This window comes from Myotis daubentonii, chromosome 3 (genome assembly GCF_963259705.1).
Source record: "Myotis daubentonii chromosome 3, mMyoDau2.1, whole genome shotgun sequence".
In the NCBI taxonomy this organism is placed as follows: Eukaryota; Metazoa; Chordata; class Mammalia; order Chiroptera; family Vespertilionidae; genus Myotis; species Myotis daubentonii.
The window spans coordinates 71,102,707-71,163,654 of NC_081842.1; the positions used below are offsets into that span (position 1 = coordinate 71,102,707).

Below are 60,948 nucleotides of genomic sequence, written 5' to 3' on the forward strand. Positions count from 1 at the left end.
AGAAACATGGTAATTGGCGTACGACCGCTACCCTTTTCATTGGCTAATCAGCGAGATATGCAAATTAACTGTCAGCCAAGATGGCGGCCGGCAGCCAGGCAGCTTGAAACTAACATGAGGATTGCTTGCCTCAGTGACGGAGGAAACCAACGTTCCCCGCCTGTGACTGCAGGCCTCTGAGCCTGCAGTTTAAGAAACATTGTAATGAATACTGCTGGACTTCAGCCAGCAGAATCGCAACATTGTAAGCAAAGGCCAGAAACCTACTTTCAGCAGCGGAGGCCTAAGAGCTGGAGCCAAACCTCAAGCTAAAGCTGGCCCAGAATAAAAAATAAAAAAAAAAGGAAAAAAGGAGCGGTTGGGAGCTTCAGTCACCCCCAGCCTGAAAACAGCCCTCAGCCCCTCACCCAGACTGGCCAGGCACCCCATTGGGGACTCCCACCCTGAAGGGTGTGTGACCAGCTGCAAACAGCCATCATCCCCTCACCCAGGCTGGCCAGGCACCCCAGTGGGGACCCCCACCCTGAAGGGTGTGTTACCAGCTGCAAACAGCCATCATCCCCTCACCCAGGCTGGCCAGGCACCCCAGTAGGGACCCCCACCCTGATCCAGGACACCCTTCAGGGAAAACCAGCCGGCACCCACCCGTGCACCAGGCCTCTATGCTATATAGTAAAATGGTAATATGGTTCCCATCACCGGGATCAGCAGAGCCACGAGGCCTCCCGGCACTGGGATCAGCCTGACAGGGGGCAGCACCCAAATCCCCTGATCGGCCCTGCTCTGTGTGTGACAGGGTGCGGCATCCCAACACCCCCTCACCCCCCGCCACGGGCCCTGCTCTGTGTGTGACGGGGTAGAGCCATAACCTCCCCATCGGCCCTGCCCTGAGTGTGAGAGTGGCAGCGCCCCAACCCCCTGATCGGCCCTGCTCTGTGGGTGATAGAGGGCGGTGCCCCAACCTGCTGATCCGCCCTGCTCTGTGTGTGACAGGGGGCGGTGCCCCAACTCCCCTATCAGCCCTACTCTGTGTGTGACAGGGGGGAGCTCCTCAACCCCCTGATGGGCCCTGCTCTGTGTGTGACAGGGGGGAGCTCCCCAACCCCCTGATTGGCCCTGCTCTGTGTATGACAGGGTACGGAGCCCCAACCCCTATGATGGGCCCTGCTTTGTGCGTGACAGGGGGTGGCACCACAACATCCCCATTGACCCTGCCTTGAGTGTGACAGGGGGTGGTGCCCCAACCCCCCAATCGGCCCTACCCTGAGCGTGACTGAGGGTGGCATCGCAACCTCCCAATCTGCCCTGCTCTGTGCATGACAGGGGGCGGCGCCCCAACTCCCCAATCATCCCTGCTCTGAGCCCGACCAGGGGCTGCACCTAGGGATTGGGCCTGCCCTCTGCCACCTGGGAGCAGGACTAAGCCAGCAGGTCGTTATCGGGGTCCCAGACTGCAAGAGGGCACAGGCCGGGCTGAGGGACCCCCCCCCTCCCCCCAGAGTGCACAAATTTTTGTGCACCTGGCCTCTAGTTGACATATAAAATTGTAAAATATTCAAAGTGTACCTTCTGGTGATTTGATATGTATATACACTGAAGAATAAATACTTTCATCACTTCACAGATTATTTTTTATCTTTTTTTGGGGAGTGGGGGAACATTTAACTTCCACTCTCTTAACAAAGACAGTGTTATCAACTACAATCACCATGCTATAGAGCAGATCTGCTGGAAACCGGTCCATCCTTGCTGCTTGACACAGGGAAGAAACATCTGCACAGTATATGTTTCAAGGGACCTGGCGTATATGGCATACTGTTCTCAATATGTTTGCTCTCCTTAGCGCTATGTGTTTTAACCAAGGTCACCTCTCCAAGAAAGGTTGTTTCCCCAGGTGGGGATTTTTCCCTGGAGTTAGGGAGGGAATAAAACCCCTTAACTAAGTGCCAGGTGGGTAATTAATCACTTCAATGATGAACAATCACACTTAAGCTACATAATCTTTTTTTTCCAGGAACTGGTATTTATTATCAAAGTCATATTTGAGGTCAACAAGATGCCACAACTACAAAAAAATTGCGCACATTGCAATCTCAATGCAAACAGTCAAATGGAACCCCAGTCATTAAAAAAGTAATTCAAATTACCCCAAAAAGCAACTGAATTTTTTAAACATCCAGCCAACAAATTAAAATGATTAACAAGAAAAAATACAAATTCAGAAGTCTGGTATCGATATTTAAAAAAGGAAACTGCTTAAGCATTTCTATCAATTTGAACATCAATCTCTTGGCCACTCAGCTTCATCCCATTCATCATCCGGCAGGCTCTCTCAGCCACCTCTGGAGACTCAAACTTAACCACACCGCACCCCTTGGACTTCCCATTCTCCATCTTGATGTCCGCATACAGCACGTGGCCACATTCGTTGAATTTGTCCTTTAGCATTTTCCATGTAAAATCAAATGGGAGATTTCTCACAAATATCTGGCAGGCCTTTCTGGCCACCCCAGGAGCATGGCCTCCAGCTCCACCAAAGGAACCTGTGAAGCTTCCTCCAAAGTTGCCACGCTCCATCTCGATGGCACGGTCAAAGCTGGCACTGCCACCGCCACCCATGGCCAGGCCCATGCGCTCAATGCCAGCGCCCAGGGCCAGGCCCATGGCTGGACCCATGCGCTCAATGCCAGCGCCCAGGGTCAGGCCCATGGCTGGACCCATGAGCTCTAGGCTGTTGGCACCCATGCGCTCCAGGCCCATGCGCTCAAGACTTTTGGCGCCCAATCGCTCCAGGCCCATGCGCTCCAGGCCGGTGGCCATGCGATCCATCACAGGGCCCATACGCTCCAGGCCAGCCCCCATGCCTGCGGGCACCATGTGATCCATGCTCAGGCCCATGCGCTCCATGGCAGGGCCCATACGCTCCACACTAGAGCCCATGCTCTCAATGGTCTGGCCCATACGATCAGTGGGTGCGGCCAGGCGCTCCAGGCCAAAGCCCATGCCTGCACCCATGCGCTCCACGCCAGATCCAATGTGCTCCATGGTCTGGCCCATGCGCTCGATGCTGGAGGCCATGTGGTCGAGGCCCAGCGGGCCCATGTGCTCGATGCCAGAGCCCATGTGCTCGACGGAGCCCATGCGGTCCATGACCAGGCCCATGTGCTCAATTTCAGAGCCCACAGGATCCATGCCATGGCCCAGGCCTGCGCCCATGCGCTCCATGCCAGCACCCCCAATGCGGTCAATGCCGGGGCCCATCCTCTTGATCCCAGGGACACTGCCTCCACCTCCACCTCCTCCCTGCTTTGCAATGATCTCTCCTCTCTTCAGTGCATTACTCAGGATTCCCATTCCTCTGCCAAGGGGCTCTCCGAAGCTTCGAGACATTCCCATCTCGTTTCTGGCAAAGTCTCTTTCAAATCCTCCACCCATGCCACGCTCCATCTCATTTATCCTGCCCATGTTCATCCCAGATCCAAATCGACCCATGTTTTCCATAACACCACCAAAGGGACCCTCCATGCCTCCCATTTTACTTATTCCAAATCCTATGCCTTCCATTCCCATTCGGGGAAGTTGTTGTAGACGCTCAGGAGGGAAAAAATCTCCCTTTGGTAAGGCCCTCTCATCCATTTTCACGTGCATTGGTCTATCAAATAGCAGTTGTCCATTGAACATAGATATAGCTTGCACAGCTTCAATGGGCTGTTCAAAAGTAACAGTGCCTATTCCACGACTTTTTCCATCTTTATCCTCACGAATGTCTGCCCGGACCACCACACCAGCCATACTAAAAACTTCCTTCAGTTTCTTCCAGCCAACTTTATAATCCAGATTTGCTACAAATACCGTGCTTCCCAGTCTTCCAGCCTGTAATGCATGGATAACCTCATTTGGGATGTTAGGATTATTTAGAATACTGGGTGGGATATTAATCATTCCTGGGCCACCTGGTCCCATACCCATCCCACCAGTCGTAGCCATTACCTTTTGCATTGCTCTCCTGGCATGTTCACCATCAGGATCTTCTTTGACTTTCAGTGGTCTTCCACTCAGACTATGGTTGTTTAGAACTTCAGCTGCTTTTTTCATGCTCTCTTCCATCTTGAATTCAACAACGGCACATCCCCTTGACTTTCCTTCAGCGTCCATTAAGAGCTCCACGTATGTTACCTCACCAACTTTTTCTTTAACCAGGTCTTTAAGTGACTGCCATTTCACATCAAAAGGTATGTTTGTAATGAAGGCTCTGTATCTTTTGGTTGGATTGGCATATGGCTCAAAGCGATTGCCCCCTCTTTTTCTGTTTTTCTCTTTTCTCTTCTCATTCTGAGTAGGTCGTTCTCCTTCACCTTTCGGACCTGGAACTCCGTTGCTGCTTGGCACTCTGGGCACGCTGCTCTCCCCCTCCATTTTGGGCTCCTTCGCCGCCACCTCGACTCCTGCCAACATTTTCTCCGCATCGCGTCTGGGCTTTGTGTGAGGGAGCAGGCTATAAAACGCTGCGCCTGCGCGCTCACGTGACCTGGAGCCAATGCTACATAATCTTTACTTAGGATAATCTCCTTCAGTTACTTCCTTGTAGCTTAATAGAATAGAGTAACCTTGGAATGGAGATAAGAAACGCCCTAAACCGGGGGGATAAAATGGATACATATGTAATACCCTTTGTAATACTTTAAGCAATAAAAAAAAAAAAAAAGAAACGCCCTAACCTTTGGAATAGAATGGATAGGATTAAAATCAACTGGTATAAATACAGATGTAATAGGACAATAAACACAGAACCTGGCTGGAGATCCTGGCTAGAACCTGGCTAGAGAATTTGCTATGCTGATCAACTAAACGCTGCCTCTGTGTCATTCCTTCTTTGCCGTCTCCATCCATACCTTTGCGAACCCCTGGACCTGCTGAGGTTAGACCCCAACACAGATCCTCAGGCTGTATTCATCTAAATGTAAGTTTGTGCTCATTTACCACCTATCCCTATTTCTCCCAGTGCCTGGCCACCACTCTTCTACTCTGTTTCTATGAGTTTGACTTTTTTTGTTTGTTTGTTTGTTTTTGTTTTTTTTAAATTAAATCTTTATTGTTCAGATTATTACATTTGTTCCTCTTTCCCCCCCCCCCATAACTCCCCTCCTCCCAGTTCCCGCCCCACCATCCGCCCTCACTCCCCACCCACTGTCCTCATCCATAGGAGCACGATTTTTGTCCAGTCTCTTCCCGCATCTCCCACACCCCTTTCCCCCCAAGAATAGTCAGTCCATTCCCTTTCTATGTCCCTGATTCTATTATAATCACCAGTTCATTCTGTTCATCAGATTATTTATTCACTTGATTCTTAGATTCACTTGTTGATAGATGCATATTTGTTGTTCATAATTTGTATCTTTACCTTTTTCTTCCTCTTCCTCTTCTTAAAGGATACCTTTCAGCATTTCATATAATTCTGGTTTGGTGGTGATGAACTCCTTTAGCTTTTCCTTATCTGTGAAGCTCTTTATCTGACCTTCAGTTCTGAATGATAGCTTTGCTGGATAAAGTAATCTTGGTTGTAGGTTCTTGGTATTCATCACTTTGAATATTTCTTGCCATTCCCTTCTGGCCTGCAAAGTTTCTGTTGAGAAATCCGCTGACAGTTGTATGGGTATTCCCTTGTAGGTAACTGAGTTTCTTTCTCTTGCTGCTTTTAAGATTCTCTCTTTGTCTTTTGCTCTTGGCATTTTAATTATGATGTGTCTTGGTGTGGTCCTCTTTAGATTCCTTTTGTTTGGGGTTCTCTGCACTTCTTGGACCTGTAAGTCTATTTCTTTCACCAGGTGGGGGGAGTTTTCTGTCATTATGTCTTCAAATAGGTTTTCAATATCTTGCTCTCTCTCATCTTCTGGCACCCCTATAATTCTGATGTTGGTACACATGAAGCTGTCCCAGAGGCTCCTTACACTATCTTTGTATTTTTGGATTCTTTTTTCATTTTGATTTTCTGGTTGGGTGTGTTTTGCTTCTTCGCATTTCAAATCTTTGACTTGATTCTTGCGCTCCTCTGGTCTGCTGTTGGGGGTCTGTATAGTATTCTCTATTTTAGTCAGTGTATGCTTAATTTCTAATTGGTTCTTTATCATAACATCAAGGGTCTCATTAGATTTCTTGTAGATCTCATTAAGTTTATCCGCGGCTTCTAAACAGTTCTTGAGAGACCTTAAAAGTGTGTTCTGAACTCTATATCTTCCATTGACAATTTTGTCCTGTTTCTTTGTCTCTGCATTTTGTTATGCTTTCTTGGTGCACCCCCTAGTGGTCTTTGTGCGCAGTCTTGTTGTAGTTAAGCCTTGATTGTTGTAGCTAATACTAGGGGGATTTGACCTCCAGGCCAAGTGGCTGTGAGAATCAGCTGTGTCTGCAGTGAGAGAACTTCTGTCCTCTAGGGAGGTGCTAATATAGCCTTTGCCTGGGGCTATCCCGTAATTGCCTCTGTGCAGGGCTTGGGCTGGGCGGGTCGCATGGGATCAAGAGGGTGGGCCGGAGAGAGCAGTTATGGTGGCTCTCAGTCCTGTCCCCAGGGGCTCTGCCTCTCTGCATCCCAGCTACCGCTGAAAACCTCAGAGAGAAAGCTGCACTCGCTCTGACCGAAGCCAGACAGTCCCGCTTCTCCCGTTTGAGTCTGGGTCCCTAAAGACTTGCCCGGATCTGGAGCTCAGAGTCTGCGACTCCCTCCCGATTGAAAACGCCAACCGCGCCCTCAGCCACCAGCCCGCTCTGCATGCACTCCGCACCTCAGTATTTGACTTCAGCACTGCGCCTCCTCTGAGTGTCGGTATGCGTTTCTCTTTCCTCCTAGTTGTAGGACTTCCACTCAGCCAGCATTCCTGTGGTTCTGGGTGATGTCCATTCCGTATTTTAGTTTCACTTTTGAAGTGGTTGTTCGAGGCAGCAAACTCCAGCGTTAACCTATGTCGCCATCTTGGTTCTCCCTGTTTGCTTTTTTGTTATTTAGATTCCACAGAGCCAAACTATACTTAAACAAAACAAAAGTAACACATGATTAAGTCCCATAATCTTCCCTTTATATCTTTCTTTCTGGAAATAGCAAAGGTTGTCTTTCTTTTTTTAATAAGTCTTTATTGTTGAAAGTATTACATATGTCCCTCTTCCTCCCCCATTAACCCCATCGAGCCCACCCCTATATCCCCAGCCCCTCCCCAGGCCCTCACTGCCCCATTGTCTATGTCCATGGGCCATGGCTATATGCATATAAGGTCCTTGGTTGATTACCTCCCACCCACCCACCCTCCCCCACCTTAGCAAAGGTTTTCTTTATCGCTAAACTCAAGTCCAGTTCCAGTCTTTTCAGAATCTTATGCTTTATTTTCTCCTTGTTCAGAGTGTGTGGTGAGGTGATTGCAAGGCAAAGAGCTGTGCTTAATTATTTTTTGCATGGTCCGACTTGGCATTCTGAAATGCACAATTGCACCAACTCAAGCTGATATTGAATGCAAATTTCTGCCTATTTCCTCAGCATGATAGGTAGCAAAATCAAGAAACTACAGGTTGTAAGTGAATTCAGAAGTCATCCATTTCTTTGCAACTTACAGTGTGGCTAAAGGCCTGCAGAGTCAGCATCAGCAGTTTGTTCAAAATGCAGAACCTCAGACCTCATCTCAGACCTGTTGAATCAGATCCTACATAATTTTAAAATTGTTTATTAAAGTATAGTTGCCAAATGACATTATATTAGTTTAAGATACACAACATTGTGATTTGACTTTTATATACCTTACAAAGTTATCACCAAGACCAGTCTAGTAGCCACCTGTAACCATACAAAGTTATTAACATATTATTGACTATATTTCCCATGCTGTATATATTACATCCCCATGATTTATTTATTTTAAATCTGGAAGTTTTTTATTTATTAATTTTTTAATTTCTTTATTGGTTAAGGTATTACAAATGTGTCCTCATCCCCTCATTAACCCCCAATCTCCCCCCCACCCCATTCATACACTCAACTCCCCTGTTGTCCGTGTCCAGTGGTTTGGCTTGTATGCATGCATACAAGTCCTTTGGTTGGTCTCTTCCCTTTACCCCCACCCTCCCCTACTTTCCCTCTGGGGATTGATAGTCTGATCAGTGTTTCTCTGTCTTTGGGTCTGTCCCTGTTCATCAGTCTATGTTGTTCTCTATAGTCCACAAATGAGTGATATCATGCGGTATTTTTCTTTCTCTGGCTGGCTTATTTCACTTAGCATAATGCTCTCCAGTTCCATCCATTCTGTTGCAAAAGGCAAGAATTCCTTCTTTTTTACCACAGCGCAGTATTCCAGTTGTAGATGTACCACAGGTTTTTAATCCACTCATCTGCTGATGGGCACTTAGGCTGTTTCCAAATCCTAGCTATGGTGAATTGTGCTGCTATGAACATAGGGGTGCATATATCCTTTCTGATTGGTGTTTCTGGCTTCTTGGGATATATTTCTAGAAGTGGGATCACTGGGTCAAATGGGAATTTCATTTTTAGTTTTTTGAGGAAACTCCATACTGTTCTCCAGTCTGCATTCCCACCAGCAGTGCAGAAGGGTTCCTTTTTCTCTGCATCCTCTCCAACACTTGTTGTTTGTTTTGTTGATGATAGCCATTCTGGCAGGTGTGAGATGATACTGCATTGTCGTTTTGATTTGCATCTCTCGTATAATTAGTGACTTTGAGCATGTTTTCATATGTCTTTCGGCTTTCTGTATGTCTTCTTTTGAAAAGTGTTTATTTAGGCCCTTTGCCCATTTTTTGATTGAATTGCTTATCTTCCTTTTGTTAAGTTGCATGAGTTCCCTGTAGATGTTGGATATTAAACCCTTATCAGTGATATCATTGGCAAATATGTTCTCCCATGTAGTGGGTCTTCTTGTTGTTTTGTTGATGGTTTCCTTTGCTGTGCAAAAGCTTTTTATTTTGATGTAGTCCCATTTGTTTATTTTCTCTTTAGTTTCCATTGCCCTGGGAGCAGTATCAGAGAAGAAATTCCTTCGGCATATGTTCGCGATTTCGCTACCTGTGGATTCCTCTAGTATTTTTATGGTTTCCTGTCTTACATTTAAGTCCTTTATCCATTTTGAGTTTATTTTTGTGTATGGTGTGAGTTGGTGGTCTAGTTTCATCTTTTTGCATATATCTGTCCAATTTTCCCAACACCATTTATTGAAGAGACTGTCTTGATTCCATTGTATGCTCTTGCCTCCTTTGTCAAATATTATTTGGGCATAGTGGTTTGGGTCGATTTCTGGGTTCTCTGTTCTATTCCATTGATCTATATGTCTGTTCTTGTGCTAGTACCAAGCTGTTTTAAGAACAGTGGCTTTGTAATACAGCTTGATATCTGTTATAGAGATCCCACCTACTTTGTTCTTCTTTCTCAGGATTGCTGCAGCTATTCAAGGTCTTTTTTTTATTCCAGATGAATTTTTGAAACGTTCATTCTAGATCTGTGAAATATGCCATTGGTAATTTAATGGGGATTGCATTGAATCTATAAATTGCTTTGGGTAGTATGGACATTTTGATGATGTTGATTCTACCAATCCATGAACACTATATGTTCTTCCATCTGTTTATGTCTTCCTCTATTTCTTTTTTCAGTGTCCTGTAGTTTTTCACATATAAGGCTTTTACCTCCTTAGTTAAGTTTATTCCTAGGCATCTTAATTTTTTTGGTGCAATGGTAAGTTGGATTGCTTTATTAGTCTCCCTTTCTGTAAGTTCACTGTTGGTGTAAGGAAATGCCTTAGATTTCTTGACATTAATTTTGTATCCTGCTACATTGCCGAATTAATTTATTAAGTCTAATAATTTTTTTCTAATTAAATCTTTATTGTTCAGATTATTACATTTGTTCCTCTTTTTTCCCCCCATAACTCCCCTTCTCCCAGTTCCCGCCCCACCATCCGCCCTCACTCCCCACCCACTGTCCTCACCCATAGGTGCACGATTTTTGTCCAGTCTCTTCCCGCATCTCCCACACCCCTTTCCCCCCAAGAATAGTCAGTCCATTCCCTTTCTATGTCCCTGATTCTATTATGATCACCAGATTATTTATTCACTTGATTCTTAGATTCACTTGTTGATAGATGCATGTTTGTTGTTCATAATTTGTATCTTTACCTTTTTCTTCCTCTTCCTCTTCTTAAAGGATACCTTTCAGCATTTCATATAATACTGGTTTGGTGGTGATGAACTCCTTTAGCTTTTCCTTATCTGTGAAGCTCTTTATCTGACCTTCAGTTCTGAATGATAGCTTTGCTGGATAAAGTAATCTTGGTTGTAGGTTCTTGGTATTCATCACTTTGAATATTTCTTGCCATTCCCTTCTGGCCTGCAAAGTTTCTGTTGAGAAATCCGCTGACAGTTGTATGGGTATTCCCTTGTAGGTAACTGAGTTTCTTTCTCTTGCTGCTTTTAAGATTCTCTCTTTGTCTTTTGCTCTTGGCATTTTAATGATGATGTGTCTTGGTGTGGTCCTCTTTGGATTCCTTTTGTTTGGGGTTCTCTGCGCTTCCTGGACCTGTAAGTCTATTTCTTTCACCAGGTGGGGGAAGTTTTCTGTCATTATGTCTTCAAATAGGTTTTCAATATCTTGCTCTCTCTCATCTTCTGGCACCCCTATAATTCTGATGTTGGTACACATGAAGCTGTCCCAGAGGCTCCTTACACTATCTTCGTATTTTTGGATTCTTTTTTCATTTTGCTTTTCCAATTGGGTGTTTTTTGCTTCTTCGCATTTCAAATCTTTGCCATGATTCTTCCGGTCCTCTGGTCTGCTGTTGGGAGTCTGTATAATATTCGTTATTTCAGTCCGTGTATGTTTAATTTCTAGTTGGTTCTTTATCATAGCATCGAGGGTCTCATTGGATTTGTTGAGGATCTCAATAACTTTATTGGCGGCTTCTAAACAGTTCTTGAGAGACCTTAAAAGTGTGGTTCTGAACTGAATATCCTCCATTGACAGTTTTGTCCTGTTTCTTTGTCTCCGCTTTCTTGGTGCACCCCCTAGTGGTCTTTGTGTGCAGTCTTCCTGTAGTTAAGCCTTGATTGTTGTAGTTAATACTAGGGGGATTTGACCTCCAGGCCAAGTGGCTGTGAGAATCAGCTGTGTCTGCAGTGAGAGAACTTCTGTCCTCTAGGGAGGTGCTAATCTAGCCTTTGCCTGAGGCTATCTGGCAAATGGTTCTGCGCAGGGCTTGGGCAGGGCGGGTGGGTCGCATGGGATCAACAGAGTGGGCCTGAGAGAGCAGTTATGTCTCTCAGTTCCGTCCCAAGGGGCTCTGTTTCACAGAGTCCCAGCAACTGCTGCAAACCTCGGAGAGAAAGCTGCCTTCGAGTTCCGACTGAAGCCAGACAGTCCTGCTTCTCCCGTTTGAGTCTGGGTCCCTAGGGACTCGCCCGGATCTGGAGCTCAGAATCTGAGACTCCCTCCAGATTGAAAACACCAACCGCGCCCTCCGCCACCAGCCCGCTCCGCGCGCGCACTCCGTACCTGAGAATTGCACTTCAGCACTGCACCTCCTCTGAGTCTGGGTATGATATTCTCTTTCCTCCTAGTTGTAGAATTTCCACTCAGCCAGCCTTCTTGTGGTTCTGGATGATGTCCGTTCCATCTTTTAGGTGTATTTTGATTTGGTTGTTCAAGGCAACAATCTCCAGCGTTAACCTATGCCGCCATCTTGGTTCAGTCTCAGTCTAATAATTTTTTGATGGAGTCTTTTGGGTTTTCTATGTACAGTATCATGTCATCTGCAAATAAGAACAGTTTTACTTCTTCTTTTCCAATTTGGATGTCTTTCATTTCTTCTTCTTGTCTGATCGCAATGGCTGGTACTTCCAGTACTATGTTGAACAGGAGTGGTGGGAGGGGGCATCCCTGTCTTGTTCATGTTTTTAGGGGAAATGGTTTTAGTTTTTGCCCATTGATTATGATGTTGGCTGTGGGTTTGTCATATATGGCTTTCATTATGTTGAGGAATGATCCTTCCATGCCTACCTTGCTGAAAGTTTTTATCCAGAAAGGGTGTTGAATTTTGTCAAATGTTTTTTCTGCATCAATTGCTATGACCATGTGATTTTTATCTCTAAATTTGTTTATGTGATTTATCACGTTTATTGATTTGCAGATATTGTACCATCCTTGCATCCCTGGGATAAATCCTACTTGGTCATGGTGTATGATCTTTCTGATGTATTGCAGGATCCAATTTGCTAGAATTTTGTTGAGGATTTTGCCATCTATATTCATGAGGGATCTTGGCCTATAATTCTCTTTCATTGTGTTGTCTCTATCTGGTTTTGGTATAAGGGTGATGCTGGCTCCATAGAATGAGCTGTGAAGTGTTCCTTTCTCTTGAATTTTTTGGAATAATCTGAGAGGGATAGGTTTTAGTTCTTCCTTGAATGTTTGGTAAAACTCCCCTGTGAAGCCATCTGGCCCTGGGCTTTTGTTTGCTGGGAGCTTTTTGATGACTGCTTCAAGTTCTTGAGATTTTGAGATTTTTAGAATATTTCAGATTGAGTTTTGGAAGATTGTATTTTTCTAGGAATATGTCCATTTCCTCCAGGTTGTCTGGTTTGTTAGAGTAGAGTTGTTCATAGTATTTTTTAACTATTCTATGAATTTCTCTGTTATTTCGAGGTCTGTTGTTATTTCTTCTCTTTCATTTCTGATTTTGTTTATTTGAGTTCTCTCTCTTTGTTTCTTGGTGAGCCTGGCTAGAGGTTCATCAATCTTGTTTATCCTTTCAAAGAATCAGCTCTTGGTTTCATTGATCTTATGTATTGTTTGTTTTTTTGGTCTCTATGTCATTTATTTCTGCTCTGATCTTTATTATGTCCTTCCTTCTGCTCACTCTGGGCTTTTCTTGTTGCTCTCTTTCTAATTTTTTGAGTTGTAGAGTTAGATGATTTACTACCATTTTTCTTGTTAGTTGAGATAGGTCTGTAGAGCTATAAACTTCTCTCTCAGGACTGCTTTCATTGTGTTCCATAGATTTTGGATTGTTGTGCTGTTATTGTCATTAGTTTCCAGGGTGTTTTTAATTTCTTCTTTGATCTCATTGGTAACCCAATCATTATTTAGTAGCATGCTATTCAGCTTCCAAGTGTTTGAGTGTTTTGGATTGTTTTTATTATAGTTTATTTCTAATATTATGCCATTGTGATCTGAGAAGATGCTGGGTATGATTTCAATCTTCTTGAATTTGGGGAGACTTTGCTTGTGACCCAATATATGGTCTATTTTTGAAAATGTCCCATGTGCACTTGAGAAGAATGTATATTCCATGGCTTTGGGGTGAAATGTTCTGAAGATGTCAATTAAGTCCATCTCATCTAGTGAATCATTTAGGATTGCTCTTTCTTTGCTGATTTTTTTGTCTAGAGGATTTATCCAGTGATGTCAGTGGTGTGTTTAAGTCCCCTACTATGATTGTGTTGTTGATCTCTCCCTTGTTATTTTCTAGGAGTTTTTTATGTATTTGGGTGCTCCTACATTGGGTGCATATATGTTTACCAGGGTTATATCTTCTTCTTGTATTGATCCATTTAGTATTATGAAGTGGCCTTCCTTATCTCTTGTTATGGCCTTCACTTTGAGGTCTATTTTGTCCGATATAAGTATTGCTACCCCAGCTTTCTTTTCCTTTCCATTTGCCTGAAAGATATTTTTCCATCCCTTCATTTTCAGCCTGTGTGAGTCCCTTCTTCTGAGGTGGGTCTCTTGTAGACAGCATATATATGGGTCATGTTGTTTTATCCATTCAGCCACTCGATGTTTTTTGGTTGGAGCATTTAGTCCGTTTACATTTAAAGTTATTATTGAGAGGTATTTGCTTGTAGTCATTTCTATTTTTGTGCCTGTGTTATTTCTTCTTTTTACAGCATTCCCTTTAGCATTTCTTGCATTGCTGGCTTGGTAGTGATGAGCTCCTTTGGCCTTTTTTGTCTGCAAAGCTCCTGATTTCCCTTTCAATTTTGATTGATAGTCTTGCTGGATAGAGTATTCTTGGATTCAGTCCTTTGCCTTGCAACACTTTGTATACTTCATTCCATCCCCTTCTAGCTTGATGTGTTTCTGTTGAGACATCATTTGATAATCTGATGGGGGATTCTTTGTAGGTAACTCTCTGTTTCTCTCTTGAAGCCTTTATGATTCTCTCTTTGTCTTGTACATTTGCCATCGTTATTATGACGTGTCTTGGTGTGGGTCTTTTGGGGTTCATCTTGCCTGGGACTCTCTGTACTTGTGTAACTTTTTTCTTCCCCATATCTGGTAAGTTTTCTGTCATTATTTCTTCAAATAGATTTTCTAATCCTTGCTGCTCTTCTTGTCCTTCTGGCAGCCCTATTATATGTATGTTACTTCGTTTCATGTTGTCCCAAAGCTCCCTTAGGCTCTCCTCCTGCTTTTTAATTTTTTTCTCCAGTTGCTGTTCAGATTGAGCTTGTTTCTCTACCTTATCTTCTAACTCACTAATTTGGTCCTCTGCTTCTAGTCTACTGTTGAAACCTTCCATGGTGTTTTTGATTGTAGCTATATCACTTTTGATTTCTTCCTGATTCTTGCATAGGTTGTTGATTTTCTCATCCATCTGGTGAATGAATTGTACAACCATTACTCTGAGTTCTTTTTCTGTCATGTTGTATGCTTCAATTTCATTAATTTCCTTTCTTGGCGACACCTCATTTTCTTTCCTCTGGGGGTTGTGTCATCTCCCCATTCTGATTATCTCCAGATGGTTCAAACGTCGAGTTACGTTGGCCTGGGCCATGTGAAGTGGGAGCTTCGCACCACCTTAGTGTCACTGAAGAGCTCTGACACTAAGACGTGTGGTTGTGGTGGGTTGGTGGGAATCAGGCTTGCTCAGAGTCAGTGTTACCAACTCCCAATGTGGCCTCGTGTGAGCCCTTAGAATCAGGGACCTTGCCTGCACCATGCTGAAACAGAGACCCCACTTGATTGTGTTGAAAATCAAATCCCCCTAGAATGAGCCAGGAGTCAGAGTTCCCCAAGAATCCAGTGTCAGATTCTCTGTTGCTTCGCGTGGCCTCTCAATGAGAATCAGGGTCCCTGTGTGCACATGCACCAAGAATTGGAGTCACTGCCTCTTAGTATGAATGCACAGGGAATCAGGGATCCCAGACACAGGTGATAAGAAACGCAGTCAAGTCACTTGTGCTAGGCGCTTCCTCCTGCCCAGACAACTGGGGTCTGAGGGTCTGTGCTGCACAGGACAAGTTCCCAGTGTTCACGCCTTAGCTCCCGGGCCAAGGCTCCTATAGCTCGTGCTGCGCAGGACAAGTTCCTGGTGTTGAGACCAGACTGGGTGGTGCTGAGGCCAGGATCCTAGTCTCAAGCAGCTCTGTTTTTCAAGATGGTGTGGTCTCTGTGCCCGCGCTGGCTGCCCAGGAGGGTCCACACAGGGAATGGGGCTCTGCCATCCAAGATTGCCCAGTTTAGCAGCTCCTTAGAAGACCTGCAGAATCTAACTGTCCCTAGCTCATACACACACACACACACACCACACATCCACACACTCCTCTATCACTCCCTCACTCTCTCACACTCTCTCCCTCCCTACCTTCCTGCCGGTCACCATCTTCTCTCTAGCTGGAAGTTTTTACCTCTTATTTCCCCTCATCTTTTTTCACCCATTTTCCAACCTCTTTCTTCTCTGGCAACTATTAGTTTGTTCTCTGTTTCCATGAATCTGTTTCTGTTTTTTTCGTTTAAAGTTGAGTAATATTCCACTGAATATATGTACCACATATTCTTTATTCATTCCTTTTCTGATATGTACCTAGGTTATTTCCATATCTTGACTATTGTAAATAATGTTACTGTGAACATAGGGGTACATATATCTTTTTTATTTACTGTTTTATTTTTTATTTATTTATTTATTTTTTAAAAATATATTTTATTGATTTTTCACAGAGAGGAAGGGAGAGAGATAGAAAGTTAGAAACATCGATGAGAGAGAAACATCGATCAGCTGCCTCCTGCACATCTCCCACTGGGGATGTGCCCGCAACCCAGGTACATGCCCTTGACCAGAATCGAACCTGGGACCTTTCAGTCCGCAGGCCGACGCTCTATCCACTGAGCCAAACCGGTTTCGGCTACTGTTTTATTTTTTAAAATATATTTTATTGACTTTTTACAGAGAGGAAGGGAGAGGGACAGAGTCAGAAACATCGATGAGAGAGAAACATGTATCAGCTGCCTCCTGCACGCCCCCTACTGGGGATGTGCCCACAACCAAGGTACATGCCCTTGACCGGAATTGAACCTGGGACTATTCAGTCCACAGGCCAACGCTCTATCCACTGAGCCAAATCAGTCAGGCAACTGTTTTATTTTTTAAATTGGAATTGCTAGGTCCCATGGTAGTTGTTCTTTTTTCATTTATTGAGGAACCGCCACACTGTTCTTCATAGCAGCTGCACCAATTTACAACCTCACCAACCGTGCACAAGGTTTCCCTTTTCTCTACATCCTTGCCAACACTTGTGATTTGCTCACTTTTTTGATAATAACCATCTGACAGGTACAAGGTGATATCGTTTTGGTTTCTATATTTCAACAAGATCTTCAGGTGATCAGCTTGCCATCTAGGATAAAGAGGCAAAAGAGTCTGTACTTAAGTGTGTGGAATCACAGAAACTCATTCTAATTCCTTCTTCCTCCAAAATGTCCTAACCAGTACTTATGATTCATTTGGAAACATTGTTTTGTTTTCATAACTTTCTCTTACTGAAATGAATCGCTTGATGTCCAGATTTAATAATCCAGAATTTGTCACCAAACCCAATCTGAACTTTTCTATTCCTCTTTTTAAGCCTTTTTTTTAAAATACGGTTCATCTACTCCAACAAAATTAATCTACCTTAAAAGTAACCTAAAAATTTTTAATCTGTCTCTGTCACATAACAACTCCAGCAGTCAATTCTGTCTATAGCCTGCTCCATACCGTTCTTCCTCTCTGGAACCTCTTTCCTTACCTCTCTGCTCATGTAGATTCTATTCATACATGAAACCCCACATCAGTGCTCTTCAGAGGATAATCTGGCTCACCTATATGTCCAAAGACATTCACTGGAATCACCAGTTCCTTATTTAAATGCTTTGTTTAACCTGTATGGAGTTCTACTAGACATTCATCTAAGACATTCATGTGGACTTGACAGCTGAACTGAAGACAGTGTTAGGGTTGCTTTCTATACCCATGGTAATTCAAGCTGATTTCAGCTTAGATGCCACTGACATAAAGGCAACAACAATATCTGTCCACAGTTACAGAGGTTTGCCATTTTGGGCCCATCACAGTCATGCAAGTACTCTGCACAAAGAAAGGTCAGAAAGGAGGGAAAAAGTAGATCTTTGTGAGTTTTGGGTCAAATTTGTAAGTTATATCTGTTCGTTTTTATTAATTTATTAGTTTTTGTTGGAAGATACTGAGAATTATAAATCTGGGGAATTGTACCCTGAGGGAATTATATTTCAGTTAGAAGAACAAGATCTCACACAAGAAATGTAAACAGACATGCTATTATGAAGCAACATATGTCTAAATGTTAAATAAGAGCCATCCCATGTAATAAAAGCCTAATATGGAAATTGACCAAATGGCAGAATGACTGGTTGCTATAACACGCCCTGACCACCTGGGGTAAGACACTCAATGCAGGACCTTCCCCAGCCTGCAGGCCCCAGACCAGCAAAGGCAGGTGCCAGCAGCCCCCCTGCCACCCCGATCACCCTGCCAGTTGCCCTGCAGAGGGAGGTGACCAGTGGCAGTGGTGAGGGGTGGTGCCAGGCTGGCCATGGCGGATGCCAGCAGGGCCCCCGGATCATCCCACTGGTTGCCCCACAGATTGGCTCTGATTGCCGGCCAGGCCCAGGGACCCTACCTGTGCATGAATTTCAGTATGCCTTATGTCAGTAGGCAATAATGCTGGATGTTCATAAGGAGATAAGTTCATTGTAAGCTGATAAGGTCAGGGAAAATCTCATGGATTAACCATACCTCGAGAGAGAACTCACAGACATATGGACAACAGTGTGGTGATGACAGAGGGGGGTGAAGAAGGGGGGGAAGTAGAGGTGGAGGTGGAAGAGGACATAGAGAGGATACATTTTTTAAATGGTAAAAAAAGAAGAAGAACTATACTCCCAAAAAATGGCCTCTTGTGATTTGCCTCTCAGTATAGCATGGTTTTCCTGTTTTTATTGTTTTGATCACTATTTATGTACTAGAGGCCTGGTGCACAAAAATTTGTGCACTCGGGAGGGGGGGTCCCTTCAGCCCGGCCTGTGCCCTCTCGCAGTCTGGGACCCCTTGGGGAATGACCACTTGCTGGCTTAGGCCTGCTCCCTGGGGTATTGGGCTAAGATGGCAATCAGACATCCCTCTGGCAGCCCAGCAGTCCTCCTGGGATGTCCACGTGCCAGCGGGGAGCAGACCTAAGCTGTAGTCAGACATCCTTAGTGCTGCTGAGGAGGCAAGAGACACTCCCACCACCACCGCTGTACTGGCAGCCATCAGCCTGACCACCAGGGAGCAGCTCCTGCATTGAGTATCTGCCCCCTGGTGGTCAGTGTGTGTCATAGTGACCAATCATTCCCAGTCTTTCTTCTGTTAGGGTCAGTTTGCATATTACCCTATTACTATATAGGATAGAGGCCTAGTTCATGGGTGGGGGCCGGCTGGTTTTCCCTGAAGGGTGTCCCGGATCAGGGTGGAGGTCCCACTTGGGTACCTGGCCAGCCTGGGTGAGGGGCTGATGGCTGTTTGCAGCTGGTCACACTCCCTTCAGGGTGGGGGTCCCCACTGGGGTGCCTGGCCAGCCTGGATGAGGAGCTGAGAGCCGTTTTCAGGCTGGCGGGCAACTGAAGCTCCCAGCCTCTCCTTTTTTCTTTTTCTTTTTATTCTGGGATTTATTTATCTTATATCTGTCACTGGAGCTGAGAGCCAGCTCCAGCTCTGAGGCCCAGCTGGCCGAAAGCAGGTATCTGGGGTTTGTTTAGCTTCTATAATTGAAACATTGTTGCTTTTGGAGCTGTTGCTTCAGGAGCTCAGAGCCGGGCCACGGCAGTCAGGGAACCTTGGCTTCCTCCTTCATTGGAGCAAGCAAGCCTCCTGCTCGCTTCAGCTGCGTGGCTGCCGGCCACCATCTTGGTTGGCAGTTAATTTGCATATTGCCCTGATTAGCCAATGGGAAGCATAGCAGAGGTATGGTTAATTACCCTATTTGTCTATTATTAGATAGGATAGCAAGGCCAATGATCAGGAGACAAGTGCCCAGCTGCCATGGAAATGATGGTTTGTTACTCTAGTTCCCAAGAAGAGGGGACATACAACATCACTGAGAACCACGTGTAGAAGCACCAGAGGGAGCCGGAGCAGGGGAGAATGTGGGCAAGGGTCTTTATCTGGTTTCTGTGGGAAGGAATGAGAGAGGAGAGTAAGTAAGTTTAGGAGTGGCTTGGTTGAATAATTTCCATGGTTTCTGGAGCAATGAGGCTCTCCCCACTTCTCTGGTAATTAGAGCTGGTGAATAGTAGGCCAGAGTGTGAGAACCTGATTATGGAGGTGACTGGGGATATGGGTTCTGACGTAGCTGGTTTGTATTTAAAGTCATTCTCATGGGTGAGTTGTTTGCAATGTCTTGGAATTGCCTAGCCCTGGAGGGTCCCAAATGTCAAAACATCAGACTACAGAAAATGAAAGGCATGATTAATGTACATCCTAAGAAACTCAGCAGTGTTTTTGTCTTACTCTACAGCAGGTGCATTTGTCTTTGTGCTTTTTTTTTTTTTTTTTTTTGCCCATAATCAATACTTTATTGGAAAACTGACACCTAAATAAGAGATCTCTGTTGTATACTTACAAAATTAAATGTAATTACATTATCTTTGTAGATTAACTAGAATTACTGAACTGATAAGGCTTTCTGTGATATAACACAAATTCAGGAAGTTGTGTGGATCATTAGTGTTGTTTTCTTCTAAATGAACACCCTTCTGTGAGTCTAGCCTTTCCTCCTGTTGGCTGGCACAACATGTTGAACAATGCACGCAAAGTACCACCATCCAAGCATGGCTGAAAACCATGGTAGCAACCTGAACACTTTATATACATAAAACAAGAATTTAAACTTTGAATTAATCAGTTCTTTTCATGTTTTTTTTTTTGTTGTTTTTTTGTTTTTTACTTTTCCTCTTTCAAGGACAGATGTAGTAAAACTCTACCCAAAGGTACATTGATCCTTTTGCAAGCCTAACCCAGCAAGATCTCTGAGGGGGAGCCCCTGGGCCAGCAACACACAATTGACTCTGTACTTTCCATAGGAAGTTAAGACAGGAAATTTTATATATATATATTATCGATTTTTTACAGAGAGGAAGAGAGAGAGAGTCAGAAACATCGATGAGCGAGAAACATCGATCAGCCGCCTCCTGCACATCCCCCACTAGGGATGTGCCCGCAACCCAGGTACATGCCCTTGACCGGAATCCAACCTGGGACCTTTCAGTCCACAGGCTGACACTCTATCCACTGAGCCAAACCGGTTTCGGCCAAGACAAGAAAATTTGAAAAATTCAATCATCCTGTGGGAGTACCTCCAGCTTACATCCTTAAAGATAAGAGTGCACAAGGGCATCTTGGGCACAAAGGAAGATTAATGGGAAAGCAAAAGATACTGATAAGAAAGTCTTTCTGCAAGCATTTCTTTGTCTCTCTCTTTTGCCTATAGCAGTGGTCAGCAAACTCATTAGTCAACAGAGCCAAATATAAACAGTACAACGATTGAAATTTCTTTTGAGAGCTAAATTTTTTAAACTTAAACTATATAGGTAGGTATGTTGTTATTAACTTCATTAGGGTATTCCTAAACTGGCCTTTGCTAAAAACGTCCTCATTTTATAATAATAAAGCCAACAACACAAAATAATTACAATTCTTAAATTGATGACAAAAATACCTGTAGGATTTGCAGCCGGTTGGAAAAATACAGGTAACTTTATGCTTCGAGTAGGTACTTTTGTCACCCGCGCGCTATTTGCTGACGTGACTAGCACTAACCACTGCACATGAGACTGCTGACTGACTGGCTCACTCAACTCGTGCATGAATCATTCGCGCCTCCCCCGCACTGTGTATCCTGTGGCCTGCCTGCACCGGTCTCCAGTTACCTGACATACGGACTGACACCCCCCACTTCTTCTAACGCCACTTCTTCAAAATAGACTTGCCCAGGCCGAAAACCGACTTCTGCCCATGGGCCACAAAGTTTCAATTACACTGTACATGCACACCCGCACGTGGTATTTTCTGGAAGGGCCACACTCAAAAGGCCAAAGAGCTGCATGTGGCTCGGGAGCCCCAGTTTGCCAACCACTGGCCTACAGTAGTTATAGATGCTCTCTAAAGATTTTTTTTCTAGGCTTTAAATCATCCAAGAGGTTCACGGATTCAGTAGGCTTCTGCTGGATGATCACATAGATGACTCTGAGTTCAGCAGACAGGACATCTCCTCTGGGGTTATTTCTGCTTATTTTGCCAAATTCCCGATTTAACAGAGAGAAGAGTCAAAGTGCACCAGTGGCCTGATGAATTTCTTTATTTTTATTTTTATTTTTTTTAAAGGGGAGAATGATAATTATTATTTTTATTGTTATATATTTTATTGATTTTTTTAATTAAATCTTTATTGTTCAGATTATTACAGTAGTTCCTCTCCCCCCCCCCATAGCTCCCCTCCACTCGGTTCCCACCCCACCCTCTGCCCTTACCCCCCATCCCCCACTGTCCTCATCCATAGGTGTACAATTTTTGTCCAGTCTCTTCCCAAACCCCCCTTCCCCCCCAAGAATAGTTAGTCCACTCCCTTTCTATGCCCCTGATTCTATTATATTCACCAGTTTCTTCTGTTCATCAGATTATTTATTCACTTGATTTTTAGATTCATTTGTTGACAGATGTGTATTTGTTGTTCATAGTTTGTATCTTTACCTTTTTCTTCTTCTTCCTCTTCTTAAGGGATACCTTTCAGCATTTCATGTAATACTGGTTTAGTGGTCATGAACTCCTTTAGCTTTTTCTTATCAGTGAAGCTCTTTATCTGACCTTCAATTCTGAATGATAGCTTTGCTGGATAAAGTAATCTTGGTTGTAGGTTCTTGGTATTCATCACTTGAATATTTATTGCCACTCCCTTCTGGCCTGCAAGGTTTCTGTCGAGAAATCAACTGTCAGTCGTATGGGTACTCCCTTGTAGGTAACTGACTGTCTTTCTCTTGCTGCTTTTAAGACTCTCTCTTTGTCTTTTGCTCTTCGAATTTTAATTATGATGTGTCTTGCTGTGGTCCTCTTTGGATTTCTTTTGTTTGGGATTCTCTGCGCTTCCTGGACTTGTAAGTCTATTTCTTTCACCAGGTAGGGGAAGTTTTCTGTCATTATTTCTTCAAATAGGTTTTCAATATCTTGCTCTCTCTCTCTCTTCTTCTGGCACCCCTATAATTTGTATGTTGGTACGCTTGAAGCTGTCCCAGAGGCTCCTTACGTTATCTTCATATTTTTGGATTCTTTTTTCATTTTGCTTTTCCGGTTGGGTGTTTTTTGCTTCTTCATATTTCAAATCTTTGACTTGATTCTTGCAATCCTCTAGTCTGCTGCTGGGAGTCTGTATAATATTCTTAATTTCAATCAGTGTATTCTTAATTTCTAGTTGGTCCTTTATCACAACCTTGAGGGTCTCATTAGATTTCTTGAGGGTCTCATTAAGTTTATTGGCAGTTTCTAGAAAGTTCTTGAAAAACCTTAAAAGTGTGGTTTTGAACTCTATATCCAGTCGTTTGCTTTCCTCCATTTCTGTCATTTGTGTCTTGTTTCTTTGTCTCCGCATTTTTTTATGCTTCGCTGTGTCAATAGAATAGCTTTCTGTACTAGGTGTCCTATAGGGCCCAGTGTCTCAGCCTCCCCAATTACCTGAGGTAGACACTCTTGGTGCACCCCCTTGTGGGCTTTTTGCACAGTCTTGTTGTAGTTAAGCCTTGATTGTTGTATGTAACCCTGGGAAGGATTGACCTCCAGGCCAATTGGCTGTGAGAATCAGGTGTGTCTGCAGTGGGAGAACTTCTGTGCTGGAGACACCCCTCCAGGGCAAGACTTGCTTCAATGGGGCTTTGGTCCTCACTGAGTCTGCCCCCTGAGTGTGTCCTTTATGAATCTGAGGAGCTGCAATCTGGATGGTCCCATTCTGACCACCAGGCACAGTGGCTCCTGGATCTCTAAGGAGTTCCTAATCTAGCCTCTGCCTGAGGCTATCCAGCAGGAGCCAGCTGTGACGCAATGCAAGTTGCTCTGGGGCCTAGGGCCAGCTGCCATTTGTTAGGTAATTATCAGATTACAAAGGGCCAGGCCTTTCATATGCAAAAGCCTTCGTGGCTTGGCAGGGCAGGGTCCCAGGGGATCAGCAGGGCGGAGCGAGCAGTTATGGCTGCTCTTAGTCCTGCCTTCAGAGGCCCTGCTTCTCAGTGTCCCAGCAATCGCTGCAAGCAACCCTGAGAGAAAGCTGCCCTCAAGTTCAAACCGATGCCAGACAGTCCAGTTTCTCCCATATGAGTCTGGGTCCCCAGAGACTCACCTGGAACTGGAGCTCAGAGCTTGAGACTCCCTCCTAATTGAAAAAGACAACCGTGTCCTCAGCTGCCAACCATCTCCGCATGCGCCTCTGTACCTCTGTATTTACTTCCGCACCACACCTCCTCTGAGTCTCGGTATGCTTTTCTCTTTCCTTCTAGTTGTGGAATTTCCACTCAGCCAGCCTTCCTGTGGTTCTGCATGATGTCCGTTCCGTCTTTTAGTTGTATTTTTGAAGTGGTTGTGTGAGGCAGCAATCTCCGGTGTTTACCTATGCCGCCATCTTGGTTTCTCCAAAGAATCCATTTTTTTCTCCATATTTACATTCCAGTTGCTTTCCTGGAGGAAACGCTTGTGATATTTTTTTGGCTAACTAGATGTCTGAACTTTAATATTAGGAAAGGGGGTAAATATTTACATAGGCCTTGTTCATCTAAGGGTCATAGGCAAAAATCTTAGACAAGGGAAAAAGGACAAAGGAATGTATAATTCAAAACAGCAAATAATCCAGAATCTATAATTACAATGCAAAATTGCTAGTTAAAACTGATTTCTGGTTTCTGGCGATCCCTTACTGCCCATGAACAGGTAAGAGTGTGTTACCAGAAGCGGATTGAAAGCTCTGTGTTTTTGAAACAAGCTGGCTTGCCCACTTTACATGATAGGGCAGGCCTGTGACCACTTTCATTGAGATATCCCTAGTTGTCACTACACAGAAGTCTTTTCTCTTGTCGGATTCTCCAATGTCCTAACTAATTGATAGGGTTTTGGGATGTAACAGGGAAAGAGGAGCTGAAGAGATGCACTATTCAATAGAGACTAGTTTTCTTTACCAGTATTTACCAATTTTCAGATGGCCTTTTTCCCACTCCTACCAACTGTGATCTGGTCCTCCATTCAAGAAAGTAAGTCTCAGCTTCCTGACAGTGAGGGGGGAAGCTGCCTGACTACATAGTTTGGACTTTGGAGGAAGGAACCCAAGGTTTCACTGTTTTTTTGAATAGAATTGCAGTCAATCCCATTTCTAATTGTACCTGTATCCCTGCCTCCAGCATACCTGGTATCCCCATGCTGTCTGCTGACCTTCTATAGAGAGAATCAGCTTGTTTCTTTTAAGTTTCCCCCATTGAAGGCACTGATGTTTCAAATTTCTCTGATCTGTAATAATTACCACCTGATCCTTCTACTTTCCCAATGGTAAAATTCTGTTGTCCTTCCTTGAATGCTATCATGGCCTCTCCTGTTTTCTTGGTTTCATGGTTTTAGGGCGAGGAAAATCTGTTAAAGAGGGATGAATTAGCCCTAGCTGGTTTGGCTCAGTGGATAGAGCATTGACCTGCGGACTGAAGGGTCCAGTCGATTCCAGTTCAATTCCAGTCAAGGGCATATACCTCGGTTGCAGGCTCCACCCCAGCTGGGGCCCTGTTAGGGATGCATGATGTGTTTCTCTGATATCAAAATGTCTCTTTGTCTTTCCCTCTCTCTTCCACTCTCTCTAAAAATCAATGAAAAAATATCCTTGTGTGAGGATTTTTTTAAAAAGAGGGATGAATTAATCATACTCCTCAGTTCATGAACACCAACATTATTTTCCAATATAAGAGTTCTCTCTTGTTTATTTTTATATGTATATTCTCTTCTTCCTTTTCCCATTCCTATCTCTTTCCTTCTCCAAAGGTAGTGATACCTTGTATGCTCAATGCATATATTTTTGAATTCTTATAAATGTGTCTTTTTGATATATAGATATATATATATATAAATTATACATATGAATTCAAACCTATACATATGAAATTATGTTATAATTTTTATTCAATTTCTTTTTTCATTCTACAGCATATTTTTTAAAGATACTTTTTGATAATTTTTTGTTTGGTTTATTTAGGTCCTATTGTACTTAAATAAGAATAGCTCCACCCCAAGATGGCGGCACCCAGTGAAGTGGATGCACCTGCCTCCAGCGAAGGCAGTGCTGAGGGCAGCTGTTTCGGATCCTGGCTGGATGGACGGTTGGAGGCGCTGGGAGTGGACCGAGCTGTTTACGGCGCCTACATCCTGGGTGTCCTGCAGGAGGAGGAGGAGGAAGAGAAGCTGGACGCGCTGCAGGGCATTCTCTCTGCTTTTCTGGAAGAAGATTCCCTTCTTACCCTATGCAAGGAGATTGTGGAACGATGGTCAGAAACGCAGAATGTTGTCACCAAAGTGAAAAAAGAAGATGAGGTACAGGCCATTGCTACCCTAATTGAGAAACAGGCTCAGATTGTGGTGAATCCCAGGATGGTGTCAGAAGAGGGGAAGCAGAGAAAAGCTGCCCTCCTGGCCCAGTATGCTGATGTGACAGATGAAGAAGATGAAGCAGATGAGAAGGATGATTCAGGTGCCGCCACAATGAACATTGGTTCTGACAAATTTCTGTTCCGAAATACCAATGTGGAAGATGTCCTCAATGCCCGAAAACTGGAGCGAGACTCGCTTCGAGATGAGTTCCAAAAGAAGAAGGAACAGGACAAGCTGCAGAGGGAAAAGGACAAATTAGCCAAGCAGGAGCGCAAGGAAAAGGAAAAGAAAAGGACACAAAAAGGGGAACGAAAGCGATAACCTTGGTCAACTCTCTTCTTTCTCCTCGTGAACTGATCAAATGGAGAACTGGTTGTTGCACAAGCACATGAGTAATTTAATTGAAATGAGAGAACATTGCAGAGTGGTTTCTCAAGGCATTCCCCCTTTTGTTTACATGGTCAAAAGGAAAATCACAAACACTTCTAATTACAAAATGTGCCATGTTTCTGTGGTGGGTATTCCGATTGTTGTAGTTATCAGTACCAAAGATCTGGAGTGGGGGCAACCTTTCTATTTTAATACCGAAGTGCTGTGCTCCTTTTGGCCACTTTCAAAAGTCTTCCCTCACCTTGGATAAACTAGCAGGAATATTCACAAAGTTGACAGGTACAGTTTTTATCCTGAAGGAACAGAATCATGGCCACTCCTTCCCTGAGATGAAATGTGGGATTGTAAGTTGCTTCAGAAGTACTATTCACTCCTAAATGTATTGTTTTAAGACTCAAATAGAAAGCTAATGAAGAGTCAGACTTTATGTTGCATGGCAACAAACTAGGAAAATGAGAAATTATTTGATGGATGTTCTAGATTTGATAATTAAAAAAAAAGTGCCCTATGGGAGGAAAGGAAGTATCTTTTTAAAGTAATAATAGTTATCATTTTCCCCTAGGATGTGATTTTAAGAAGGGTGTGTCAGTACTGTGTGCAAGGATATCATTGTTAGCTAGATTCCTCTTGATTGCTAGTAGAGACTTTAGTCCTGATTTGCCCTAAAACACGAGTATAAAGACCTGATAATTACAGGTTTAGAGGAACTGCCTTTCAGGAAGAAACACTGGAAATCTCTGTTAACACAAAGATATTTAAGAGTGTACATAGTAGGTGCTCAACAAATTAATTGAGTGAGTGAGTGGGAAAATTGCTTGGGAGAGTCAAAAGTGAGCAGGAACTCTCCATTTCTACTTTTGTCACAAATTACATTCAGTTTGAAATCAGGCCTTTCTCCTTCAGGCAAGACTGTCAAGAAGTCTCAAGAGAGCAATTTCTCCAACAAAACAAAGTAGATATTTAATACCAGGGGTCAGCAAATTACTGCCTGCAAGTCAAATTTGGACTAGTCTGTTTTGTATGGTGCAAGCTAACAATGGATTTTATGGTTTAAAGGGGTGATAAAGAATATATGACCGAGACCTTATGTGGCTGGTAAAGCCTAAAATATTTGCTATCTGAACCTTTGGAGAAAAGTTTGCTGACCTCTGTTTTATACCATTGAGATTAACAAAAGTTTTTACCTTTGTGCGGAAAGTAAGAAGCATGGTTAAGGAAAAGATGTGTTACCACTATACACTCCTATAACCATGGCATTTGCAAAATTAAATAACCTTTAAAAAAATAAACTTTATTTAAATCAGAAAAAAAAGAATAGCTCCACAACAAGACAAGATGGAGAAGAGTAAAAAGTAGGTCTCCAGAAAGTTGAAAGAAAGTTACAGATACTGTTGTGAGATGTATTTATTCCAAATATACAGTATTAAAGTTCTATCAAATCCAACCTCCTCTTTCACCTAGTCTTTAAGATGGGACCATGGTTAAAGAACAACTAAAGAGATGTCTGAGCCTAGAAGCAAAGAATCCACAGCTTCGGGTTGTGTATGATCATCAACCAACCACCCAGGCAGGTCCACCTCCTCGTCTGCATTCTCAGTGGCAGCTCCAGTGAATCACCTATTCACCATCTCGTGTGAATCCACCTGTTCTTCCAGAAAAAAAAAAGTTCTAAAAATGCTACAAAGAACCTCTCTTCCAAGAAACACAAAAGTGTAGTCATGATCTCATGTTCTACTCAATTGTCTTCCAAAGGGTTAAAGTGACAAACTGGTGCTGTGTTTTGCAGGATAGAAACTGAGGCTCAAAGAGGAAATTGGCTAATTAAAAACCACACCAAAGAGGGGACAGGAGTTTACTATCAACAGTCTGGTGCCACTTTTTATGGAAACTCCATCCACTTATAAAAAGCAAAAGGAAAAAATAAACACACGGCTAAAGTTAAGCCCACTTGTGGCATTAGTGTCACACTTCTTATTGTTCTCGTCTAACATTAATAAGCTAAGAGGTGTTCATTGTATTAATGAAACCATTTCTTCTCCTAAGCCAAAACCAAGATATTACTTTGTTGCTGTTTTTAATTGACACTTGGAAAACAGACATGGAGTGGTGAGCTCAAATGAGCAAATAAACCAATAACATATTGCCAGGCTTTTATTTTCCTTGTTTCTGGCACCCTAGACTATTTCTTGGAATATGGAACCTTTATCTATCAATGATGAGCTAGCAAACAATCAGCCAAAAAGGGCAGAAAATTTAAATTTCAAAGGCAAAGAAAATATAAATGAAATATAACCATCCTCTATTTCCAAGAAATTTTTATTCAATTTTACATTTAGGTCAGACCTGGAAGGAAATTTATAGCAAAGTGGAAGCAAATATTTATACTTTGGGTCTGTTCTAAACCAAATCAAGAGCAGGGAATGCAGTTTAAGTTTTAACTGTGTTTGACTTCAGATTCATTCCTCTCTTGGCAGAGTTGAAGACCCTGTGGGTCAAGATCCCCCAAATGATATCTGCAGAAAAGCTTGAGGACCTCTCTTCTGGGACAAGGGTGTTCCTCCTCCTAAGGGAAGACCTACATAAAGTGCTAGCTTTGGTTCAAGAAAAATAGGACAGAATGAGAGAGGATGGAGTCTCCCTCAAATGCCAGGTCAGGCACTAAGAGCCCAGGCTGCACGAGGTCACAACACCTGGAGGCAGAGCCATCATCTGGTGGGCCAGGGACAAACCATCATCAGATGAGACTCATTTGTCTATGCTTTTGGTTCCCATCATGATGAAAAATGCAAGATTTTAATATAGTTGCAGAACAAAGGGGACTGATTTATAGTTTACAATTACATAGTAGTTCGTATTGTGCGTTGCTGTATTTCCCATTTCTAATTTTGCATTTTGTTTTCCCTCTAGGACAGGAGTACACACTCTTTCTGGAAAGGGACAAAGAATAAATAATTTAGGTTTTGTGTGTCACATGGGTCTCTGTAGCATACTCTTCTTTGAGGTGTGTGTGTGTGTGTGTGTGTGTGTGTGTGTGTGTGTGTGTGTTTTCAACCTTCTAAAAGTGTAATAATCATTCTTAGCTCACTCATCAAAGAAAAACAGGCCAGGGCTGACCCTTGCACTAGGACACTGATGGCAAACCTTTTGAGCTCAGCGTGTCAGCATTTTGGTGCCGTGTCACATATAGAAATTTTTTGATATTTGTAACCATAGTAAAACAAAGACTTATATTTTTGATATTTATTTTATATATTTAAATGCCATTTAACAAAGAAAAATCAACCAAAAAAAATGAGTTCGTGTGTCACCTCTGACATGCGTGTCATAGGTTCGCCATCACTGCACTAGGACATTGGGTATTTAGGAGACACGTGTGGTGGGGTTAGGGGTTTGGTATGCTTCCCTTCCACCTTACCTCCTCCCCATTTCACAATTATGACTCTTGGTCAGATTGTCCAGTTGCCTTGAACCAATGCTGGAAACTCATATCCAAGACTTCAAGCTGTGATTAAGAATGAATAAACATCCTGGCCAGTGTTGTTCAGAGTTTGAGCATCCACCTATGAAATAGGAGGTTCACTTTCTGGTCAGGGCACATGCCCAGGTTGTTGGCTCGATCCCCAGTAGGGGCCATGCAGGAGGCAGCCAATCCATAATTCTTTCATCATTGATGTTTCTATCTCTCCCACTCCCTCTCTGGCATCAATACAAATATGTATATTTTTTAAAAGAATGAATAAACAGGTGATTTTGCTTCACTCCAATACAGCAATGCTCTGTTCTCCAACATCCAGAACATGGTGATACAGTTGAGGAGGTGCAGGAGACTTCCTAAATCAAGTTACTACAAGGAGCATGACTCCACACATTGGCTCTTGAGAAGTGAGTTGACTGGAGTACAGGTATCCTGAGGAAGAAATCAGGGCCCTCGGTGGGCATTAGCTGTCAGTGCTGGTGGCATATGCATGAGCAGGAGGAGCCACTTGAAGCTCTCTGCAGGTATGCTAAGCCTGGCTGTGGACATCACGCTAAAACTGAAAAAGAAAAGGAATGCAATGACAGGTGCCACATGGGAGCTGGTGGGACTGAGTTTGCAAATACATGTGAGATGCCATCTGGAAACATCCAGGGGAAAAAATGCAACAGGAACTTTATAGGAGAGTGGGGAACAGAAGCAATGATTGTTAGTGTTAACCAATTTAATATTTTAATCCAGGAGCTTGAAATGGTTTGGAGAAACATAGGATTCTCAGATTGGTCCTGGTATAGTTTTGCTCTCACATAAATGAAAGTAATCAAATTTCAAATAAGAGAATAATGCTGCATGATCAGGAATCCAATGTGCTGGCTCTAATCATGCAACTCAACTGCATGACCTTGAAAAAGTCCCTTGATTTCTCTTGGCCTCAGGTTTGTTCCTCCCTATAGTAAGGAGTTAAAACAAAAATGTCTAAGGAAATTTTTCTTTTATTTTTTTATTTTTATTTTTTTTAAATTCATGTCACTTTTTTTTTTAATATATTTTATTGATTTTTTACAGAGAGGAAGGGAGAGAGATAGAGAGTTAGAAACATCGATGAGAGAGAAACAACGATCTGCTGCCTCCTGCACATCTCCCACTGGGAGAGTGCTTTGACCGGAATCGAACCTGGGACCCTTCAGTCCGCAGGCCGACGCTCTATCCACTGAGCCAAACCGGTTTCGGCGTAAATTTTTCTTTTAAATGTTATGCTTAGTTTAATATTAAAGCCATTAATTAATTAATAATTATTTACTAAATCACCTACCATATTCCAAACATGGTGCCAGGTAATGAGACTATTTATGGAAAGAAAGTCCCTGCCCTTAAGAATTTCTCTAAAAGTAAACCACCATCACAACACAGGTTATTGAAAGCTAGGATATGCCTTGTTTGATATGAGACTTTGGAGGACAAACACTGTCATAAAAATCAGAACCTGGGCCAATCACACTGTGTTAACATGTTATTGAGCATCCAGAAGAGAAAAAGGGAAAACAAAAGTAATACATTCATAATAAAACACAGTTGATGTCTTGGTCATGCTAGACATCTACAGATAGCTGTATGGAAGCCTGCTCTGGGCTTTAGAGCAGTCTAAATGAGGTTGGGGCACCAGGAGGAGGAGATGGAAGTCTTCCTGTCTGTCACTGGTCAAAGTTCATATCGTAAAAGGAGTATAAACTGGCTGGTGTGGCTCAGTTGGTTGAGCATCATCCTGTGCATTGAAAGGTCACCAGTTCATTTCCTAGTCATGTCACATGCCCAGGTTGTGAGTTCGATCCCCAGTATGGGAGGCAACTGATTGATGTTTCTCTCTCATATCAATGTTTCTCTCTCTCTCTCCTTCTCCCTTCCTCTCTCTCTCTCTCTCTCTCTCTCTCTCTCTCTCTCTCTCTCAAAATCAATAAAAATATATTAAAATTAAAATTAAATTTTAAAATGCTTTAATTAAAAAAATATTTTTAAAAGAAAATATACTATAAATAAATTTAAATAAATAATAAAAGAAATCCTCTTTCTTAAATTTCTAGATTATATGGCCTGGCCTCAAGACTTGGGTGTTAGAACCCAGACCTCACTGCATGGTGCTTTACCTGACTCTGAGAATGGTCAGGGCAGCTGAAATTCATGGGCCCATGTATTACTTTTGTTTTCCCTTTTTCTCTTCTGGATGCTCAATAACATGTTAACACAATGTGATTGGCCCAGGTTCTGATTTTAATGACAGTGTTTGTCCCAGTAAATCTGAAGAGGTGCAAAAATTGAGGCTAAAGCAGACTAAGACAGAGTTAAAAAAAGGCTTCCTAGAAGAGATGATGCTTGAATTGCCACCAGAAAGAAAGGCATTTCCAGGTGGATAGAAGGTTGTGGGTGAGAGGTCATGGGATGACAATAGGAGTTTGGTTACAAACAATTTTCAAACTGAAAGAATAGTATTTACAAAGCACATGATGTGAAAGAAGCTTGTCAATCTAGTGGACTGCAAGCATTGCCTGGCTGCGTAATTGTGGTACATGAACAACCAGCTGCCTCTATATTCTGAACAGCCAATTCTACCATCATCAATTACCATGCAGAAATTGAACCTACAGGGGAAGGTGAAACAGAAAATAATTTAGTATGATATTCAATAAGATAAAATATATAAACTATCTAGTATCATGCACAGCAAAGCCCATCTGTTATGTCCCAATAAATGTTATTTTCCCCCGTCTTCATCAGTTAAATTTTTTTGAAAAAATCAGGTTTTTGAGTAGAATATATAAGATTAGAACCATGCTTCTCATGAATCTCATTGAAGAAAGACATAATTGTTTCTTTGGACTAATTTAGCATTAGATCATTCACTTGGGAGCCATGTAAATCAGCATTGCAGCAATTCTAAAAGGTAGAGTGTCCAAGAGACCATAGAAAAGGTCAGCCTCACCCCAGTGGTGTGGCTCAATGTTTGAGTGACAACCCATGAACCAAGGGGTCACCAATTCAATTCCTGGTCAAGGCACATGCGCAGGTTCTGGGCTCAATCCCCAGTAGGGGACATGCAGAAGGAAGCCAATCTATGTTACTCTCTCATCAATGTTTCCATCTCTCTATCTCTCTCCCTTCCTCTCTAAAAAATTAATAAAAACATAAATAAAAGGTCAGCCTGGTTATTGGTATATTTGTTTCCTGGGTCTATAAAAATGCAGGAAAACTTAGCAGAATCCTATCTATAATAATAAAAAGGTAATATGCTAATTAGACCAGACATCTTCCAGACGTCATTCTGGACGTCCTTCCTGATGAAGCCACAGCCAGAGGGAAGCCGGTGCCTGCAGCTGGGGGAAGGAAGGCCTACTCTTGCACAAATTTTCATGCATCAGGCCTCTAGTTTATGAAATAAAAAGAGTACACTAGTGAGTCTCAAATTTTCAGCAAAGTCTCAGGGAAGTCTGAATGTGGTGGGAATATTATTCCCCGTCACTTTCACTAAGTAGTAGGACTGTTTAATCAATCAGACTAAGAAAGCAAATCAACATGCTTTCCTTTAGATTTTAGAACAGAAACCTTCTACTTCAGAAGAATTCAGGGTCACCACAGTTTGTATGTTCTGATGCTACAGTAGAACATGTGAACACCCCAGCTGCAGGGGTCATGTGGAATCTCAGGTTACTTAAGTTTGTTTACAGCTCTTAAAAATGTTAAAAAGTCTTTAGTCTTCAAATAGAAAGACTTTTACCTAGATAGGTTTATACACTAGATACAGACTTAAACCATATGAGAGCTCCCCACCCCCGCCAAAAAATTAGTTATGTCGACTTACATACCAATTTGAAAACAATCCATTAAAAAGAGTCAGCCAGATAATTGGTACCTCAATGCAATCAATTTTGTTAAACACTGAATTAAGAGTTGTTCTGGAAGAGAGATTTTTCTATCATGTAGAGTAGGTATTTTTTATAGATTGAAGGTTGATCAATTTTTTTAATACTTCCAAGAGAGAAAACTATCTGTGTATACACATGAAATATATATATATATATATGTATGTATGTGTGATAATAAATATGGGAACTCTGAAAAAAAAAAAAGAGTTGTTCTGGCCTAAGCTGATTTTGCATATAGACGCCAAATATGTGGTCCCTGGGTTTTCTTAAATTCTATCTAAAAAATAAATTGTCACCACTTCCTGCTCAGCTATATGGAAGTTAACTAGATTTCCAGATAAATTATTTTATGTAGACCTAGGTTGTTTTATTTTTTGTTTTATTTTGTTTGTTTATTACTTTTATGATATCATGTAAGTTTCCAAAAATTTCTCATGTAACTATGTTTAGATAAGAAACCTCCTTTCCATGCTTGCTTGATCAGATAACTACCTAATCTCAGTGTTACCTAAATGAAAATCAACTTGGGAGCTAACTTACAATTTTACTTCATTAGGGGCCCACAATCCACTAAGCTTCTTTCTTCTACTATACTGAACAAAACACATGAATTAAAGTATTTTTCCTTTTTTCCACTGTATGTTGTCCAATCACAACTGTGTGAGTGTGTGTGCATGTATATGTGTATGTGTGTGTGTATGTACATGTTGACAATCTAAATAACTTAAAATAGGTTGTAATAGTTAATTTGTGTGTCAACTGTGCCCAGATCTGTGGCCAAAGATTATTTTGGATGGTTCAGTAAGAATGTTTTGGATTAGAATAATATTTATATTGGTGGGCTTTGAGAAAAGCAAATTGCCCTCCATGATGTGGGTGGGCCTCATCCAATCAGCTGAAGGCCAGGAGAGAACAGGCCCGACTTCCCTCCTGAGCAAGAGGGATTTTGCCAGCCGGTGAGCTCAGAAACTGAATTTAACTGCAACATTGGCTCTCTTCTAAATGTGTAGCCTGCTGGCCTTTGGACTTGAACTGCAGCATTGGTCCTTCTCTGGTCTTCAGCCTGCCAATTTTCCCTGCAAATTTTGGACTTGCCAGCCTCCTTAACTGCATTAACCAATTCAAAAAAAACAACCCAAAAAACCCTATTGATTCTGACTGATTCTTTGGAGAACCCTGACCAATACCCAGTATTCTCTAATTTTGTATTAAATAATCAAAAAATAGAACTTTGTAGTACAAAATGTATATTATTTTTGAAACTCTGGAGATGTGCTTATGTATAATCTCAAATTTATTTCTTAATGTAAAACCAAATGATTCATCATCTTTGTTTTGTCCATTTAGTTGTTTTTTATTAGGCAAAAAAATCTTTGGCCCGGCTGATGTGGCTCAGTGTTTGAGCATTGACCTATGAACCAGGAGGTCACAGTTCGATTCCAGGTCAGGGCACATGCCAAAGTTTTGGGCTTGATCCCCAGTAGGAGTGGTGCCGCAGGCAGCTGATAGATGATTTTCTGCCATCACTGATGTTTCTATCTCTCTTGCCCCCTTCTTCTTTCTTCTCTGAAATCAATAAAAATATATTTTTTAAAAATATCTGTTTATATGTATTGAAAATGGATACGGTTAACATAATAAATTATGCATTAGCTTTCAATTTTTCACTGAAAACATTTCTAGGGACTAGGATAGCAAATGGAGAATCCTTAGTAGCTGCCAGTGTGCTCTTCAAGACAAAAGTGCTTGGCCAATGTCTTTACTGTGCAGCTTCTTGACATCTGACTTCACCAGTATACCCTCTGCTGAAAAGTGCTGAAAACTATTATAAGAGCACATACGAACAAGTATGGTCTTGGGAGGATGCTTCTATTTCCCAAATGAATCCTTCCACCTGTCACCCTCCCCCCTGCTAAGAGAACAATTGACCTAGGTATATAATGGTATATAGAAATACACTTTTGGAGACAAAACGTTCACTTATCTGTGAGTTGAGGGGGAGGTGGGACCTTGGTGATTTGGTTGTATCATCTCCTTAGTACTTCTCAAATTAGAGTTCTGAGGTAGTATTTCATGGGTATGTGGAAAACTATAGGATAAGCGTAGTACACTCTTCTTTAGAGTCATTTTTTTCCAGTTTTATTTTAAAAGATCAATAAAAAAATAAAAAATAAAAGATCAATAAATATTCCTGGCCAGTAAGCCAAATCTGTTATTTCATAATAAAATAAACATTAACAGTATATTATAGAGCAGAATACAAATTTACATACATGTGGCAAAACTTCTGAACAAGTTGACATTTATGTAAATGAGTGGCTTTCAGTGGGGTCCTAGTCACCATCTACTCCCTAATATGAGTTAAGATTTTATTTTCTACTGCTCTCAGTAATACACCTTTGATGAAAAACGTTTCAGGAGTGTGGTCTTAAAATAGCTTGGCTTTAGACAGTGACAAATATTGAAGAGAAGAGGAGAGAACCAGCCCCATTTAAGAAATCTCTCTTACTTGAGTTAAAAAGTAAACTAACAAAGAAGAGGCAATAGAAAGCAATAGCTATGAACGGAGAATTTTAATGATACTGCTTTAAATATTTTTTTCTTTTTCAGTAAAAGGCCTTTCTGATAAATGTTATTACTACAGTCTTTTTAACTTTAGTGCTCATTTTACCTACCATTTACAAAGAACTTTGAATTCTAGGTCACTACATAAATTTCCATATTTACTTTGTTCAACGTCTCTGTGAGACAGACATAATAAATAATCTAGTAAGTGACAAGCATTTGCTTTCAGCACGCCAAAGCTGTGGTTTTGGTACATTGCCGTGCTGACTCCCACTGTTTTTGCTGTCCTGGTTTAACCAGCAAAGCATATTTATTGGGTAGTAGATATGTCAGAAGTGAAGGAATTCACATTCAGATAATACTGTGCTGTTGTCTTCAAAGCAGTCCATTTTTCATGAGCCTGCAATAAAAGGAAACTCAAGTCATGATCTCTGAGTGTGTAGAACACAGGCATCAATTATTCTGATTATCATACAGATATTTTCTAAAAGACTGAGAGAAATACAATGGAAGAATAATTCTAAGCAAGGTTTGGTTTTCACACTTTTAGTAATCTTTTTACTTCACTGATGAAATGTTTTGCAGTTTTCGCAGGCCACGGTGTGACCCATGTGGTAGAGTCTTGGTATATTACAGTATCTGTCAGTTGATCACAGCACAGGTCTACAATTACAGTTAGGAGTATACTTGAAAATTTGGATATTCCATGAGGAAGACACAGCCTTCCAGTCTATGTAATTATTTAATTTGCCAAATAAATAAAGTCTTCTTTTAATAACTCTAAATTATGCATGTTGGAGTAAAACAGGCATAAAACTAGATTCAAGCTGCTGCGACACCACTTCTACTGGGGATCAGCAAATGCTAGGCAGAACCAAGCTGATCCTGCTAGACGAGTTAAAACCCAGCTATGTGGAGTAAGGAGAGGATCCAAGCCCCAGGAAAACACAGAAATTCAACTTTTACAATGATTTTATTTATTATTTATTTATTTATTATTTTTGTTGTTGTTAATCCTCTCCAAGGATATTTTTCCGTTGATTTTTAGGGAGAGTGGAAGAGAGAGGAAAAGACAGAGAGAAACATCAATGTGAGAAAAACACAATGATTAGTTGCCTCCTTACAAGCCCCTACCAGGGCCCGGGCCAGGTAGGAGCCCACAACCAAGATACATGCTCTTGACTGGAATCAAACCTGGGACCCTTTGGTCCACAGGCCAATGCTCTATCCACTGAGCAAAACTGGCTAGGACTATAATGATTTTATACAACTTTTACACTTGGTGGTAGTGAAAATCTAATACATGTGGAAAGAAAGAACAAATCAGTGAAGGAATTAATTGCTATACATCCTCATTTTCTAAATTGCTGAGTTGTAAGAGGGAAATCATGACTGATTGAAATCCTCAGATAATTTAGCAATTTCATTTGGCCTGGAGTTTCAAAGTGTTCTTTCATCAAAAAGAGAAAATAAAACTGGTGAATTCAAGTTTCTTTTTTATTTCTCTTGGAATGAATATACAAATGAATAGGAAAATGTGAAAAAGACAAGCAAATGAAATGACATTAAAGGCTTGGGTAATTGTAACAGAGGGAAGTTAGCAGCTGAACAACTGAGAGAGAACTAAAATGTGACCGCAATCCATCCATCCACTACCCAAACATGTAATCATTTATTGAGACTTGACTACATAACAGTCATTTTAGTAGCTCCTGAGAATAATTATTTAGATGTAGAAGACTTGCACTTTACCTTTGTCGCCTAAGTAGAAAGGTGGGGTGCATGAAGCAAACAATTTCAGTGTGACATTTTGTGAGCTATTCACAAGTGAACAGCATGCAGAGGGGAGAGATGAAGGAAGGACAAATGCCCCCTTGGAAATCCGGGAAAGGCATCAGAAAGGAGACATTTGATCTTAGTTTTGAAAGTAGATGTGGAGGTCACCAGACCAAAGGCACTTTATGGAGAGGAAAGGGCAGGGATAGCTGATGGCAGATGGACAGGAAAAATCAGGACTAGGTTGGTGGTGTGTTAAAGCCAACTGATGAGATGCCTATTTAAATGCAAATACCTGATCAGCCAGTGTGTTTTCCCACATATTCGGACTGTGATCTGGGTCCCAGTAATCCTGCAAATATACGTGTCTTTTGAGATGTAGGAACTGGTTTGCTGGGTCTTCCAACAAAAATGGCGCTCCCAATGCTCCTGTAATTCAGAGTACAAGAGCACAGCATCTTTTAGGGCAACAGTTTACATCTCAATGTTTCCTCTTAAAGAAACACAACTGTGGTTCTGGGAAAATGGACACCTGAGAAGGAACCTTGAAAAAGTTTTACCTTGAGGGAAATGGCTGCTCCTTAGTCCTTTGCCACCATTGTACTAACACCACCCTATGTGAGCTGTACATGGTACAGCATGAAAGTTAGTGCTGTGAGGTGGATGGAGATTTTCAGAGCTTCTGTACATGCATGGGAGCCCACAGAATCAAATTCCAGCCCCATCACTATTTTAGGCAAGTTGTTTAATTTCTCTGAGCTCTAGTTTTCTTATATGTAAAACGGTATAATAAAAATAATAACAACACAGTAACAAAATAACATTGGATTACCATAAGAATTGGAAAAATTAATGAATATAAACTACCTGGCTCAAACCTGGCAGTCAACAATGTTATTCTTGCTTTCCAAGACTTCTAAAATAGAACATATCTTTCAGTTTAAAGTAGATTGCTCCCAAGTCTGGCACCATAGTTAAGATTGTTAGTATCACCCTGACTGGTTTGGCTCAGTGGGTAAAGCATCGGCCTGCGAGCTGAAGGGTCCCAGGTTCGATTCCAGTCAAGGGCATGTACCTTGGTTGCGGGCACATCCCCAGGAGGGGTGTGCAGGAGGCAGCTGATCGATGTTTCTCTCTCATCGATGTTTCTAACTCTCTATCCCTCTCCCTTCCTCTCTATAAAAAATCAATAAAATGTATTTTAAAAAAAGATTGTTAGCATCAATAGAGCCATCATTAAATCAAACAGACCTGTATTTTCTAACTCCTTCACACTTCAGGATCAAAAAAGAAAAAAAGATGATAATTTTAAAAATTCAAACTTCCTTAAGATCTTGAAATTTTAATAGTCTATATTGTGTTTTTATTCTTTTTAAAAATATATATTTTATTGTTTTTTTACAGAGAGGAAGGGAGAGGGATAGAGAGCTAGAAACATTGATGAGAGAGAAACATCAATCAGCTGCCTCCTGCACAACCCCCACTGGGGGTGTGCCTGCAATAAAACACAATCAGGTTCAGAGCTGTAAACTGAATAAATATAAAGGAAAACACACAATCTTCACCTATATGTAACAATGCAGTCTGTTTATTGCTTGTGATAAAGAAGCATTTATTACAAATCTAATTGTAAGCATGTTATGTTAGGCACTCTACAGATTCATCATTAAACAGATATCTATTGACAAATACTCTGTATGGATCGGGGTAAGTGAGCTATCAGGTATGAAATTTCTCTCTAGAAAAGAGGAAGAAAAGTCTTAAAATACAAAATAAGGGAACATAAGATTTGATTGTGCTAAGAGAGTTTTGGAGAAGCCTATATTACTGAGCACTAGGGTTTTGGGACACAAGCAGACATTTTCATGGTAAGGAAATTGCTTAACCTATTCCTTGAAGGAAATATTAAATTAACTTCATGGGAGAAGGGCAAGACTTTTAATTTTAAACTGTTGGAATAATGAGAGCAAAAGTCATTGTGAATCTAGAAGACTAATCTCTGAAAACAAGTATATACACAAATATTAATAATATTAGCTAGCACTTATTGAGCATGGTGCTAAATTCTTTAGCTGAATTACCTTATTTAATACTCACAACAAACCTAAGAAGTAGCACTGTCAATCATTTCATTATTCAGACACAGAAACTAAGTCATAGAAAATTTAAAAAAATACGTTGAAGGCCACACAACCAGTGGGACGCAGAGATGAAGTTCTTCCTTCAGAGCTACTGCACTACATTATGACTGTGAGCCAGGAATACTTGGGGCCAGATAACAATAGTAATAGTAATAATAATAGTAATAATAATAATAGTCTTAGGCATTTTAGACAAAAAGAAACAACAGTTATTTACACATTCTCTATGAACGCATGCTTTTCCAAGCTCGGCCTTGGGCTATAAGAAGGGTTTTAATTATTAGCCCTATTATTTCTAGTTTAACTTGCCAATCCAGTAACCTCTGGTTGCAAATGAATGTCTATGGAAAACGACAGCCTCTCTGGATACTATACATCAATCAGGCTGCCTCTGGATGCAAAACTCTGCACTACTGCTAACGCAGGATTGAAAAATGATTCAGACATAGTCTTCATTTATAAAATGTTAGCAACTTTATTTATTCAATAATTTAAAAATAGAAGACAAAAGTCAACCTCAGAAGATATTAGTAACAGATGTCAGAAATAATTCTTGCCTGCTGCTACGTAATCTAGTTCAATACAGTCAAACCAGATGGTGGTGGAAGCCATTCTCTAAGATTGTCCCCAAAGATCACTGCCTCCTGTTATTCGTATTCTGGGTGGTCACCTCTTTCACTTAGCAGGGCTGACCAGTGTATGCATAGTGTGTGATATCACAGTGTGTGATTTCTGGGGCTAGGACATAAAAGCTATCATAGCTTCTGGCTTGCCCGCTCTTGGATCCCTTGCCCTAAAGGAAGTCAGTCCTCTACCAACAACCATGTAAGCCAGGCACTGGGAATCTGATGCTTTTGCTCCAGTCAAGCCTTCAGATGACTACAGCCCACACTAGCATCTTTAACTATAACCTCGTGAGAGATCCTAAGTTAGAATCATCAACCTATGCCACTCCCAAATTCCTGGCCCTCAGAAACTGTAAAATAATAAATGTGGATTGTTTTAAGCTGCTAAGGTTTGGGGAAATGAGTTATGCCATAGTAGATAACTAATGCAATGCATTATAAGCACCTACTAATATCAAGGAAACTGCTAATCAACAGAGTTGAGACTAGGATGAGGCAAGTGAGGTCACTAAAGCATCCTATATAATAAAGAGGTAATATTCAAATTGACCATCACACCATCACACAAGATGGCCAACCCCATGTGGTCAAAGATGGCCGCCCCATGTGGTCACAAGATGGCCACCCCCATGTGGTCACAAGATGGCCACCACTAGGTGGCCGGCAGGGGAGGGCAGTTGTGGGTGATCAGGCCAGCAGGGCAGGACAGTTAGGGGCAACCAGGCCAGCAGGGAGGGCAGTCGGGGGGGACCAGGCTTGCAGGGGAGGGAGGGCAGTTGGGGGGGGACCAGGCCTGTAGGGGAGGGCAGTTGGGGACAATTGGGCCAGCAGGGGAGCAATTAGGCATTGATCAGGTTGGCAGGGGAATGGTTAGGGGGTGATCAGGCTGGCAGGCAGAAGCAGTTAGGGGCAATCAGGCAGGCAGGCAGGCAAGCGGTTGGGAGCCAGCAGTCCCGGATTGTGAGGAGAATGTCTGACTGCCAGTTTAAACCAGCAGTCAGACATCCCCCAAGGGGTCCCATATTGGAGAGGGTGCAGGCTGGGCTGAGGGACACCCCCTTCCCCCATGCATGAATTTTGTGCACTGGGCCTCTAGTAAAATATAAGAAGGAACTCACTCTCAGGGTTATGCAAATGTTGTACCATAAGCTTGCCACTTGCCTCACCCCAGTCTCAACTGGATGCAAAACACTGCACTAAGAAGGGTTCAAATTATTAGCCCTATTATTTCTACTTTAACTTGCCAATCCAGTAACCTCTGTTTTCAAATGAGTGTCTATTGAAAATGACAGCCTCTCTGATAATCACCACTGCATGGAAAGACAAACAAACAAACAAATCAAAAACAAGTGAAAACCCCTTGCCTCTAAGGAACTCACATTATATTCAGAGTTCACAAATAATTATAGGAACACATATTGTGACTAGACCTTCTAAAGGGGGAGTGAGTAATTCGAATATTGCATGGAGGCTGCACAGAGAAATTAGTTTTGAGTTGAGCATCAAAGAATATGTAAGGTTTCACAGCTAGGAGGAGGGAGTGGCAGCAAAGGGCATGTATTCCAGGCTGAAGAAGATGAAGAGCTCAGAGCAGAGGAGCAAGGTGAGTTTCAGGTTCAATGACCCTCACTTTGCCAGTGTGATCGAAGGTAACTTTGTGGTATGGATGTGTTAAAGATAATGTTGGAAAGATAATCTGGAGCTTGATTCTGAAATATTATACTGTTATACCAAGGACTTTGGGCTTTAGTCTGTAAATAATGATCATTTATGTGCCAGAAAATGATCAGGACCAGTTTTACTAAAAAAAAAATTTTTATTGTGATAAAATATACATAAATAAAACATACCATTTTAAACATTTTTAAGTATATACTTCAGTGGTATCATGTACATTCACAATGTCATGCAACCATCACCACTATCTCCAGAACTTTTTCAGTGTCAAAGATAGAAACTCTGTACCCTTTAAACAATAATTCCCATGGTCCTCTCCCCCAGCCCCCGGTAAATACCTTTTTACTCTGTGTCTCTAGGAGTTGGTTTATTCTAGGGACCTTAGATAAAGGGAATCCTGCAATATTTGTCTTTCTGTGTCTGACTTATTTCACATAGTATAATATCTTCAAGTTTTATCCATGATGTGGCATATGTCAGCCTTTCATTCTTTTTTAAGGCTAAATATTTTGTTATGTATATGCCAACATTTTGTTTATCCATTCATAGATTTACTTTTGACAACTCCTTTGTCAATGGTATGGAGAGCCGCTGGTAAAAGGAAGAGAGTAGAGTGAAAGAAACAAGGTCAGAGGCTCTTCAAATAGTCCAGATGAGAGGTAAGTAGGTGACAGAGGGATGGGAAGACAGGATGGACTGGGAGGGAACTGGGAACTGGGAACTCCCATTCATTTAGGTATGGACTGACCAGTATTGCATTTTTGGTTTCAGCTGAAATGTATTAATAGGTGACTTTCAGATTTCTCTTTATTACATTTGAATCAAAAGTGTTCTACAATGGTACATGTTTAATGTGCACTTACTCTGTTTTTAAAAAGTTGCCTTTTAAAACAAAGGGAATGTCTAGGTAAAGTAAATCTGATAACCTCAATATCAAATAAATATTTCTAAAAAAATTATGCTTAGGATATAATTTACAGCTGAAAAAGAAATCACAATAATTCTTAAGATAGTTTTATTTAGAAACATCCAAAAGTAAAACCAGTATTCTGCATCATTATCCTGGTACATTGTACAATTGCTAAGAAAAAACATTGCTATTACATCAATCTTGGCCGAGAAGCATGCTTTAAAATATAAGCCCAAGCTATTTTAAGCTCTAATGATTCTGTCTTTTGTAAATCTTTTTTTTTCCTTTTTTTTGCTCATGAAAAATATTTCACTCATATAATCTCCTCCGGCACCCCTCTCCACACCACCCTCCCCCTTCCAGAACAAAGCGCTTACCTCAGCATTATGCGACCAACAGGCATCCAATAAATATTAATTGATGGTGATAATAACATCACCCAGGAGAGAGACAGAAAGTAGTATTTATTATCCCATTTTACAAATGAGAAAATTGTCACATGGAGATGAAATGACTCACTCAAGGTCACATAGTAAGTCAATGGCAAGACTGGAAATAAAATGTAAGTTATATAGAAGGGCATGCTATTATCCTCTCTGCTTGAGAAATCTCTCCTCCCTTTTTCAATCTGCCTGATCATCCTTGAAAGTTAGTGAGAACAAAATCAGAGTTTTGTGTTTGTAAGCCTATGTAATCCTGCTGGGGTTTGAAAACCGAACCCTGACTTTTATTACCTTGTTGGCTATTAAATGAGTGGGTTTTTTAAATGTAGGCAAATGTGAGTCAGGTTAATACCTTTTTTAAACTTTATAATCATAAGCTATAAAAATATATTTTTCTCTTTCCAAATTCCTATACACCCTCCTTTCTTTCATCCTGTATCATAGTCTTACTAAGACCTGTCAAGCTTAATTCTACTATCGAAACCATTCTAGAATATCCTCTGCAGAAAGTTCTGTGCAGTAGAAACAGGCAGGAGGATGGAGCTATTCGAGATCACACCTCTCTTCTCACAAGCCAAGAAAGATCAGAGATGCCAAGTCTTATCCTGGCCCTGGCAGTGACTAGTCACCAAGTCACTTTTTATCCCTGTATCTCCATTATCTGTTCTGTAAGATGAGGCTGCATCATATCATCTCTAAGGTCTCTTCCAGCTCTAATGTTTTTAACTGGGATGTATTCATAACAAATAAGTCATTAACTGAAAATGTCTTTCTCTGTGTGGTATTATGTCATTGGAACATACAGAATATGCTAAGTGGGCACAGCTCCTACTACCATCAAGGAATTTACATGCTGAGAAATTCAGCACTGAAACAGACAGAAATAAGTGAAAGAGAAGTCAAAATAGACCTGCCCAATAATTAAAGCAAAACAAATAAAAATGTATTCACATTATGCACAAAGATGAGTGCCCATCACAGGCTGGTGAGCAGTATGGGAGTAACGGGAGCTATATTAGAAGTGGAAAGACTCCCTATATTGCCATCTCCAGGGAAGGCTGGAAAAGACACTTTAAACTGGATAGTGGAGAAATGACTGACTAGTCTGTATGCTATGCATGTGACCATGAAAATGATACTTGTGGTAGGAACCCATACACTAAAAGGATCAATGTGAATTAATGTGAAACTTAAGATACAGAATGAAAGGGCAGCGTTTGATGGCAGATTCCTGTTTTCTTCAATTTGGACTAATCTCAGGCCTCCCTTTTCCCTTGGTGTGCTCTGCCCCTCTGGAGGGGACGTGCCTCATTTAATTGGTAAGTGCAACAGGCATGTCCAGCTCACTCTTCCTTTTTTCTCCGGAGAGTGCGCTGCCCTCAGAGGGCACACTTCCTGTTCTGGTCCTGCAACCTGCAATTGGGTATGAAATTTGCCAAGGTGTGGGCCCAGTCATCGGGCTGTTATGTACTTATATATAGTGCACATTGCATCTTCCAGTTGGCCTTTCTTAGTAATAAAGAAAATGGATTGCCTTTCCTAATCATCTTTGGTTTATTTCTCAACCTGATCAAAACCAGGGCATAGAAGGGGAGTGCTATGTGTCAGAAGGTGGCTCAGAGAACCCAACAGGTCTGTTTGCTCAGATCCTCACTAAGAAACAGGAGAAAAAAAAATAGAGCACAAACAAAGCACTCCAACCAGCAGGAGTTTTCCATCCCTGGACAGCCATGACTGATTTCTTCCCTCATGTAACCTTCAGCATCTGTGAAGTAAATGTGTTGGGATTCAGTGGGGATAGAAGACATAAAATATCTGCCAGGTTCATAGGATGGGCCCATAGTAGCTCTTTCACTTGGGTTCCAGTGATACTGATATGTGTAGTGTTACCTGATACCTGTACTAGAGAATAAGCACTATAGTCCTGTCACAAGTTCAAAACACTTAGGTATGGGATACTGAAAGTAAAGCACCTAGCACTCAGTCCAAACAATGAGGGAATAACATTTACTATTTACTATTTGTATTGGACAATACAAATCAGCCCATGCCCTTAAATTATTGATGTCTTAAAAAAATAGATAATATAAGTACCCAGGCAATTATGTGTGCACATAAGTTAAGTACTGAAAGTATAAATGGTCACTAGGGATCCTATCTAATAAAGAGGGAATATGCTAATTGGCCCTCATGCCATTGCAAAGATGGCAGCACCCGCAGTCAATAAGGAGGGAATATGCTAATTGCTGTCACACCCTCAAAGGTGGCAGCGCACACAGCCACAAGATGGTGGTGCCCAGTCCCCTCAGCCCTACTGGGGAGGCAGGTATGTGGCAAGGCTGGGCCAGCTCCGCGCACCTGCCTCTAGAGACCCTCAGCCCCCCAGCCACCCAGGGCTGGCCTGAGGCACAGGCAAGCCTTGGATGGCAGCTGCTCAACTGACGCCAAAGGCGCAGGCAAGCCTCATGTCAGCTGCCCAGCCACCCAGGGCTGCCTGAGGCTCAAGTAACCAGGCCAGCTGAGGCTTGCACTGCCAGCAGTGGCAGCAGCAGAGGTGTGATGGGAGCGTCACCTTCCCCTGATTGCGGGTCGCTTCCTGCCCATGAGGGCTCCCGGACTGTGAGAGGGGGCAGGCCAAGTTGAGGGAACCCCCCTCCAGTGCATGAATTTTCATGCACCGGGCCTCTAGTTAAGTACTATAGAGAATCAGGAGAAAAGGATATACAAACATCTTGGCAATTCAGTAACATTCTCAAAGACCTATATAAATGTAGGATAATTTTTTTTTTAATTTTGTGAAAGATTAAAATACTAATGTTTAGGTATTTTAATAATTTTTAGACTTAAATATTTTTTTATTTGTGTTAAGCAAATAATTTTCTTCACAAATAATAAAATAGTTAATTTTTTCTTTTCACTCTATACTTTGGTCACTGACCAAAACTTCATGGTGGAAGATAAAATAGTTATATTTAATAGAATGGATTCTTTCATTTTTCTGAAATTCAGATAAAAATTAGTGAGAGACAAAATGAGAGCTAAGAAATTTGGGTTGTGAGAGAAAAAGAAAAAGAAAGGAGAAGAGAGAAATCAAGAAAAGAAATCAAAGAAAGAACAGAAAAAAGAAGGGAGGTTGTAAAATATAAGAAGTCCTGAGGAGAACAGGACACAAACAGGCAGTAAGATGAGAGAAGCAAGGAGGTTTGATGGACCTGCATTGGGGGGAAAAAAAGAGGCACTGGACTATGGGACCAGTTCTCAAATCCTCAGGATCATAGTAAATGATCTGTTATTAAAATGCTTTGTAACTGAACTTTTAACTCAGAGATTTCAACTTTATTGACGTCACAATTGCTGATGTGTTGAGTACTTTGAAATGTAAACAGAAACTGGTTTGGCTTGAGTTCAACTTCCATCTGTTTTAACCTGTTCTCAGTACACAGCCACATTCACTATCACTCTCGTGGCCACGTATTTCCCTGGGATATACTTTGGAGCCAGCAGATATTTTATTGGTCTTTAATCGCATACCAGCGGTTCTCAACCTGTGGTTTGCGACCCCTTTGGCGGTCGAATGACCCTTTCACAGGGGTCACCTAAGACCATCCTTCATATCAGATATTTACATTACGATTCATAACAGTAGCAACATTACAGTTATGAAGTAGCAACGAAAATAATTTTATGGTTGGGTCACAACATGAGGAACTGTATTTAAAGGGCCAGAAGTTTGAGAACCACTGGTATAGACAGAGAAATCTGTAACTCATGAAAAGCAGCATTTTGCATGATCCCATAGTGAGCCTTTCTGGGTCACTGCCTATGTGTGTTGATGGTATTCCCAACTCTAGTGACATGACAAAAAATTCCACATGGCTAGGAAAAGAGAGTTTTTCTACAACATTCAGCATGCTCAATGAATCTAGTCATAGGCAATGACATTTTTGGTTTTTGTCCAACCAAGTTATTTACCAGTTTATTCTTACTACCCACTTTCTTCAAAGCAAGATCAACCTTAAGCCAAAGTGAGTAGGTAAAATTAAGATTTTTTAAAAATATATTTTATTGATTTTTTACAGAGAGGAAGGGAGAGAGAGTTAGAAACATTGATGAGAGAGAAACATCGGTCAGCTGCCTCCTGCACACCCTCCACTGGGGATGTGCCTGCAACCAAGGTACATGCCCTCGACCGGAATCGAACCTGGGACCCTTCAGTTCGCAGGCCAACGCTCTACCCACTGAGCCAAACCGGCCAGGGCTTAAATTAAGATTTTTAAATAAAAATCTTATAAAAGAAACCAAAAGTGTATCAAGGAATAAAGACTCTCCAAAAAATTGGAGGGCTACAGGCCTGATGGAAAAGGGCTATTCCCCTCATGAAGAGAGGGCAAAAAGGGAGGGGTTGGAGGTGCTGATGGGGTCATGGGGAAGAAAGTGTAAGCTTAACAGCTCTTGTCAAAAGAAACCAAACCAAACCAAACCAAACAAACTTCATGATAAATTGGCCTTGGTTACTAACTGTGGACTGAAAAACAGGAGTTTAAACTATGCCAGAGAAACAGGCTAAAAGCACTTTCAGATTTCCTCTGTATAAAACCAAAAGACACACTTGTACTTTATAGATAGTCCTGATCACAGGCCAATAATAAGGGCATAACTCCTTCTCCCCCCCATTCCCCCCCAATTGTTTCATATATGAGTCAACCCCCAAAATTGGTTTACTTATTTAGTGAAACATTTTCCAAATATGTATATTTTCTCTATTTCCTCTTTCTGAGATATGGGGCTATTTGATTTTATTAAGTGCTCTACTACTGAGGTGGAACATGTTGAGTTCAGGACTTCATTTTCCCTTCAGTACAACTAGGAACTGTCATAGAACAATCTTCAGTTATATCCTGGTCTGACCCTATTTCCTCAGATAAAGTCACCCAGCTCCCTAACTCCAGACCTTTACTTGTCGAACCAATGGCTACAATACTGGCCCTATTACTTTTTCAGGAGATCTTGCTGTGTGTCCTGCTTCCTCTCCTGTTTCTGCATAGCCCATATCTAGGACTGTGGTGCTGGAGGGGACAGTTTGTAGAAAGACGGGTTTTGTTCTCAAAAGACCTGGATGTAGAATTTGTATGTGAATTGGCACCCACTATTGATTAACCGTGTAGTTTGGTCATTTATCTTGTCTAAGTCTCAGTTGTCTTTTTGTATAATGGGAATCATAACACCTATTTGCAGAGTGTTTCTGAGAATTGAATTGAATTAAGGTTACATATGGATAGCTCTTGACACATAATAAAGACTTAAAATAGTAGTAGCAATTTTGTTGGTTTATTATAGGAGAAAGCAATTCTTGACCTAAATGCTAACGAGAGAGTTGCTTTGTTTTATAATCAAATGATGACATTTGACTTCTAATTCTCTGACTAGGGAATCATCTCCAATGTGTAAGGTACTATTTTGAGAAAATCAATAAAATAATTTGGGGACTTTGCCCATATATGTCATTACTTGAGTAAGACTATCATTTTAGCTTCAGCATTCCCATTAGGAAAATAGATAGTGAGATCTTTTCCCTATTTACTTCAAATTAAGTTCTAGATAAAAGTAACTTGTTAGACAACTAATCTGTAACAGAGAAAACTTTTTTAAATAACAGAAACAAACAAATTTTTTAAATTGTTGTTTTTTTATGATAAGCAAAAGGGCTCCAGGGAGGAATAGATGAATAGGCTGCATTCTTTTTCTTTTCTTTTCTTTTTTTCTTTATTGGTTAAGGTATTACAAATGTGTCCTCATTCTTATATGTAAGAGGGAGGGAGGAGAAGTAAAAGAAAGTTGATTCAAGCTAATATTTTCCTACGTTAGAGCGGTATGACTTAGAAAATGTTGGTTAAGTTAGTTACTAGTTTAACAAATGAACTGGGTTCTAAAGACTTCAGTCTCTTCAGTCCGAAAGCAATAAAGGCTTCTTTCCTGAGATCTGAAGGGCACCCAGCAGTGTCCACAATCCTCTGTTCTTAGTTTCTGATCTCAGCTTGCACTTGCATGAACTTCAATGACATAAACTCAGTCATTCATTTATTTATTCACTATTAAGTGAAGTGAGTCAACGCAGTTTCTTTATAGGTAGACATATTTGTATCTCAGCTGGGGTTAAAGTTAATTCCAACTTCTAAGTGCACAAAAATCACTTTTGCAGAACCATTTCCCCTTTGCCAGATATTTTTGACCCTGCAGTGTTCACAGGGGAATGTGGACCAGATGTAGTGCTTTTAGCCTTGCAGTCATCCACTGTCACCAACTCTAAAGTCAATTGCATGGATCAGCAGTCAAGGCAAAGCTTTATACTGATGGATTATAACCAGCCCATGGCTTCAGTTTGCAATGTGCTCCTCACTCACTCACTTAACCTGAGCCAAACTCACTTTTTTTCGTCTGGAGATATAGGCTTAACTTGGTGTGATGATAATTGCTTTATATTAATGTGGTTAAAAATTTCTAAATAATTTAATTAAACATGTCCAAAATATAAAGTGCAATATTGATGATTAAAATTCTTTATGTAGCCCTGCCTGTGTTCAATCCCCAGTCGGGGCACGTAGGTCAGGATGCATAGATGGAGCATGTACAGGAGGCAACCAATGGATGTTTCTCTCTCTTCCTCTCTCTCTCTCTCTCTCTCTCTCTCTCTCTCTCTCTCTCTCTCTTTCTTCCTCTCTCTAAAACCAATAAACACATACCCTCAGGTGAGGATTAGAAAAAGACCTCTACTAAAATTGTGGACAAAAGGGGCCACATGCTAACCTGACTAGCTCAGGGGAGGCCTGCATGGCGGTCTTGCAAACTCAAAGACCTAAAGTAACCACAAAGGATGGTCTGAAATGAAAATTTTAACTAAAAGCAGTTATGGTGGGTAGTCATTTCTTAAGCAGGTATCTTCCCTGACAAAGATAAACTTTGATCTTAACTGAGCCTGTTGTCTTTTTGCATCTATGATAACATACCTTTGGAATGTCAGGGTAACTTGTAACTTCCCCTTTTCTGGACCCCTTAGGGCACAACCAATGTGCCAGGGCACAGGCCACAAATTCCCTCATTGTTATTGTGTTAATTGTTGACTGTTAACTATCCTGTACCCATCTATGTAAAAGAAGCAAGCGTCTATCATTTTACTTTTTATCCAATCCCAGACATTTCCCTGTTTTGCTTTCTCCCACCTCCCTAATCTATCACCAATGGATTTCATGTAACCCGCCTTTGATGGTAATTTTTGAAAATGGGTGAAAAACCACCATTCTTCAGAGCATTATGTCAATACATTGAGATTCTGCTTCCCAGCAATTGTCAACAGTTGGGCTCAAATAAACTTACAAAAATTATTTATAGGTTTTAATGTTTCTTACCTTAACAAAAATTATTCACAAGCATAGGAATAAAAGGCTAATTATGTATTCTCATATATACCTAGACTAATAGTTTAGATACAGTGCACAGTTGGTGGGAATACAGACTGGAAAACGGTGTAAAGATTCCTCAGAAAGTTAAAAATGGAACTGCCTTATGACCCAGCAATTTCACTTTGGGGTATATATCTGAAGAAACCCAACTGATTCAAAAACTATATGCACCCCTTTGTTACTTGCAGTGTTATTTACCGTAGCCAAGATATGGAAGCAACCCAAGAGCCCATTAGTAGACAAGTGAATAAAAAAATGGTGGAACAGATATAAAGTGGAATATTATTTAGCCATACAAAAGAATGAGATCTACCACTTGCAACAGCATGAATGGACCTAGAGTGAAATTGTGCTAAGTGAAATAAACCAGAGAAAAATAAATACCCTATGATTTCACTTATATGTGAAATCTAAAGAGCAACATAAACAAATACAATAGAAACAAACACATAGGTACTAAGAACAGACCGATGGTTGCCACAGGGGAAAGAGGTTGAGGGACTGGGTGAAAAAGTGAAGGGATTAAGAAGTATAAATTGGGTTTTTTTTCAGTATGCATTATGGTGTGTAAGGACATATGCAGAAGAAATATAGTTATGTAACCCTTTTCTGTCAATCATCCCTGAATGTAAATGAAAGTCTCCACCCAGAAAAATCCCTCTTTTAAACCGTATAACCCAGGAGTTCGAGGCCACTCTCTCTGGACTGGCCTGCTCCTCGTTTGAAGTATATCTTCAATAAATCCTACTTCGCTTTAAAAGAAAAGAGGTACAAATTGTTAGTTATAAAATAGTCATGGAGATGTAAGTACAGCAGAGGAAACACAGACAGTAATATTGTAATACCTATGTGTGGTGCCAGGTAGGTACTTGAAGTATCAGGAGATTACTTGTAAAGTATGTGATTGCCTAACCATTATGCTGTACACATGAAACTAAAACAAAACATTGAGTGTAAACTTTAATTGACAAATAAGATTAAAATATAATGCAAAAAAACAAATGAAATATAAAAAATGATTTAGATATAGATATGTGTGTGTGTGTGTGTGTGTGCGCGCGCGCGCGTGCGTGTATACCTCAAGCAAAGTACATAATTTTTGCATGGTTCTCAGAGGCATATTATAAAAGTAGAAATTTATTCTGACTTAAGCATCTGCATCAGAGTATTTATAAATTACAGAGATTTAACTGAGAATAATTTATACCTTTGTGAGTATCTTCAGTTTGGGTTACAAGAAAAACAAATGATCTCTCAGTTCAATTCAGATATAAGCCCCTGAATTACCAGGCCAATATGGCAGCAAATTACCTGGCCTCCAGTGCCTTCCTTGATCTGTCTTTAAAACACCACTTCTCTGAGCTACTGCTTGCCCTAAAGGTTAATAAATTCATACTTTCAAAGTACCTTGAGGTCGCCACATAATAGTACGATGTAAGTATTACAGTTTCTAAAAGGCATTTAAATTCTTCTTTGCCCAAGGACACCAGAGCACTTCTTTGGTGGCAGCAATTCAATAAATTTCTTAGCAACAGCAGCATGTTACTATGTTAACAATAATTAGGAATAAAATGGTCACACACACACACACACACACACACACACACACAATTAACACTAACGTGTTCAAAAACACAGCATGGCACATAGCTTGTTTTCCTCAATGCTTCAGAATTAGTCTATAGATAAAGTCTGTTTATTTGTGTCTTTAAAAAGTCAAAAGGGGTTATCTATCAACCTAGTAATTGTAAAAGATGTAAGTAGAAAAAAAATAGGTTCTTACCAATAAGCAAAGTTGAACACAAGACCACTTGAAGCATTTTATAGGCCATGATCCTGTTTTGAAAAATAAAAAAAAGATTTGTTTATTTTAATTTACACCAAACAAAGTTTTAGGGCATATTGGGACTTTCCAGGAACATAGAGCTTACCTGTTAGGAGCTGAGGCAAGGCAGAGAGAGGCCCTTGCTCGAGAGAGCTTTTTTTTATATAGCACCGGCCTTTTTACCCTTTGGACTTTTTTGGGTTGACATTTTACGAGCTGTTTTGTATTACATGGGTCATGTATTTATTTACTAATTTTGTCACTTACACAGACTAATGTGATGTAAAAAAAGGTAGAAAACTGATATATTGCTGGTGGGAATATAAAATGGTACAGTTACTTTGGAAAACAGTTTGGCAATTTCATATAAATCTGAGCATGCAATTGCCATACAACCCATAAATTGCACAATTGGGCATCTATCTCAGGGAAAATGAAAACCTATATTCATACAAAAAAACCTGTGTAAGAATGTTCACAGCAGCTTTATTAGTAATATAAAAAACCTGGAAACAGCAACTTTATTAATAATTCACAAAAACAGGAAACATCCCAGATGTCTTTTAACAGCTGACTGTTAAGTAGATAGAGGTACACCTATACTATGGATTACTACTCAGCAATAATATAATAAAAATAATTGATAGACATACCAACTTGGACGAATTTCAAAATTACTTACCTGTATGTGTCCATATATATAGCCTTCTTGATATGACAAAATTATAGAAATAAAGAAGATTTTGGTATTTGTTAGGGATTAAAGATGGAGGTTAGGGAGGTGGTTTTGGTTATAAAAGGGCAATATGAGGAACCCTTGTAGGGATGGAGCAGTTCTGTACCTTGACTGTGGTAGCTATATGAACATAAACATGATAAAATTGCATAGAAATAAATACACATCTCTCTCTCTCTCTCTCTCTCTCTCTCTCTCTCTCTCTCTCTCTCTCTCTCTTTCTCTCTCTTTCTCACACACACACACCACACACACACAAATTAGATGTAAGACTGGGAGAATATGAATAGTATTAGTAGATTATCTCATAAGTGTATCAATATCAATATCAATATACTAGCTGTGATACTATACTCCACTCCAGTTTGCAAAATGTGACCATGGGGGAAAGTGGGGGAAGAACACACAGGATCTCTCTGTATTATTTCATCACAAGAGTGCGTGTGACTCCCGAGATCTCAAAATATAAAGTTTAATTAAAAGCAAAGGAATTTTTAACTGCATGGTAACATCTGTTTCCAAGAGAACATAATGAGTAAAACCAGAACTTTTCTCATTTTCATTTTTCAAACAATTACCATTTTCAGTGGCAAGATTAACAGTTAACCGAATGAATGTATCATCATTCAGTTTACTCTAAACAGCAAACTATGCATCAGTTATGTCAAGCCAGTCTCATCAAGATTATGCAATCTGTAACAAAGAGGTATAGAGAGGTACAGGTGATAGAGGACAACTTTCTTATTGTCTATTTTTGAATTATAGAGAGTGTTCAAAACCCATATTTACCTAGCTGGGTGTTATGCTCTAATTACTGATGGAATTCTCAGGAAGACAGATACCTGGAAATAAGCACAGCAAAATCTTGGCAGCTTATCCCATATGTCCATCTATGAGATGTTGGTGCAACAGCCATTGCCCTTGTTTTTCCTCAGTGGAGAGGTATACATATGCACTTGCATAATAGACTAGAGGAGTCTCAAGAAAAACAGATGCAAAATACCTTGTTACTTGGAGGGCATAGAGCCAAAGGAGAAATTCATCTTCCTCTCTTCTCTTTCTTCCATCATTCCTCAACTTACAGATCTAAAATGGGGTTTGTCTGGAGGAGGGATGGGAGCAAGGTTGCATACTATCTCTTTTACTTTGCTTCTCTCACAAAATGAGTCATTAGTCAATTATTTTGGATGAGATTTGCAATACAAGTATAAAATAATAATAGTTCTTCCATGAATTATATATATACTAGAGGCCCAGAGCACAAAATTTGTACACTGGGGGGGGGGGTCCCTCAGCCCAGCCTGCACCCTCTCTAACATGGGACCCCTCAGGGGATGTCCGACATCCCTCTTTAGGATCGGACATCCCTCTCACAATCTGAGACTGCTGGCTCCCAACTGCTCACCTGCCTGCCTGATTGCCCCTAACCACTCCCCTGCCAGCCTGATAGACTCCTAACTGCCCCCTTGCAGGCCCTATCACCCCTAACTGCCCTCCCCTGCATGCCTGACCCCCCCCAACTGCCCTCCCCTGCTGGCCTGATCGCCTACAACTGCCATCCCCTGCCAACCATCTTGTGGTGGCCATCTTGTGCCCACACGGGGGCAGCCATCTTGTGTGAGGGCGTGATGGTCAATTTGCATATTACCTCTTTATTATATATACTAGAGACCTGGTGCACAAAAATTTGTGCACTTGGGGGAGGGGAGGTGTCCCTCAGCCTCGCCTATGCCCTCTCGCAGTCTGGGACCCCTTGAGGGATGACCACCTGCTGGCTTAGGCCCACTCCCTGGGGAATTGGGCCTAAACTGGCAGTCAGACATTCCTCTGGCAGCCCGGGAGCCCTTGGGGATGTCCACTTGCCAGCGGGGAACAGGCCTAAGCTGCAGTCGGACATCCTTAGCGCTGCTGAGGAGGTGGGAGAGGCTCCTACCACCACCGCTGTACTGGCAGCCATCAGCCTGGCTTGTGGCTGAGCAGAGCTCCCCCTGTGGGAGCACACTGACCACCAGGGGGCAGCTCCTGCATTGAGTGTCTGCCCCCTGGTGGTCAGTGTGTGTCATAGTGACCAGTCATTCCCAGTCTTTCTGCTGTTAGGGTCAGTTTGCATATTACCCTTTTATTATATAGGATAGAGGCCTGGTGCATGGGTGGGGCCAGCTGGTTTGCCCTGAAGGGTGTCCTGGATTAGGGTGGGGTCCCGCTGGGGTGCCTGGCCAGCCTGGGTGAGGGGCTGATGGCAGTTTTCAGGCTGGTCAAGCCCCCCAGCGATGGAAGCTCCCAGCCTCTCCTTTTTTTCTTTTCTTTTTTATTCTGGGATTTATTTACCTTCTATGATTGAAACTTTGTTGCCTTCAGTGGAGCTAAGAGCCGGCTCCTGCTTGCTCCAGCTCTGTGGCCACGGCCGGCTGAAAGCAGGTATCTGGAGTTTATTTATCTTCTATAATTGAAACTTTGTTGTCTTCAGTGGATCTCAGTGCCAGCCAGGAAGCTTGGCTTCCTCCATCACTGGAGCAACCAAGTCTCCTGCTCGCTTCAGCTCCGTGGCTGCTGGCCACCATCTTGATTGGGTTAATTTGCATATAGTTGCTCTGATTGGCTGGTGGTCGTGGCTTAAGGCACAGCAAAGGTACAGTCAATTTGCATATTTGTCTTTTATTAGATTAGATATTAATATATACTAATATATAATATTATATATTACCTCTTTATTATATATATATTATATATATAAAGCCAGCGATCATAATACTGTAATGACTGTAACAACCAGTCACTATGACACCCCCTGTGGCCAGGGAACTGCCAGATCAGGTACATATCTCCTTTTCTCCCCATTGACCCAAGAGCTCTCTATGTGATTAGCTGAGGCTGATTCCTGGCCGTCATTGCAGCTTTACTTATTCCTCTGCTCAAACCTGCTCTTTTCCCATTCTTCCCAGTTACTGTTCTCAAAAGTATCCTTTAATAAGTACTGCCCACTACCAGACTCTCCCACTCCAATAGGGGGTGGAGCCGGCAGCCAACCTCCTGCAGCCCCTCCCCCCATCATCTCCACCCCAGATGGGCCCCCCACCCCGATCAGGGTCAGGGCCACCAGCCAACCACCCATGGCCCCTCCCCCAGGCCACTGGCTCCCAATCAGCATCCCCCACCCATTTGGGGCTGGGGCTGGCCAGCTCACTGCCCACTGCCCCTCCCCATTACTGGCCCCACCCCCAATCAGCCCCCCAACCCCAATTGGGGGCAGGGCCCCCCCGGCCAATCACCTGTGGCTCCTCCCTCCAGCCAGCCAGGCCCTAATTGGTGATCAGGGTGGGCTGGCCGGCCAACCTCCGCCATCTCCTCCTCCCAACAGGCCCAGCCCCGATCTGCCCCAATTGGTGCCAGACCGGCCGGACCCCACCAGTGCATGGATTCATGCCCTGGGTTTCTAGTATATATATATCAATTCCTCATGTCAATTCAATGGTGAAGGTGTTCAAGTACAGGGTGAAACTGCAGCAGAAGTAGATTGGGCTGCTTGTGCTTAGAGGCACAAGCCAGTAAAAGGAAACAAATTAGGTGAATGTGACCCCAATTTGGTCCACGGGTAAATGTAGCTTGGGCAACTCAGTTTCACAGGAGAGATATAAATTTAATACAAGATCCTTTATGGGCTAGAAAATGTTGTCTTTCCTGGTGAAGGAAATCTTCTCTGATCCCCCCAAACCAGATTTTCCTGCTCTTTCTCCCATCTGTATACCTTTAGTACTCAGGCCCTATCTCCCTGTATAATGATCATGTGTGTACATTTCAGTGTCCTGAGCAAATTACACACTTCCCGAAGGCTGGTCCTGCCTCTTACTGCTATCTGTGTGCCTTCAGAGCCTAGCACAGTGCCTGTCAGACAATAGCCCTCAATAAACATGATTGAACTTAATTAAATCAACCAATTCAGATGAAATTATACTGCATTCAATGGAGTCAGTATTTTCCTGCACAGTATTCAGTCTTATCCTATTGGAACAAAAAGCAAACATAATATAACAATTTTGTTTTTATGTTGTGGTTTGGGTTTTAAATAGTGTTCCTCAGAGTTTGTTTCTTCTTATGATCTATATTTAAAAAGTTGAATCCATGAAAATTGACAATCTTAATGATAAAAACAGAGAAATGCTCTTTGAAATAAAATTGGAATATCTATCTTTGAAAAATAGAAGGATCAAGTGGCACGGATTAATAAAGCCCATCAAGGGAGACTGTTTGCAATGTTGATGCTTTACACTTAGAAATTAAAATTTAATATGATCTGATAGACCTTGGTAAGCTCCCATTGTCTCTTCCATATTAATGAAGTATACATGTTAGAAAGAAAATACGTGAAATCAGATCAAATATTAAAACATTTTTAAGAAGAAAGAAAAAACTTTTTATGAAAGAGCAAACTGAAATTAGTTTTTGCTGAGTCATGCCACTAATGCAATCAAACTCAATAAACTATATAGCTTTGGAAAATGAGGCTCATTTATAAAACTCTGATAAGAAGTGATAGAGGGCATGGTGCAACCTGGCATAATTGAATGATATCATAAGCATCAGTAAAAGCGGAAGGGTCAGCCAACGTGTTGGAGAAGACAGTAACCTTTAAAAACATTGTACTGAGCTTTCCACTGCATTCAACCTATTGAAAACAAGCTGGTCATAGCACCTATTTTTATGAAGTTATTTGAGATTCTTGAAGAGTTGCTATATGAGAAATTTTTTTTTTACTATAGCACCTGGCAAAGGAATCAATTTTAAACTGACTTGACTACGGATAGATTAATTATAACTTATAAACCAGAGTATAATGTGCCATCATTATCAGGTCAAACCTCTTAGCGGTGCCACTTCCCTCCTAGAATATTCCATTGTGCCTGGTTATTGGCTTACCTTTAGGCAGAGAATGACATGGCAACTACATCCCAAGAAAGAGTAAATCTTGTGCTACATGCAGAAAGTGGCTCTTCAGTGAGGCACATGATGTCCAGTTCAGACCCAGGTGGTATTATGCAAAAACTACTTTTGAATTTCTATATGTAATAATTTGTTTTGCTTTGGAAGCTGGAGATTAAAAAAAAAAATTTTTCTCAGTGTTTGAATGGAACACAGCCTTGCTGAATGCAAACAGAAGGTATAGTCTCTCTTTAACTTTTCTCCTCTTCTTAAGTACACTATACTCCCTCTTACCATCAATACTATTAAGCCTAGACCAGCCAGTGTTGCTCAGTGGTTGAGCATTGACCTATGAACCAGGAGGTCAGGGTTTGATTCTCAGGGAACATGCACTGGTTATGGGCTCCATACCCCATAGGGGGTGTGCAGGAGGCAGCCAATCAATGATTTTCTCTCATTGATGTTTCTATCTCTCTCTCCTTCTGTCTTCCTCTCTGAAATCAATAAAAATATGTTTTTTGGTTGTTGTTTTTTTTAAAAAAAGACTATTAAGCCTTGAATGTTGTTCTCACCAGGAAACGGGAACAGCCATTATATATTAAAATAGGAGCTGGATTCATTAGGGGAAATTAGCTAAAATCTTAAAGAAATGTATTCTGCTTTTGTATTAATTTTTAGTGTGATTGCTGCAGATGTACAAACTATAGCCTTAGGTTTAATGCGGTTTGGAAATGTAATTTAACACATGTGGAATAGACTTCTCTTTTACCAGATGTAGGTAGTTCAGAATTTTTGAAAGATTGAACTGATCCTACCTGATTTGGGGAAGAGGGGACTCCCCATTATATGGGGGCTCATTGTCATCTTGAGATCTAGGCCACCCATATTGCCCAGGGTTTCCTTCTCCACTCTATTTCCCATTGATTTGCTAATTTTCACATCCACCACAGAACAGCATAAAAAAGCAGACAATGGGGAACTTACAGATTTATTATTCTGGTATTATTTATTCACTCAACAACTATTTACTGGGCATTTCCTATGTTCTAGACACCTTCACAAACCATCTATTTTGAACACATTCAAAATACATTACTCCAACTACTAGAATTATAAAGATATATCAGACATTGTTTTTTGTGTGGGAGAAGATACTTTTAGAGGAAGTTTCCCAGTGAGGTGAGTTGAGTTTTCCATGAAGAAAGATCTAGTGTGGGAAGGGAGAAAGTTCCAGGATCATGGATAAAGATCAAGAGGCTTGAATGGACAGGATACATTAGTCAGCCATCATCTGAGGATGTTACCATAACATTTGTGAACAATGTACTGGCCTACTTAAAAAATTTGTTGTTATTGATAGTCAGCGATTTCAGTGATTTCTATTGTTGTCACAAATTGGAGTCATTTGAAGATATGTCATTAATACAAATGTATATAGTCTGGCAGTTCAAGTAAAAATATCTATTATAGAACAAGTGTCAGAAACACACAGCTTCCTAATTAAGTTTGGGGAAATGTATGCCAAGGCATGCTTCTCATTATCCTATATAATAAAAGGCTAATAAACAAATTGTCCCCTCAACCAGGAGTTCGACTGGGAGTTCAACCAGGGGGTGGAGCTGCCCAGTCAACCCTCTGTGGCCCCTTCCCCTGGCTGGCCTTGCCCCCGGTCACTCCCCCACACCCCAATCAGGGGTGGGCCAGCTGGCCAACCTCCCGTGTTCCCCCACCCCCGGCCCGCCTGGCCCAATCAGGGTGGGCCGGGTGAACTCCTCCCTTGCATGAATTCATGCACTGTGCCTCTAGTACACAGAATAATTGAGAATTGACAATACCTGACATTTATTGAATATCAGCAATGTGTTAGCTAGTTTACAAAGCACAGAACTATCAAAGGACCCTGCCCTACTGGCTCACTATCAAAACACAGCCTATCATTTGCTGTCTTCCATGCTTCACTAAACTAAAAACCCAAGAAAGCATCTCTGGGGATTCACTGTGGAGCTGAATAAAGCCAGATTTTCTCTGCAGGTAGCTTGGTGGGCATTAGTATTAGCTCCATGGGGAAGCAATCTGGTCCCATGATTCTGGTAATCTCAGAAGATAAACTTGATAATCTAATA

The 60,948-nt window shown here is 41.4% G+C and overlaps 2 protein-coding genes and 1 long non-coding RNA gene across 3 annotated transcripts; 1 reads left to right on the plus strand and 2 right to left on the minus strand.

Annotated features, from left to right (window-relative positions):
- Positions 1-2,002: 2,002 nt before the first annotated feature.
- LOC132230433 (heterogeneous nuclear ribonucleoprotein M-like) lies at positions 2,003-4,464 on the minus strand. Its single transcript, XM_059687886.1, has 2 exons — positions 3,991-4,464; positions 2,003-3,873 (listed from the first exon to the last, which is right to left on the minus strand). The coding sequence occupies exons 1-2, from the start codon at positions 4,453-4,455 to the stop codon at positions 2,257-2,259; spliced, it is 2,082 nt and encodes a 693-aa protein (XP_059543869.1). The 5' UTR covers positions 4,456-4,464; the 3' UTR covers positions 2,003-2,256.
- Positions 4,465-25,613: 21,149 nt separating this feature from the next.
- Positions 25,614-27,627, plus strand: LOC132230434 (coiled-coil domain-containing protein 43-like). The gene has a single exon (XM_059687887.1). The coding sequence runs from the start codon at positions 25,620-25,622 to the stop codon at positions 26,292-26,294; it is 675 nt and encodes a 224-aa protein (XP_059543870.1). The 5' UTR covers positions 25,614-25,619; the 3' UTR covers positions 26,295-27,627.
- An 8,296-nt stretch (positions 27,628-35,923) lies between these two features.
- Positions 35,924-53,188, minus strand: LOC132230440 (uncharacterized). The gene is made up of 2 exons (XR_009451871.1): positions 53,131-53,188; positions 35,924-36,717 (listed from the first exon to the last, which is right to left on the minus strand). It is a non-coding gene; the product is annotated as an uncharacterized LOC132230440 (long non-coding RNA).
- Between the last annotated feature and the right edge of the window lie 7,760 nt (positions 53,189-60,948).

What these genes read in the sequence shown, in the direction of transcription:
- LOC132230433 (XM_059687886.1), bottom strand. Translation starts at nt 4,455, where the DNA reads ATGTTGGCAGGAGTCGAGGTGGCGGCGAAGGAGCCCAAAATGGAGGGG. An exon ending in CCAGGAGAGCAATGCAAAAG is followed by an intron (nt 3,874 to 3,990) that starts GTAATGGCTACG and finishes CATGCATTACAG; the next exon opens with GCTGGAAGACTGGGAAGCAC.
- LOC132230434 (XM_059687887.1), top strand. Translation starts at nt 25,620, where the DNA reads ATGGCGGCACCCAGTGAAGTGGATGCACCTGCCTCCAGCGAAGGCAGT.